Source organism: Cricetulus griseus, chromosome 2 (genome assembly GCF_003668045.3).
Source record: "Cricetulus griseus strain 17A/GY chromosome 2, alternate assembly CriGri-PICRH-1.0, whole genome shotgun sequence".
Taxonomy (NCBI): domain Eukaryota; kingdom Metazoa; phylum Chordata; class Mammalia; order Rodentia; family Cricetidae; genus Cricetulus; species Cricetulus griseus.
In genome coordinates this window covers 321981210-322053298 of record NC_048595.1, presented here as the reverse complement: position 1 = coordinate 322053298, position 72089 = coordinate 321981210, and the positions used below count along the sequence as shown (strand labels likewise).

General features: G+C 40.1%; 1 protein-coding gene and 1 pseudogene across 3 annotated transcripts; one reads left to right on the top strand and one right to left on the bottom strand.

Moving 5' to 3' along the window:
• Nucleotides 1-14294: 14294 nt before the first annotated feature.
• Nucleotides 14295-49062, top strand: Srek1 (splicing regulatory glutamic acid and lysine rich protein 1). Of its 3 annotated transcripts, none has more exons than XM_027401570.2 (12): nucleotides 14295-14582; nucleotides 22792-22925; nucleotides 28062-28186; nucleotides 29408-29572; nucleotides 30033-30211; nucleotides 31494-31624; nucleotides 32462-32576; nucleotides 37683-37802; nucleotides 38152-38472; nucleotides 42442-42537; nucleotides 45905-46043; nucleotides 46955-49062. In XM_027401570.2, exons 1-12 carry the CDS (start codon nucleotides 14422-14424, stop codon nucleotides 47102-47104), a joined length of 1836 nt encoding a protein of 611 aa, XP_027257371.1. In that variant the 5' UTR covers nucleotides 14295-14421; the 3' UTR covers nucleotides 47105-49062. The 3 variants fall into 3 exon arrangements, with proteins under 3 accessions (XP_027257371.1, XP_027257372.1, XP_027257373.1); XM_027401571.2 differs by having other exon boundaries at nucleotides 14343-14487; XM_027401572.2 differs by lacking the exons at nucleotides 14295-14582; nucleotides 22792-22925 and adding an exon at nucleotides 23721-27772.
• A 16915-nt stretch (nucleotides 49063-65977) lies between these two features.
• On the bottom strand, nucleotides 65978-66802 carry LOC100751538 (annotated as a pseudogene).
• Between the last annotated feature and the right edge of the window lie 5287 nt (nucleotides 66803-72089).

The following is a 72089-nucleotide window of genomic DNA, read 5'->3' as shown; positions in this document are numbered from 1 at the left end:
ATGCTCCTCTCCATGATGGTCATGGACTCATCCTCTGAAACTGTAAGCAATCTCAAATTACATGCATTCTTATGTAAGTTGCTTTGATCATGGTGTGTCTTCATAGCAATAGAAACATAACTAAAACATACCATGTGTCTTTCTGAAACAGAGTTTTAGGATGTAGCTTGTACTTCTTTATATTTAAATTGGCATGTGGCCAACTCAAATACTTGTCATTAAGTATATGGTGTACATGCTGATGGATTTGAGGGAGGGAGAAAATGAATTGGTCTCTCTGGCAAGCAACTTTCATTCAAGTTGTTGGAAACAGGTTACTAAAGAAGTGCAGTAGAGGGGAAGCTGTGCGTTGAGCTGATGGTCAAAAAGCAAAGATGATAAGGAGTCCCTGATGGATCTGAGGGTGTCAGGGACCATGACAAATGTAGGAACATGCACACATGCATATACGTACACACATATAAACACAAACACAGAGGAAGAGAGAGAGAGACACAGACAGACAGACAGACACACACACACACACACACACACACACACACACAAAGAGAGAGAGAGAGAGAGAGAGAGAGAGAGAGAGAGAGAGAGAGAGAGAGAGAGAGAGAATGTCATATGAAGACAGGAGATGCTGTCAGAGGTTGCCACAAGTCAAGGAACCACCAGAAGGGAGGTTTGAGACCTGAAACAGTTCCTTCTTTGGTGCCATTACAGGCAACATGGTGTGGCTGGCACTTTGCTCTCATACTCTACACCCCAGAACTGTGAGACAACAAATTTCTGTCCCTTAAACTGTGTGATTCATAACACTTCATTACAGCAACCTGATACAGCACCCCAATCCAATGGAGCAGCGCTAGGAAAGCAAGGCCAAAACACAAGGAAGGGTGTTCACTGAAGTTCCATTTTATAATTGTCTACCTCGGGAAACTAAAGAAAAAAAATGAGACAAGCTTCACCTGCGCATGAACATTTACTTTACAGATCATTTTTACCCTTGAAATCAAAAGCTGAAGCTGTATTCGTTCTACAGTCAGACTGAAGCACTTCTGTTTAAAGGTCTTCATGGGTTATTCTCTAGCATGCGGAAGCATACACAGATATAACTAATGATAAATATTTGTAAGCTGATAGATGAGATAGGGACAGGCCAATTTAAACATAGAGAAAAATATTCTGCTTTTGTTTTTTAAAAAGTTATTATAAATCAAGAATAAATGCTTCCTGGCCATCCTAAATCAATTAGATGAACATTTTTCTTTTCTAAGCTTGCCTCCCTAGAATAAAATATTTAAATCAGTAATAACATCCCCAATTCTATGCATAGTCATAGGAAAAAATATGAGAAGAGTACTGTTTCTCATGTAACAGCTTTTGGGGAGAGAATTCCTGTGCAGAAGCCAGGATGGGAGTTAGACTTGCAACAGTGTTCCTTGAGATAGGATGGCAGCCCAAGGTCCAGCGTCATCCTCCAGTTATCACTGCAATGGAAGAGATTAGTGTATAAGAAGCACCATGTCTCATGCCTGAAAGCCATGTTCTTACCAATGAAGACTCACCAGCCCCAGGTAGTCTTCTCTTCAGAAACAAGGGATGTCAGACTTTTCCTTTGTGTCCATTTAGCAGTTCCAGGTACTAATCGACACATAGGAATGAGTTAAGAACAATGAGTTTTGGGTGACCTCAGGTCTCGTACTGTGTTAGGGTTTTCTAGACTGACAGGTTGGCTTCCAGGATATTGTCTGGGTGGTCTAACAGTGACTGTCTTTACATTGAGTACCTGGTAGCTGCTCATTGCCAGGAATGCTTCAGTGGTCCCAGTCTGGCACTGAAAGCCCAGAGGATACCTGGAGAGTCATTGGTCCTCAGTGCACTTAGAAGGTGGAAAGAGCTGTCTCTGAGATCCTTAAAGGGTGATACCAGCAATGGATGTGGCAGCAGATCATGGGAGCAACAGAGTAGGTGGGCTGGACAGCAAGATGCAAAGGCAAGAAGACCAAAAACAGAAAAAGAAGGAGAAAAAAACTGTTCTGTTGATCCCCCTGCTATCTGGGCCGCCAGAATGAGCCACCCTTATTCAGGGTGAGTCTTCCTTTCAGCAAATGTAATCCAAAAATCCCTCCTACATATGCATAGAGGTTAGTTTAGTCTAGACTATCCCTCTCAGGTATGATCAAAAGCTTTTCTAATGGATCTTGTCTAATAGATCCTGTCAAGTTGACAATATTTCTCATCACACCTCTGTAGTAAAACACCACTGGACAAGAAGTATGCCATAGCATGGCATACTGGAGTAGTTAGCAGCCTGATAAGGCTGGAGAATCGTATGTTCTGCAGATGAGGTTTGAAGGATATAGATACAACCTGGGAACTGGCAAGGGCAAAGGGCAGCGGGCTTCACATGGGGAACAGGAAATAATAGTAGATCTCTTCGGGGATGTTTTATGTGTTAACAACATGGGCTATATAGAGGAGATGACTAGGGGGTGACTAAGTATTGAAATTTGGCTTGGGGTACAGGTCTGGTTGATTTGAGGTGTTGGTAGAAATGTCAAAATTAAAGACAAATAGGAGCAGGTAAAAAGGAAAATAAAATGTGGGCCAACACAAGGACAGAGATAGAAAAAAGAAAAAAGGAAAGAGAAGAGGGGAAGGGAAGGAGAAGGAGGGGAGGAAAATGCTAAGACCGTGAGAGCAGAAAACAATTACAGTTCCCAGAAAATGTCTGATGTTGTCTGAAAAGAGAGGTTAGAGTGGAGTGTGGGACATTCCTTTATTCCTTTTGTGACACAGTGGAAGTTCAAGCCCAGCATTAAAGAAGAGGGAAAACTGGGGTCCACATATTGGAAATACTGGGGACTCTGAGAAAATTGAAAACTGCCTATTACAAACACCAGGAAAGCCTATACAAAACATCAAAAATGATAAGTGCATACCTAAGATCCTCCCATCCCTCTGTTCCCTCTGTCCCTCCCATACACACACAGGAAATAACAATGAACAACTTCTAGGAATAAAACAGGAACCTGGAGCTGGAGAGGAAATTGGGATTCACACTGCATTTGACTAAGCGCTTGTTTAAGAGGCTGTGACTCCAATATCCAGATTTAGGAAATCAACAGTTTTGAGGGAGGAAATAAAATAAGAAATTCAGAGATAAGCTCATCATAGTGAAACTTCAGAAAAGCTGAAGATGAAGATAAAAATCCTAAAAATTGCTTTTTAAAAAGTTACCTTCATAGCCGAGCGGTGGTGGCACACACCTTTAATCCCAGCACTCAGGAAGAAGAGGCAGGTGGATCTCTGTGAGTTTGAGGCCAGCCTGGTCTACAGAACGAGTTCCAGGACAGCCAGAACTGCTACACAGAGAAACCCCGTCATGAAAGACAAAACAAAAGTTACCTTCAAAGGGGCCATGGTTTAATGTACAGCTGACTTTTTTTTTATTAAATCAAAACAACACCGAGTTGAGTTATGGCAAGGCTGACACAAGACAGAAGGAAGAACCCACAGAGCCACAAGAAACAAACTGTCACTATATAGAGAAGGACAGGTGAGTCTCAAATGCATTATACCAGATTGTAAGCAGTCTCAGCATGTTATGCACTACGTGGTTTCATTTCCATGACATCCTAGAGAAGATGGACCTGCAGAGATGGGAACCTGATGAGAGGAGGTCAAGGATTAGAGAGGCAAGTAGAATTTAACTACAGGTGGGTGCATGACAGAATATTCTGGGTGATGGAGATACGTTGCATACTTTTTGGAATGGTAGCTCCATCAAACTCCTCATTTGTCAAAACTTTTTGATGTCTATTCTAAAAAGACAAAGGCATTATAAGAAAACTATTGATGAGTATCATTATTGACACAGATGTGAAAAGCTCCAACAAAAATACTAGCAAGTTGAACCCAGAAGCATAATCAAAGGATAATAATCATAAACTACCCTTGTATTCCTGGAATACTATCATGCTTAATCTAGAAAAATCATTTGACAAAACCCAACATAATTTTATGGTTTCTGTGCTTCATCTTTCCATTATTATTTTATAGGTGTAAAGTCACCCACCTAGCTCTGTCTATGTAGCAAGTTCTGGCCGGCTGCTACAATCAGGTATATAGCTCCAGAAGTGAGATTCCCTTGGGATTCAATGTCCTGCTACATCTGGTCAGGGAAAAACATTTTCCTACCTGGACAGGATTCTGACTTGGAGGAACTCCTTTACAGTTTCACAGATGGCAGCTTCACTTCATTGACTCTTCACCCATGCACATATACCAAATGTTTGCACCTGCAGCACTGAGCTCGATTGTCATGGCAACAACACACTACCAGGTTACCTCATTATGATTTAAATGAACTAAGGTCTGTACATGACTAATTGATCTTACTCATCCCTATCTTGGGTCATACGTGACAGCAGCAGCCATGTATTTATTTCAGGAACAAAGAGGTTTCTCTTTCTGGCATTTAGTCTGACTGTTGGCTCACTGCCTTTTCAACATTGGTGACCTTACAGGAAGATATCTTTTGCATATGAAGAACTCTAAGTAAAGACTTTCTAGGATGGGGAGAGATCCATGGAGAAATAGGGCCATTTATACAATAGGTTAAAATCACACCCAATACCAGCCCTTCCTTAAAGTAAGTTGATGACAGGCACAAGGTATATGCCAGCATTTTTAAAGAAAAAGAGTAAAATAACCAGCAATAAGGGGAAAATGACATTTAAAAGTCTAAGTTGTATCTTCAAAGATTTTTAAAACTGGAGTGTCCATAAAGAACAGAGCAGTAGAGAATTGCTTGCTTCTTGCTCTGAATTCAGCTGGACCCATGCAAAGACCTTGGCCTTTGCTTTCTACAGTGAGCTCTTGCCTTTAGATATCTGTACCTCTATTTTGTATTCAGTATAAGTTTATCAGATATCATGACTACTTGCCGTTGTTTGGATATGGTTGAAGGGTGTCCCCCAAAAGTTAAAGTTCTTGAAGGTCCCCACTGTGGTAATATTGAGGTGGTAGAGGGTCTAATTAAGACTAATTAATTAGGTCATGGGCCTGCACTTCTCTAAAGGAACTAATGCTAGTTTTGAGAAGTGGATAAAGTCACATGAGAATGGGTGGATATAAGGTGAGTTGGCTGTCTCCATTTTCTCTCTTGATTCTGTCTTATCATTTGACACATGTTCCAGCTCTGATGCCAACAGCATGAGGCCTTCATCAGAGCTGAAACATGAGCTAGTACCATGTTCTTGATCTTCCAAAATCGTGAGCTATATAAGCCTCTTTTTTTCTATAAAGTACACTGTGTTAAGTATGTAAGTTGCAGCAGCACAAAACAGACAAAGTCATTACTGAAGCTGTTTTCAAGAGAGTTCAACATGAAGACACTGGTGCTTATGAAGTCAGTGTAAAGGGACTGGAGAGAAGCCTCAGTAGTTAAGAGCACTGGCTGCTCCTCCGGAGGGCCCAGGTTCAAGTTCCAGCACCTACATGGCAACTATCTGTAATTCCTGTCCCAGGGGATCTGACACCCTCTTCTGGCTTCTAAGGGTACCAGGCATGTATCTGATGCACAGATATACTTGCAAGCAAAACACCCCTACATGGAAAATAAAATTTAAAAAATTTAAAAAACAGTGTAAGGCCAGATGACACATCTATTGGAATGACTCTCGGAACATTATTTTTAGAAAATTAACCTACTTAAGGAAATTTATTTTCTGTCATGATTGGTAGTGAGCTATTGGATTTGGAAGTTGCTCTTGTAGGTTATGGTTCAGGAATTACATTGTCTTATCTGTGAGTCAGTATCTAAGTTGCTATGGGCACTGTTACAAACAGGTTATTTACATATGCATATGCTTCTACACACGAACAGTCGTGTGTGTGTGTGTGTGTGTGTGTGTGTGTGTGTGTGTGTGTGTGTGTGTGTGTGTGTGTACACTGTAATGATCAGGGATTGGAATCTGCTGCCAGAGCATTTGTAGAGCCGTTCGTTCTGCATCTGTTACACGTATGTTGATAACAACGAGTGCTCTGTGCCCAATTTCCTAGCAACCTGGAAACACAGCACTTGAGATGTTAATGCAGCTGCATACACAAACAGCATTGTGGTTCCACAGTTGCAATCGTGCTGTTCACAGCAGCAGTGGGAAAATACAGGCACACAGGGCATCTTCACCTCCACTTCCGCATCTGATACCGTTCCTTCTCCATGTCCTCTCCATTCTTTTCTCCCTCATCCCCCCACTATTTGGAATTGAAGCAAAGGCCTGGTGCACACTTGCTGGGTATTCCACCACTGATCTATACCCCCAGTTATAATGATTTTTCAATTAGTCATATGAATCAGGAATGCTGCTTCTAGGCACTTAGCCAAGAAAAATAAAAATATGTCCACATATGACATCTTGTCATCATTGTTCTTAAATACTGAAAGTGGATATTATACAATACGAACATAGTTTCAATTAAAAAAATACTAATTATTATGTGTGTGTGTGTGTTTGTGTGTGTGTTTGTGTGTGTGTGTGTGTGTGTGTGTGTGTGTGATGTGCAGGGGGGCGAGAGACACACACTCGTGCCACTGTGTATGTGTGGAAGTAAGAGAGCAACTTTATACACTCAGTTTCTCCTTTCACCTTTCTGTAGTTCCAGAGGCAAAACTCAAGTCATCAGGATTGAAGAGCAAGTGTTTATATACATGGAGCAGCTCCTTGTCCCTCCGTATATGTATGCTGTAAGAGTACATGAATTTACTTAATTTACATGAATTTTACATGAATACTTAAAATGGTAATCTAATAAAAGTGGTGGTCACTGGAGGCTGTAGAGATTGCTCAGTGGTTAGGAGCACTTGCTGCTCTTTCAGAGAAATGGAATTTGGTTTCTGACCTCCATGGCAGGCTGCTTACCGACTACCTGTAAATTCAGCTCTAGGGGACCCAACATCCCCTTCTGGTCTCCACATGTATCTGCATGTAAGTGCACATACGTGCATATAGACATCTACAAAACAAATTTAAAAATAAATCATTAAAAGATGAATTCTTTGAAGAGTTAATTGAATATAAGGGATATAGGGTAGTCTTGAACACTGAATGTGTTGCATATGTTTTTCTGGGAGGATGTTACAAGAAAAATAAAGGAAATCCAAGTTAGAAAAAAACACAGAGCAGAAAAAATATACATTTTGAAAAACAAATGAGATTGCTGACATTCTTTGTGAAATAGTGGAATAAAGAAAGAAGATAAAGGTTAAGAGCACTGGCTGTTCTTCCAGAGGTCTTGAGTTCAATTCCCAGTAACCACATGGTGGCTCACAGCTATCTATAATGAGATCTGGTGCCCTCTTCTGGCCTGGAGAGAGAGAGAGAGAGAGAGAGAGAGAGAGAGAGAGAGAGAGAGAGAGAGAGAGAGAGAGAGAGAGAGAGAGAGAATATGATATAAGGCTGGAGATATGGCTCAGCCATTAAAGGCTCAGCTGTTAGAGGCTAGACTCACCACCAAAAATAGAAGAAATGAAGAATGTTACACCATTATAGTTCTTTCAAAGAGAAAAATCATATAGGACTGTACTTGGTGCATGCCTGTAATCCTGGCAGTCCTGGCAACTCAGAAGATTTCAGTTTGAGGTCAGCTTGGGTTACATAGGGCGATCCTATCTAAAAAAGTAAAATGAGCCAGGCAGTGTTGGCACATGCCTTTAATCCCAGCATTCGAGAGGCAGAGGAGACTGGATCTCTGTGAGTTTGAGGCTAGCATGATCTACAGAGTGAGTTCTAGGACATCCAGGACTACACAGAGAAACCATGTCTTGAAAAAACAAAACAAACAAACAAAAAAGGGAAAATGAACAAACATAAAATGGTATTATGAAAAACTTCAGATTAGCCAGGTGGTGGTGGCACACACCTTTAGTCCCAGCACTCAGGAGGCAGAGGCAGACAAATCTCTGTGAGTTCGAGACCAGCCTGGTCTACAAGAGCGAGTGCCAGGACAGCCTCCAAAGCCACAAAGAACTCCCCCCCCAAAAAAAAAGGAAAAGAAAAGAAAAACTTTTCAAAACAAAGCTTGTTCAAATACTCATGTCTGGGTCTTCTATTTTATTTACCAGATCCTAATATCTGCTTTTATTCCAGAAAGATATTGTTTTTATTACTATAGCTCTATAGTAGATCTTGAAGCCTAGAATATTAATAATGCCAGTATTATTATTTTTGCTCAGGATTGCTTTGCCTATCTGTGCTCTTTTCTGGTTTTAGAATATTTTTCTATTTCTTTGAAGAATATTGTATGTATTTTGACTGAGGTTGCATTGAATCTGTAAATTATTTTAGGTAAAATGGTCATTTTCACCATATTAATTCTACCAATCCATGAACACAGATGTCTTTCTTTCCATTTTTAGTGTCTTTCTTGATTTCTTCAGAGATTTGAAATTTTCAGTGTCTTTCACCTCTTTGGTTAGTTCACTCAAGAAACTTTATGTCTTAGATGCTATTGTAAATGGCAGTGTGTCCATGATCTCCCTCTCAGTGTGTTTGTTGGTGGCATCAAGAAAGGCTACTGATTTTTGGAAGTTGACTTTGTACCCTGCTACTTTGCTGAAACTGATTTTTTTTGTTTTTTTTTTTTTCAAGAAGTTTTCTGGTGAACTTTTTGGGATTTTTTAAAATTTATAATAGCCTATCATCTACAAATAGGCATTGTTTGACTTATCTTCCTATTTGTACCTTTTAATTTCCTTCTCTGACTTATTGCTCCAGCTAGTGCTTCCAGCACTGTATTAAGTAGGAGTGGGGATGGTGGACAGCCCTGTTTTATTACCAATTTTAATGGGATTGCTTTGAGTTTTTTCCTCTTAGGATAATGTTGGCTATGAGTTTGTCATATATAGCCTTTATTATATCGAGGTATGTTCCCTGCAGTTCTACTCTCTTTATCTGTTATTACCTGATATTTGACAAAAGAAAAAAATATATGGGAGGAAAGACACCATCTTCCACAAATGGTACTGTGAAAACTGCATGTCCATATGCAGAAGAATTAAAACAGACCTGCGTCTGTATCACCTTGCACAAACCTTAGCACCAAGTGGATCAAAGACCTCTACTTGAAACGTAAATTGCTAAAACTGCTAGAAGAAAACAGGCAGATATAGGTGTGAGAAAGGACTTCCTGAATAGGACTCGGTTGCCCAAGAATTAAGATCAACAATTGACAAATGGGACTTTGTAAAACTAAAAGGCTTTGTACACCTAAGGAAACAAGAAAATCTAGTGGATAAGAAACCCACAGAAAAGCCGGCCTTTGGTTGCGCACACCTTTAATCCCAGCAATTCAGGCGGATCTCTGTGAGTTTGAGGCCAGCCTGGTCTACAGAGCGAGTTCCAGGACAACCTCCAAACCTCCAAAGCCACACAGAAACTCTGTCTCAAAAACCAAAAAACAAACAAGCAAACCAAAAAGAAAAGAAAAAAAAAGAAACCCACAAAAGGAGGAAAATCAACTGTACATCTGGCAGAAGATTAAGATCTAGAATCTAGGATTAAGAACAACAACAACAACAAAAAATCAAGGAAACAGAAACTTCTGCCTCCTGAGTGCTGGAATTAAAGGCATGCACCACCTCCTGGCTTCATCCAGCAGGGAGTCCTAGTATTTGAGTTCCAGCAGAGTCCCAGCATGGAGTCCCAGCATTAGCCCCAGAGTCCCTGTGCTGGAGTCCCAGTGTTAGCACTAAGTCTCAACACTGGAGTCCCAATACTGAGTAGGCTGAAGGAGAGGATCTAGAGTTGAAGACCAGTTTGTGTTATTTATCAAGATCCCAACTTCAAAAAAGGCAAAACAGGACCAGAGATGCTCGTTGGTTAAGAGCATTGGCTGCTCTTGTAGAGAAGTAGTGTTCATTTCCCAGAAACCTTATGGCAGCTCGCAAACATCCAGTTCCAAGAGATTCAATGGACCACTCTGTCCCCCTCCCCGGAGGGGGGCGGATGGGGCACACATGTAGTGCACAAACATACATGCAGGCAAGTATACATAAAATAGTAATAAAACATTCTAAAAAGCAATACAAAACAATACACACCCACAGGCAGAGAAAAGGACCTATCAAGTACGTGGAAGACCCATCTCACTTGATACAGAGATCCTTCACCAAAGCTAGCATGTGTTTTGTGTAAGTCAATACATGCATATATAGGAGGCTTTTATTTTATTTGCCTTATTAAACTTTTTTGAACACTATATTTTGATTACTTTCTATTCTCTCCCGGATCCTCCCTACTTCCCTACTCACCCAACTTCATGTTTTCCCCTCTCTCAAATAAAAAACAAAAATCAAAACGAACAATAATGCGAAAAAGCACAGACTCCTTTCTGTGTTGGCTACCTACTCCTGGCCATGGGTCCTGCCTTGGATTGTGGCTGATCTACCCAGTGTCACTCTCCTGAAGAAAACTCATTTTCCCTTTGCCAGCAGAAACAGTGAGGTTTCTAAGGAAATCACATCATATAAAGGTCCTCTTGTAAACTGAAAATCATTTTTGGGGTGCAGCTCAGTGGTAGAGTACTTGCTTAACATGAGAGAGGGCCTGAGTTCATTACCAAGCACTTGGAGAAGAGGGGTGACTTCCAGTATTCTTAATTTATATACTTACTAAATTACATTGTTTTTGTTCCTTTGCATTTTAGGTAAACACAATACACCTGAATTAAACTGAAATGTTTTAAAACTAGGCATCTTCTGTGTGATGATTAATTACAATTTAATGAGATATGGAATGACCTGGGACACAGGCCTCTTGGTATGCCTGTGGAGGATTCATGGCTAGGCTAACTCTGTGGGCAGCAGCATTCCCTGGGCTGGGATCCTAGACTGTATAAAAAGGAGGAAGTGAACTGAACAAAAGAACTCATCCCTCTCTGCTTCTGTACTGCAGGTGTAAGGAGACCTGCTGCTCACACACCTGCTGGTGTGATATCCTGACGATTGTGGACCGTAGCCTGGACTTGTGAACTGAAATACATTCTTCCTTCAAGTTTATTTGTGAAGAGTATTTTGTCACAGCAGCAGGAAAACAAAGCACTTTGTCATTGGCTTATGTTTTTATTTTGATTGTTGTCTTGGGGAGTGAATGCAACTCTGGCCTCTGGGGACATGTGGCATGTATGTGTTATAGCCATACGTGCAGGCAAATACCATATAAACCAAATCTTAAAAAGAATTACCCTTGGGACAGACTTGAAAGCTTCTTGAATTCTCAGTGTCTCATACATTCATGGGCAATGACTGAACACATGACTGCTTTGAAGTGTGTTTGCTATTCCTCAATCCATTTCTCTACTAGACTATGAAGGCAGAGGGGTAAATCCAAGAAGCAAGTTGACACATTAAAATAAGAATTTTATTTTTTAAGATTTATATTTATTATTTTTAAGTGCATGTATGTGTGTAGGTTTGTGCATGTGAGAACAAGGCCCACAAAGACCAGAGGGGTTGGACTGCCTGCAGCTGGAGTTACAGGAGATTATGAGCTGTCTGACCAGGGTGCTGGGTATTTAACTCAGGTCTTCTGAAAGAGCAGTGCACACTCTTAACTGCTAAGCCATCTCTCCAGCCTCCAAAGTAAGAATTTTAAATAACTACAGAGAGACATTAATGGTCACATGCTGGGGCTGGAGAGATGGCTCAGCGGTTAAGAGCACTGACTGCTCTTCCAGAGGTCCTGAGTTCAATTCCCAGCAACCACATGGTGGCTCACAACCACCTTGAACGAGATCTGGTGCCCTCTGCTGGCCTGCAGGCAGAATGCTGTATACATAATAAAGTCTAAAAAAAAAATGGTCACATACTGTAAAGGATACAAATTTAGTTGCTTTTCCAATTCACCCTTGATTTTCAGCACTGTGAAGATGAATGTTTGATGGCGCAATATTAAACACTGCCAACAGAGGGTGCTAGAGAATCAGTATGTCAGGAAAGGACACCACCCCCCTCCTGTCCCCCAATTCTGGTGGGCTCTTTCTTGGGCACTCCTTGTGTAATGTATGGTTTTATCAGAAACTGCAGTGTACACAGTTATACACCACCATGCTTTAACAGCATGGCCAGTGTCTTTAGTCTAGGGTCCTATAGACCTATACAGCATGCCACCCAAGGAAAGAAGTCTTGAGCAACATTATCAACCAGCTTGACCTCAGTGACAGGATGGCTAGTTTGGGTTCTCAACATGACACACTTGGGAAGAGGGAGCCTTAATTGGGAGCCTTACTTCAATCAAACTGAAACTGTGGGCATGCCTATAAGTATTTTCTTTATTGCTGATAAGGGAGGGCCCAGCCCACTGTGGGTGGTACCATCCCTGGGCCGGTGTGCTTGGGGTGTGTAAGAAGTGTAGCTGAACCATGAGCCTGTGAACAGCCAAAGTGCATGTGGTTCCTGTCTGCTCCTGCTTGAATTCCGGCTCTGACTTGCTTTGGTAATGCACTGTGACCTATAAGTTTTTAAGTCAAATAAACCCTTTCCTCCCCAAGTTACTTATGGTCATGGTGTTTGTCACAGCAATGGAAGAGCAAACTAGGATAGTGGCCTGACTCTGACTGCAGGATACACATTCTTCTCAAGTGCACAAAGAACCTTTTTCATGGTAAGATGTGTGCCAAGTCAGAAAACCCGTGTGGGTGAGTTTAAATACTGGCAAACTGCAAGTTCAAGTGGAATATACAAGTAAACCTTGTATGTCATTTGAAAACTCAAGCAATAATACAGTGAGTGGTTTGCTGGAGACAACTACTTTACCTGTGCAGAAGTTCTTGCTTTTCTTTGTTTTACATTGATAATTAAAAACAACAACAACAACAACAAAAAATCCCAAAACAACAACAATGTGGCCAGGTCCACGGCAGCATTCACCTTTAATCCCAGGGGCTTTGGAGACAGGTAGATCTCTACAAATTCGAGGTCAGTCTGGTATAAATAGTGACTTCTAGGCTAGAAAGACTACATAGTGAGACCCTGTCTCACAAAACAAAACAAACATAAAGATATATGGTGCATTTAATAAATTCAATGTTGTACTCCTTTACAAGTAACTTATTGTACATTTACAATTAGGCTAGGAGGTGGTGCTAAACGCCTTTAATCCCAGCACTCGAGAGGCAGAGGCAGGAACATCTCTGTAAGTTTGTTCGAGGCCAGCCTGGTCTACAAAGTGAATTCCAGGACAGCAAAGGCTACACAGAGAAACCCCCGTTTCAAAAAAAAAATTTTTTTTGAGTGAGTAGATAGAGGTGAAGAATTTAAAATACAGAACTCAGAGTTTAGAAACACTGCCTTGCTTCCTGATTAGGTTCAGCCCTTTAACTTACCATTATATCCATCCATCTATTGGCAGGATCTCATGTAGTTCTCCCAATCTAGCCTTAACTTGCTTTGTAGTCATGGATGACATCCTGCCTCAACCTCCCCAGTGCTGAGATTTACAGGTATATGGCAGTTTCAGGTCTATGGGCTCAACACTGGGTTTTACACACATAACTACACCCTCAGCCCTACTGTTGCTTTTAGACCATCAGTACAAATGTTAGTATGAAAAGGGCAACGATGTCTTAATAATAGTGTATGTTTTGATATTTGGGCCCACAGAAATGACTCATTAACCACGCACCTTGGATATAGCTCCTCAGGTTGAATACTATTGTGTCTTTTTAAGGTGCAAGTTCTATGTGGACAGCAGGTGCCTTTGTCTAACAGTGTAAACGTTAAGGCCTGCTAGTGAGTAAATTGTGTATTATAAGCAATGACAGCAGAGTCTTTCATTTACTCATTTACTTTAAATCCAATCAGAACCTCCATACTTGCTGTGGAAATTTCCAAGAATTCTCACAATCAGGATTCACGTCATTTTTAAAAACGGGTTAAGTGGGGCAGCAGCTTGTGTTTAATTAATAAAGTTGTAGTTGGTCAGGTATTTATTTATACCGTCCAGACAGACGTTATTGCCCTTTCCCCAAGGCAGCTCAGGCCTCTTTGATTCCTCCGCTGTTTTCCGAGCCGACCAGAAAGAGCCGGGCTTCCTAAGTGATGGAGTCTGAGGGTACAACCTCCGCCCCTCGGCCCGCAGCAAACACCTCTGAAGACACACTGAAGCGCAGCTGCTGCCACCGCTGCCCAGGCCCCAAGGTTGAGGCAGAGGGGACCCGCGGGAGCCGCCGCGTTGCCACGGCGACACTTCCGGCCGGCGCGCGCAGCCCCCAGAGCAGGAGAGTTGCGAGAAGGGCGGCTAGACGTGCCCGGCGCCGCGAATTAGCCCGCGGGAGCGCGCTCACGGCCGCGCGTCTGCGCTTCCCAGGCTCCGTCGCTGACGCGTCGTGGACGTTGGGGAGCGGGAAGGCAGCGGCAGCGGGGCCGGGATGAACAGCGGCGGCGGCTTCGGTTTGGGCTTAGGCTTCGGCCTCTTCCCCACGGCGGTGATTCAGGTGACGAACCTCTCGTCGGCAGTGACCAGCGAGCAGATGCGGACGCTCTTTTCCTTCCTAGGCGATATCGAGGAGCTGCGGCTCTACCCCCCAGAGTGAGTGCTGGAGCCCGGCGGGGGGAGGGGCGCGCCGCCATCGAGACCTCGGGCGCGGAGGCATGGGGAGCGCGGGCGTCACGTGACCGCGCGCTTACCTAGGCGGCCATGTTTGATGAGGGCACCGGGCGGGTTACCCGGCTCTCCCGGTTGCGGTTTTGTAGATTAACCTCTACGCGCGCAGTGCCTGCGAAGGACTTAGGAGTGGCTTCCCCTTTCGAGCCTCCGGGACTGTGGTTAACGTCCGGGCATCGAATTGGGTGACCCCAGCCTTTAGGTCCCCCCATCCTCCCCCCCGAACTTAAGATGGCCGCAGGTGGGCCCGCAGCAACCCTCATGGCAAATGCTCGTAACGTTTTTGCACTGGGAGAAATCGTGGAGAACGCCTGCAACGGGCGGGACCTCTAGGTTTTAGTCTCAGGGTGCTAGTTCTGCCGCGTTTATGACAGCATGGAATCTGGGCTGTTTTTGTTCCCCGGGGTGATCGTAGACATTTGCCTTTTTTTTTTGGTTTTCCTAATCGAGCACGTATCTACGATCTTAAAAGATCACGTCAATACCTCCTTTTGGCAGCAGCCTGAATTTTTCCTCCTAGAAGATCACACTGTCTCAAACCTTTCAAAAAGTATAAGTCAGTGCAGAATTATCGCTACTGCGTATATGTGTTTAAAAATCCAGCCCTCATTTTTTTTTTTTTTTTTTTTTTTTTTGGTTTTTTTTTTCGAGACAGGGTTTCTCTGTGTAACTTTGGAGCCTATCCTGGCACTCGCTCTGGAGACCAGGCTGGCCCTTGAACTCACAGAGATCCGCCTGCCTCTGCCTCCCGAGTGCTGGGATTAAAGGCGTGTGCCACCAACGCCTGGCTCTCAATTAGTATTTTTATGTGGAGATCACTTCCCAGGTAGCATACTTGAACTGGTAAATTACCTTATGCAATGTTAACTAATCAAATAATTCGTAATGGTTTTCCTGTTCCTAACATTCTCACACTTATAAACTTTAAGAAAAAATAACAGAATTTTGTTCTTTATGTTAAAATAACTTGAAGGAATAGGGAAGTTGTTACCCACGGTTTTTTAGCAAAAGAATTCGGCTTATTTCATAGTGATGCATGTAGAACATTTTTCTATCTACTATCTGGAAGTATTGGAACCACTGCACATTGATGGCTTATGCATTTGGATATTTAAAATTAACTCGTTTTTTTCTTGGAAATATTTTGTGCATCCAGAAAAGTTGAAATAATACATTGAATGCCCATCAATATTCTCTTCACTTGCATTCATTGATTTGTTGGAACAGTTAATAAAATTTCATTTGTTCTTCCTGCGCGTGGTGGCGCTGGCCTTTGCCTTTAATCCCAGCACTGGTGAGGCAGAGGCTGGCGGATCTCTGAGTTCAGGCACAGCTTAGTGTACACAGTAAGTTACAGAACAGCCAGGGAAACCCTGTCTTGAAAAAAAAAAAAAAAACAAAAGAACAAACAACCAAAAAAGAAAATTCATTTGTTCTAATTGTGGGGTGGTCCTCCCACCTTTATATAGTGTTATCTTCAGGGACCACATGATACTTAGTTATTTCCAGTCTAGACAGGCCCACTCTCACTTTAAAAAAAGTATTTCATGAAGTTGACATTTTATGAGGTAGTTTATCGTGTAGAACAACATATAGTCTGAGTGTATACATCATGCTGAGATTCAAGCAGTCTTTTTTTGTTTTGTTTTTTGAGACAGGGTTTCTCTGTGGCTTTTGAGGCTGTCCTGGAACTAGCTCTTGTAGTCCAGGCTGGTCTCGAACTCACAGAGATCCGCCTGCCTCTACCTCCCAAGTGCTGGGACTAAAGGCGTGCGCCACCACCGCCTGGCCAAGCAGTATACTTTTGACAATACTGCATAAGTGCATGCATAAGGTTTGATTTAACCATGACATTAAAATTTGTGCTATCTTTTTTTTAGCATTTGAAGGCGCTTTCAGCTGTCCTTTAAGTACTCAACTTTTAGTAGTTCAGTGTTGGGGTGGGGGGTTATATTCTGGAAGAGTTGAAAGCCAATCAGTAAAATACTCTGCCCTTGAACAATTGCAAATTAACTTTGGGACAGTAGAGTATCCGAAGAAATATATCATAGGATATTCTTCATTCCTTGTTTGTATGGTTGAAACTTGCCTGTTACTAATTGACAATTTCAAAGATGCATCTTGAAGAGTCTAGTTTCTTGTCTTTTTCAGGGCTGACCTGAATGTACCCACTTTTTTCCCTCTTGAGAAAATGTTATTTGGGATTTAAAGGTCAAAGGGAATAAAAAGCTTGGCTATTTGTGTTAAAATAGAGTCAGTATGTCACAAAGTAATTCCTTTGGCAAAGTTGTTGCCAGACAAAAACTTTTACCTAGTTTTCCTAAGTGCAGGAATGCAGCCTCATTCTGGTTTTGCAGCTGGGTCCTTCAGGATATACTTGTAGTTTGGGGCTGAAATATTTTAAATTGTAGTCAGTATGTTTGTCAAAGATAATGATAGTTGTTTTGATTGTCATATAAGCATTGTTTTGCAATTAATACTTAGTTGAGTAGTTATTTGCTTTAAAAGTGGAAAAACATTTCTTCAGTGAAATGTGAAAATATGTCTACATTGGGCATCTTCCTTTTTTTGCTCTCCACCTTATTTTTGAAAATAGTCAGTTACTGACCCTGAAGCTCTTACAGACTGGCTTAGCTGGCTCACTCTAGGGATCTGCTTGTCTCCATTCCTTGGTGCCGAAGATGCATAACTACCACACCCTGCTTTTAATGTGAGTGCCAGGATCCTACAGATCCTACTTGCTTGGGTGGCAAGTGCTTTACCCACTGAGCTGTCTCCTCAGGGGCCAGTTCATTTTAATTTTTAAACACTAAGTATTCATGTAAACATGCCAGTAACATGGCTCGGTAGGTAAAAAGGCTTGCCTCTTAAGCCTGATACCTTGAGTTTAGCCATAGAACCACTATGGAACGAGAGAGTTCAGCTCCTGAAAGTTGTCCTCTCTACAGTTCCACCCATGTGCACACACTTGCACAAATAGTACAGAAAATTAAACAAGGATTTATGGAGACATTCATGGAATATGTTAAGAATATTTGTCACTCTTTTTGTGTTGCCAGATAATTAAATATCCAGAATTACTGTACAACTTTTTGCACAATAGTTCAATTCTCATAGTCCATGAAAAACTATTTATACAAATTGCTTTTTGCAGTAAATTTTTCATTTTGATACAATATTCATACAGAAAAATGAACATCATGGTGTGCAGCTCAATGAATTTTTACAGAGTTTAAACAGCAGTGTAGCAAGCACACAGATGGGGAAGGAGCTGCACCCTAAAAGTTCCACTCTGCACTCCTTCAGTTGACTAGCCCTCTCCACCCCCCCACCCCCAGGGTAATTCTTTGATCAGGGAGATTTTCACCTGCAGTTTTTCTTGCTTGCTTTGGTTTCCTACTTCCCTGGTTTTCAAAGTTCAAAGAACCAAAGTAAAAGTCTGTAACCACTTAAAGTAACTTAGTTAATTTAAAGAAATAACATGTGCTGTGTCTGTTATTTTTGTTGTCATGGCAAAACACCTGAGGTCCTCAAGCTGGGAGTTACTTTGGCTCAGGATTTCAGAGGTTTCAGTCTGTGCTGACTGGCTCTGATGATTCAGCCTATGGCCAGGCTGAAAGCAATAGAGGCTAGACTCCAGGAAGACCAGGGACAAGATAAAAACCTTAAAGCTACAGCCTGGTGCTCTGGGCAGCCCCAGCTTCCTATAGTGCATTCACCTGTGTAACCTCAATAACACTAGCAGCCAAGGACCCAGCCTTCACATCCGGGCCCTTTTTGGGGCTACATCATAACCTAACCATAGCAACCATTTTATATAGAATGGAGAAGAAGAAATAAAGTCGGTGATCTTAACATCAACCCATCAAACTCCTTCCATTAGCATGTTTTTTCTTTTGGTTCCCTATATGTGCTTATTATAATACAGTGTAATCAAAGGATTCATACACCGTGATTATAAGCTTCTTTTACTTAATCTGTAATAAGCATTTTGCATATTGCTGTGCTTTAAAGTAACATTTAAAGATACATGCTGTGTTGGGTGTTTTTAAAATTCTGTCATATGTTGGTCTTCATTTTAATATTTAATTACAAATGAATGAGTTTAAGCTCTGCATTTGGAAGTGTTTGATTGTCAGCAGTGTTTGGTAGGTCTGTAGGCAATGTCAGAAGTTCATAAGGAAAGGCTTAGAATTGAGCCATCCAAAGTACTATTGGAGTCCTTAGATAAATGTTATGTTGGGTAATAATTTCATGCATAAAACTATTTGTCCAAGCTTTGGATTATGTGATTTTGATAGAACCTCTAAAGCAGTGGTTTTCAACCTGTGGGTTGTGACCCCTTTTGAGGATCACATGACCTTTTCACAGGGATTGCTTAAGACCATTGGAAAACATAGATATTTACATTATAATTCATAACAGTAGCAAAATTATAGCTATAAGGTAGCAACAAAAATAATTTTATGGTTGGGGTCTCAGCATCAGGAAGGGTAAGAACTATATACCTTACATGTACTACATACCTTACATGTATGTACCATGATAGTGCTTTTCAGAATAGACCACTTATAAATCAGTTCCCCGGTTTCCCATGTAGTTTCTTTATAAATTTGACTGGTTTACTATGCCCATGAATAATAAATTTAAAGTGAAGTGGATTTTAACTAGAGATAATCTAGGATGTGCTTTTCATTTTCAGTAGTGACTATCTAGGTTTGCAGTTTTTCACAAAAGGGTCTGGCAACTTAGGAAATGTAGCTCTAATGAAAGCTTATCAGACTCTTATTAGAGAGAGGGCTAAATGTATTCCTGTTGAAATTCTTAGGGCTTTAGTAGGCTTTTGACTTGCTTTAGCTGGGAAGGACAGAGTGTTACCAGTCTCACATAAGTGCTGGCATTGTCTATTTATAAAGATCTTTGCTAAATTAACAAAGTCTGTGATGACCATAGAGCAGCGAGGCCTCCTGGGTCCAGGGAATCAGAAAGTAGCAGCAATCAGAGTGACTCTGCCCTTTTCTCTCAAGAGGATGTTTGTTTTTGTGTATCTTTTTTGTTTCTTTGTGGACTTTCCAGAAAGAATCTGATTGTTTTGAGTTCATTTACTTGGTCAAGCCTGCCACCCAAATTAGGTGGTGTTGGTCTGCCAGTGAAATGAACTCTTTGTGGCAAGTAACTAATCATTTGTGGCTAGAGAAACTTAGAGGATGTGTTGGGAGGTTTGCATAAATTGTACTATTAGGGCTGGAGAGATGGCTCAGAGGTTAAGAGCACTGGCTACTCCAGAGGTCTTCGGTTCAATTCCTGGCAACTGCATGATGGCTCACAACCATCTGTAATGAGATCTGGTGCCCTCTTCTGGCCTGCAGGGATACATGCAGACAGAACACTGCATGCATAATAAATAAATAAATATTTAAAAAATTGTACTAATAATGCCTGCGCTGAAGCTGCATATGATGCTCAATGAGGGTGCTTGTGGCCTGTGGTATCTTTAGATGCTTTACAGAGGACTTGAAGAAACTTGAGTCTTGAAGGAAAATGGAGTTAGTTTAAAGGAGAGGGGGGGAGGGGAAATCTGATTTCCTAAGTGAAGCAGCATGTACAGAGCCCCTATGTTCAGAAGATGTGTTCTAGGACTCATATGTATGTGTGAAGTTTTGGAGATCACACACACACACACCACACACACACACACAATGAAGCAGTAACACAAAAGTGGATCCAAGGAATTTAATCTTAAGGGATGTGATGAAATTTAGGGTCTAAGAATCACACTGGCACTTTTGTGGAAGATGGTTAACAAGGGATTAAAGTTAGACAAAGAGTGATTGATTAGGAAACTATAGATAATCTGGGTGAGCATTGCTGAGGTCCTAACTAAGCCATCAATAGTGAGAATGAGGAAAGACTTAGTATACTGTGTATTTGGGAGATGATCTCAGGATTTATTGACGGTTTGTATGAGGAAGTTGGAAAGGTCGAGATCAGGAGTGACTCAGGATCAGCATTCCAAGTCCTAGTTGACAAGAGATCATTTCTTAACCCGTCTTGGTAGTTCTCTTTAAGACTGGCTTCACTGAGGGGCTCCGTGATGCTGGTGGCTGTGGCAGAGGAAAAGGGCTAAACCGTGGCTCTCAGGGCTTCTGCAGAATCGAGATGTTAGTTCTGTTGATATTTAATCCACCAAAGCAAATGATTTGGATGCAATTGAGTTCATGAAGCAGAAAAGTGGAATTTTACTGTGCACTTAAAAGAGCATTGGAAATTTTGGTGAATAGTATCAATTACTGCCATAGTAGTGACTGCCAGCTAGCAGACTGGAGAAATGTGACTTTTACTTTTAACTAAATAGAAAATACAGGATACAGGGTGGGGCTGGGAAGAAGGGAAGGTAGTGAATGGGTTATGAACTTACTGAGGTAAGGGTACATCAAAGTGTAGTTAATATTCAGCAGGCAGGCTCTTGGATCTGGTTGTTCCCATGATCTCAGTTGGAGATTTGGCAATATAAGGGTGGTGGCTTAAATCTGAATGGGACTATATTTATTTATGTGACACTATGTAAAAGCCTTTGGTTTAGACAATTGCTGAGGAGGGGTTTTTGGTGAGGGCTACTGTGAGTTGGTGAACTTAGGCAGGGGGTATGGTGGGGGAGTAAATTGAGTCAAATAGGAAAGAATTAGTATTTTTAAAAACTTAAGTGGCTCCAACACATATTTATAACATTGACTTATGTTCTAAACACAAATAAATTTTATTACAGTATTTGACTATGTATATAGGTCTTTTTGCCATGTCCAAGGCTGCTTAAGAAAGAAACCTGGCTTACGGTTCCAGGGATACAGTTCATCATGGAGGAAAAGCTATGACAGCAGGAGCAGGAGGCAGATAGCTGGTCACATTAAGTCCACTGTGAGGAAGCAGAGTCCTCAATACTGTGTTCACCTGGCTTTCTCCTTTTTATGTTTTATAGGACCTTAGTCCAAGGAATGTTGTCACTTCAACTCCTCTAATCTAGATAATATTGCATAGAACTGTCTCTTTCCCTTGTGGATCAAGTCAGTTTGACTATCAATGTTAACCATCACAGGTTGATAGTGTAACTCTAACCATTTAATGCTATTCTACATTGTTTTAAAGATGGATTTGTTGCTATATATGAAGGATTACAGAAAACAAATTTAGTAATAAATGATTGTCAAGGGGGCGTTGAAAGATGGCTCAGTGGTTAAACCACATACTAGTGTTAGGTTCCCAGTACCCTCTTAGGCAGCTCACTTGTGACTCCAGTTCCAGCCTTCTTCTGGACTTCACGCCCACCAGCATTCATAATGTGCACACACACACTTAAAATAAAAAAAAAAAAAACTTTTTTAAAAAGGTGACTTTGTAATTGCTAGTTAGTCAGTGTTTTAATGAGAAATAGTATAGATAACAACATAGTGTCCATGAAGGTAGTGATTTTTTTTTTTAATATAATGAGGTAAGATCATATTATAGACAGATTTTTTTCATGCTGGTTCTCTTTTACTATAGATCTGTCTAGATTGTGTTGAATCAAATGAACTAGTGTCTAATGTTTTGCAAAATAAACTATATAACATGTTTGAAAAAAACATTTTGTTTTTGTCCCCCAAAACACATTTCTCTGTAGCCTAAAGCCATCTGGTATATGCAAAAAAAAAACTCATTTAATTACATATTATTGATTGTATGATTATTATGAAGTTTTCAGTGATTTCTTTTTCATTGTTGGCAGTGAACCCAGGGCCTCCCATGGTACCACTAGCTTTGGTTTTAGCTCTGCTTTTAGTGATATAAATGATGGATAGTCAATCAGTTAGGGTAGGGAGAAGCTACAATTTGAAGTCTTGAACTGGAGCTTCTGTAAAGTAATTTTGCCTGAGAACATGGTTTCCCAATGTCACTCAAGGACTGATTAACTTTATATTTCACTCATCAGGTTTTATCAGACAAGTCAGTATTAAATGACTAAAATTTGTTGTTTTGTGTGTTAATCGTCTTTAACAGTGAAAATTACCTAAGTCTGGTATAAGAAAGAAATTTCAAATGAAAATGATAAAACCATGCAAATGTTTATTAATCCATTTGTTTTCTTTTTATCTTGCAGCAACACACCTCTTGCTTTTTCCTCCAAAGTATGTTATATTAAGTTTCGTGACCCATCAAGTGTTGGTGTGGCCCAGCATCTAACTAACACGGTTTTTATTGACAGAGCTCTGATAGTAGTTCCTTGTGCAGAAGGTTGGTATCTCATGGTTTTTCTTATTGTTTTAGTATCTGTCCTGTCTGTTTGGCTTTCCTAGAAATTGGCCAGTACTCTATGTGTGAGTCTGTTTGTGCACACTCACATTTGTGTGTGTGAAAACGAGAATGAAATTTGGAGAAGAAAAAACACCTGATAGAAAATTACACGGAAGTGGTTAGTTCATTACTTATGGATATTTGAAATTTTACAACTGAATGTTTAGGAAGTTTATCAAATATTTGCCTTTTATAGTTGGCTTTGGCTTTTCTGTAGCCAATTTGCAGATTGTAAGCTTTTTGAAGTTTAAAAACTTAAGTTGGTATGGAAAAGTATTTAAAATGCATATGTAAATATATTCATGGGACAGTTAAGAGTTTCCCAAGTAAAGCACATTCAGCCATATTGGGGTTATGATATTTTTATATTCATTTGAAATTTACTCGGTTTATTCTTTCAAATATCCTCTTAAGGTAGTTTCTCTCAATTGTTGCAAGACTATAATTTCATAGTGTAATTTTTGCTATACACCCAGAACTTTTTTTGATTGGCTTTTATTGGGGAGGGTAGCTTGAAAGCAATTGTTACAGCCTCCATCAAGGAGTGATGTCAAAGGTGGGAGCAGGGCCAAAGGCCTTCTAGATATCTGTTAAATTTTATGTCTTGAATTGCTTTAAGAGCTAATTATTATTTTTAAAAATTGTTTTTTTAGAGTCATTCATATGTAATTGGCTTCTGATTTTGACTGTTTTAATGTACAATTAACTTAGAGTACTGAAAAATATGCTGAAAACAATTCAGTGGGCTTTTTATATGTAATTTTAAAAACTTATAGTTAGTAGCTTAACATTAAAATCACTTAGTGCATCAGGAATTTGCTGCACTTTGGGAATTTTATGCTTGTTTCAAAATGCCTGTTTTGGAATGTTAAGAGCTATAAGATACAGCTCCTCCCAGACTAGTAATTTTGAAATTCCAGAACAGGAAGTTCTGGCTTCCTTTTTTCCCCCCAGATAAATTTGAAAGCATATTTCTTGTGTTTCAGGGGTTAGGAGTAGAGAGGGAAAATGGATTAAGTAACTAATTTGCCAAGTAGAGTCTTACCTGGCACTCTTAATTTAAGAGCACAGTGAGCCCCAAGTTGGGGAATAAGGTGATAGAGGAAGAGGTATTAATTCTACAAAGTTACATGCCCTGAAACTGCACAGGAAATATTCCAGTAGGTTTCTTACCTGGAAATACCAGAAGATTATAGTGTAGACTTTTATCATTTCTGATTTTGAATGGAGAGTTTTAAATCATTGTTGGAACCTTGCTGTAATTCCATACAATCAGAGATGCTCTGATTTGTAAGGAATGTTCAAGGTTATGAGCACATGGAAATCTCTTTTGTAGTTTGTTTTACTTGGTAGAAATTATAAAAACACAATCAGTTATAACTGCTTAGATATTTTTAAAGCTATCATTTTGTGAGAAAATTTTTACCATTTTTGGGCATGCAACTTTACTGCATTATTGTACTTCCACATTTATAACTAGTATCAGGAAGAAAATGATACACATTTTTTTATTAGTTTTGTCAAATACAAGTGATGAATTTCACAGCTGTTAAGCCTGACTATGCACTGCCAACAAAGAAATAATGCGTTGTTATATTAAGAAAGAGAGAAGAGTAAGAGAAGCAAATGAAGGAAGGGAAGTCTCTAGTGGAGAAGTTGGGAGAGAGGAGGTGTGCCGTGCAGTGTGTGCCCTGTGCACTTGACTCACTGTATGCCTCCACACTAGGGAAGCAGCATGTGGTGTAAATGAGAACATTTCACCAGATTTTTCAGTTTCTTTCAGTTTGCTGGGTTTTAGTTCAGACAGCAATGTGAGAAGAGGGTGCAAAAGTGGTGTTGATACCAATTGAGCATGAACTATTATTAATACAACATGCCACTTTGGATAAAAATATACTTTCCTTATGCTTGTCTAAATATGACCCCTTTTTGTTGTTGCGTGCATTTCAGATTTCTTTTTATAAATGTTAACACTTAGAAAAAATAAGATCAACATAGCAGGTGTGAACCTAATCATCAGTCATAACTTTATGTCCACATTTTCTGGTAGATGGATTTTGACTATTAATTTGGTTTTGTATGTTTTCTCTATGTGATATTTGTGCATTATTAGATGACTAGACTGGCCAAGGCAGACCTGTTACACTTGCCTGAGTCAGGCATTGTTTGCCATGCCACTAAACCTGCCGCCAAGTGAAACCTTCATTGGGGAAATGAGATCGGAGTCTGAACCGCAGAAGATGGACGCCCTGTCTCTGTTTTTATTGTTTTACTTTAATTTCATTTCTTTTTATTTTGTCCCTTTTTTTTTGTTTTGTTTTGTTTTTGTTTTGTTAAATCTCTCTCACTTTTAACTTGTGAGCTGGTTTTCCAGTTCTTTGTAAATGGTATTCCATTAAGAATTCATAACATGTTGCAAATTTATGGGGGAATGATTAACAGAGCTGAACCTTGAGATGAACTATATTGCCATGCAGTAAGTTAGAGTGCAGTGCTGGGAAGATGGTTGGTGCCTTTTAATTGGTGTTTGTGGGTTGAGGGACATTTTGATCTTCAAACATTAAGACATTTTGATCTTCAAACATTAAAACATTTACACTAGAATTGTAGGAACATTTTCTGATGGGCTCAGTGCTTATTATTTTTTCCCCAAGTCTACATCTCTCATAAAACCAACTGATGGCTTCTAATTTTTATCCTTCCCCTACAACTGTAGGCATGTAAAACCATCAAGGAAAATTAAGTACATTTCTTTTAACAATCTGAAGGTAGGGGGAGGCCTTCGTCTTTTATTAGCTTGGTCCTAAGAAGCCTTTTGTTGCCTCCATGGGGAATGGATATTGGAGAAGACTGTTGGTTATTTATTTGCATGAATGTTTTTTTTGTTTGCTTGAATTTTTTTGCTGAGAATTCTTTAGAGGCTACTAGCTTTTTAAGTGGATTTTGAAGTCAGGACTCACAGTGTGAGAGATGTTTGCCTCAGTTTCCTTTGAAGTGTAGTTTGGGGAAAATGCTAAATGCTCACGTGTTTTATACTTCTATACTCTGAGTTTTAGAGGATAAATTTTATTTTGGAAATAAAGCAATGGAAGTTTTCTTAAGGTATCTTTAATAGAATAAGACCAAAATAATACTGAGCTTATAGTTACTGATTTTTTAGTTTATTGGCATGAATGGTAGGGAGAATCTCATAGCCTGCTGGTATTTAAGGTAGAACTGAGGCTTCATAGTACTAAGTAATGAGCTTGGCTCATGTCGAATACCTTACTGTCTGTGTAACCTCTATATTGTATGGATAGCTGGGTTTGGTTATTGACAAGCAATATTAAATTTGGTACACTACTAGATTGGAACTCTTTTAGGTGCATAAATTAGAGTACTGGAAGCATAGAGTGCACACCTCAGGACTGCAGTTACTCATCAGAGGTGTTCAGGTTTTAAACCTTAAAAAATACTATATATTTCTAGTAGATAAAATGAATGTGATAATTAATATGAATAGTATAGTATATATATGGGCATATATAGATGTATAGTAATAGTGGTAACTAGTAGTTCATTGTTAGTTGATATCTTCTGTAAGGCCTACCTTGTTATCATTCTGCATGTTAAGAAATTTGTTCTCCAGATTTAAAGTAATAACTTCGTTTTTGAAATTAGTTAAATTTAGATGCTGTAAAATTAGAAAGTATACATTTGCCAAAGCCACTAAACTGTAATTCTAATTTTCTTTCTATAGATAAGCTATAACCATTATTTAAAGTTTTAAATTCCATCTTGAGTTCCATCCATGCTTAGAGGTCTTTCCAGAAGTTTAGACATTCTTTCTTACATCTGGTTGTTTTAAATAGGATTATACCACTGAAACCAGGCAGAATGCTTTTGAAAATTTTCACACATATTTCAGTTTGTGTGATTTTTTTTTAAAGTACAGTTTTAACACACTCTTAATAATAGGAATGATTATTTATATATGCAATCAAGTTTGAGAAATATACCAGTTTTTGCAAAAAGATAGGGTAAAATATGAGTTTTAGTCTGTCAACTTTTTCAATTCAGAAACTAAATATGGGAGATCATGAAGTTACAAGTAAATTTTTCATTTTTTTTTTTAAGTTGCAGGCATTTTTCTTCACTTCTAAAGTGATTTTAGTATTACTCCTGTTAGAAAATTACAGGCTTCATAAGAAAAGCATTTTTTTAAAGTTTTAGTTAACTATTATTCAGCTAAGTATACATAAATTGCATCTGAAAGTTAGTATTTTAAGTTTCCTGAGACTGGGGAAATGTTGTTCAGCCCCATGAATTTTTTGGGATTGGATTCTTTTTAGGTATTACGGATGTTGGTGAGGTGCCTTATTGATGAATGGGTATGGACTTTTTTTAATCGAAGCTGATGCATGTTCTAGTTTTCTGTTTTCTTCTGTTTATCTGCAGTTGAGTGGAGTCTTGGAGGGTTGTCAGAATTGTCTGCTCACAGTAGGTAGCTACAGTAACAGGCTAGAAGAGACACGCATTATGGAACAGATTTCAATTCGCACATATTTGTTTTTTTCTTTTTCTTTTTTCTTTTTTTTGACTAATTTGGTTATTTGCCATTTCTGGGGATTAAACTTTAAAAAATGTTCTTCTTTTCTGTATCTGATGTTCTGTGTGCTATTAGTGACGCAGCCAACACGAACGGTTGTCATGTGTAACACAACTTTCGATCACCGCGAAAACAGCGTCCTGGGAAAGCGTCCATGCTTGATATCGTTTGGTTCATGAACATTAAGTTTCCAGTACAGGTGACCCATAGCTCAAAGTGTTAAATAATTGTCTACATTATTCAGTTTTTAAAATAATGTTCCATTAATGAGATTGCTAGTCTTTGAAGTTTTGCTCACTTTTATTTTTCCTAATAGAGCAGGATAAAAGGAAAGACTACTTTTGTTCTTATTTGTTTCTTTGTATGGATCTGATAGATAGATTCATTTATTATTATTATTTTTTAAGTGCAAGGGTAATTGTAAAATCATAGTGTAAAGTTGCTGTGGTGTTTCTGCTCTCCATAATATTTGGAACTTGCCTCTGCAGGTAAAATCCCAGAGGAAGCCAAAGCCCTTTCTTTACTGGCTCCTGCTCCAACCATGACAAGCCTGGTGCCTGGTGCAGGATTGCTTCCCATTCCGACTTCCAGCCCTCTGACGGCAGTGAGTAGTGTAAGTCCTCCCAGTGGGTAAGCACTGACCTGTGCAAACTCGTGAGGAAGGAGGAAGAAGTTAATTTCACTTTGTTTTGGTGGCAACCATCCAAAGTCCATGCTTAAAAATTTATCCCACGTCATCTTACTTGAGTTTGTTTGGGGCATTACTCTGAAATAATTGGGAACTTGTTTAGATTTCAGAATTCAAATAGGATTATTTATTAGAAAAATTAGTTATGGAAACTTGGTGCTTTAGATAGCACAGACTTGGAGGTGCTAATCACTTCCCAGGTCAGGAGGACCGGAAGGACTAAATCATTAAAAAGGGAGATGAACATTAGTCATGGAAAGAAAGTGTTTCAGAGAAGTGGTTACCTGATGACTGAGAAGATGAAACAAGGTGTGACAAAAACGTGAAATTCTTTTCTCTGTAGAATTAAACGATAATTAATATCTTGTGATTTCTTAGTAAAAGAATGTTGTAACCATGATTGGGCTTTTGTTTCAGTACTTATGCTGCAAATGAATGTGATTGCAGTTTGTTTAGTGCCATATTCTTTGAAAATTTTTTTTTTTTTTAGTATGTGATTTTGCTCTTTAGTTCCCATACACAGTGTTTTTTTAAAAAGCTCAGACCTGGGCCAGGCGTGGTGACGCACGGGCAGAGGCAAGCGGATCTCTGAGTTTGAGACCAGCCTGGTCTACAAGAGCTAGTTCCAGGACAGCCTCCAAAAGCCACAGAGAAACCCTGTCTCGAAAAACCAAAAAAAAAAAAAAAAAAAAAAAAAAGCTCAGACCTTAGTGATTGAAAATGCTTCTGAGTTGTTTTGCTGACTAAGTATTCAGTATTAGCATGTGTTGACTGAGGGACCACCTGACAGAAAGGCACATAGTTCTGTGCTGAATATTTGATGGACAGAGGTATTGTTACTACAGGCTTTCAGAAACCTTTTTACTACAGTGTACAACAATACTGCTTATGGGAATCACAGAATGCAACTACCTTGAACATTGAAAGTTAGTTTTCATTTTTAGTATCAGTTTAAAGATAGTTAAAAACATTGTTGTATTAAAAACTAGTGTGATCTCAAATAATTCAGATACATGTAGCTTAAAGCAAGGAGTCCTTTTACTCTTCCCATTTATGTTGAGTTGATCTACTGGTAGCAGTATTAAAAAACAATGCTTTGGCCACTAATGAAAACTGTGCCTTATGGTTTACTTTTGTCTTTTATAGCTTGGTGTTTCACTTAGCAGTTTGGGAGCCATACCAGCAGCAGCACTAGACCCCAATATTACAACACTTGGAGAGATCCCACAGCCACCACTTATGGGAAATGTGGACCCTTCCAAAATTGATGAGATTCGGAGGACAGTCTATGTTGGAAATTTGAATTCACAGGTAACTAAGAAGAAACCGAGTGGCAGTAGTTGCTTATTCTTTCTTCTTAAAAATTCTGTTGAAGTATTATTTACTTATTTTAAAATTTATTTTTATTAGCATATTTTGTATAATGAGTTTCATTATAATGTTTTCATGCATGCATATTATTTTGATCATATTCATTTTCCCTACTACTCTCTTGTGATTCCCCCACCCCCATGAGCCTCTTCTCTCCTCCCAGCTAGTCCCCCTTCTATAGAACTCTGATGCGTTTCTTGTGACCCAGGAAGTGTAATCACGATCTTAGAGGAGCATAGGTAATGGGCTATTGACAGGAGCATGGGAACCTTGCCAGTGGCCCCATCACTAAAGAAAATGCACTCCCTTCTCCCTGCAAAAATTAACTGCTTTATTTACCTGATTTTAAAAAGAAAAAAAAAAGAATATGTTGTATTAAAGTATCAATCTGCTTCCTCAGACGACGACAGCTGATCAACTGCTTGAATTTTTTAAACAAGTTGGAGAAGTGAAGTTTGTTCGGATGGCAGGTGATGAGACTCAGCCAACTCGGTTTGCTTTTGTGGAATTTGCAGACCAAAATTCTGTACCAAGGGCCCTTGCTTTTAATGGAGTTATGTTTGGAGACAGGCCACTGAAGTAAGAAATCTTCAACAAAGAAATTTTAATGATTTTGGAAAAGTGGGTTTTTAAAAAAATAGTTACTGGCAATTTGTGGAAAGGAAGAGACTGTTAAGTATAAGTGAAATGCATGACACTGTAGCATGTTATATTTGAAGATGTTTCTTCTGTTTTTAGTATCTAGTTGGCCGTTAACTGTTTGTATAAAATACATAATTTCTTCAGGCATTTTTCTGCACAGTTCTGTAAGTCAGGTGTGTTTTGTGATAATTGAAGATTAAGGGCAACTTGTAATTGAACTATTCCTTTTTGTAATAGGAATTTTGGTAAATTCCAAATCCTATGAAGAAAGTAGTGTTAAGTATTTAGAAGTGTTTTAAATCAGACCTTGTGATGTAATCTGCTCATGTCCATTCTTTGTAAAAACTGCATATCACTTTCAGCTACTCAAGACCAGAAATTGTATTTCATGCAGATTATTTAGGCAAATGTGGGTTTGAGTTTTATGGCTGATCTCTTCATTAATAGTTTGGGTTACTCTTAAATGATGAGTCACTATTACTGGGTACTCAGTCTTCTCAGTGTGGTAAGGTAGGCACAGCAGGTGTGTCTGTATGTGTCACAGAAGCCACCTTGCCTACTAGGGGAGGTTTACCAGATGCTTTTCACATCTAAAACTATGTCTGACTCAAACATGGGACAGTGTTGAATAAAATGACCGTGTAGTTAGCTTCCCCTTCATCTTGTCTGGCTATGCAGGTTTATTAGCAGAATCTAGTTAAGAATAGAAGTGTTTCATGCCTGGTGATAGTGGCACATGCCTTTAATCATAGCACTCAGGAGGCAAAGGCAGGCAGATCTCTGTGAGATTGAGGCTAGCCTGGTCTATAGAGTGAGTTCTCAGACAGTCAGGGCTATGCAGAAAAACCAAAACCATGTCTCAAAAAATAAAATAATAATAAAAGAAGTGGTCCATTTAAACTTGGTATTAGCATTGCCATTTTTTTCTAACTTATGTGCAGAAGCATTTGTAATAGTCTATTCAATCAATTGTTAAGTAAGGTAGACTTAAGTTTTTCTTGCTTTTTCCTTTGTTTAGCAAGAAATGATGGTAGGTAGAAGTGAGAGATTAATATGGTTATGTCAGGTTGCTGTTGACTATTCTGTATTTAGCTATTTTATTTCCTTATGTGCTGCTGAGATACCCTCAGATTTATAAATATGTATATTATACTAACAATTGTTTCATGTTTTATAAACTATGGTGTGTGTATGTGATATGCTAATATTTTTAATTTAGAATAAATCACTCCAACAATGCAATAGTAAAACCTCCTGAGATGACACCTCAGGCTGCAGCTAAGGAGTTAGAAGAAGTAATGAAGCGAGTACGGGAGGCTCAGTCCTTTATCTCAGCAGCTATTGAACCAGGTAAGCCCACAGTGTTGTTATATAGTCATAGTCTAAAGACCATAGACTCTTAGAACTGGAAGGAATTTTAGTATTACACTGCTCAGTTCCTTCATTGTACAAATAAGAAGACTGAAACTCAAGAAAGAGTAAGTGGATTACTTAGAACAAGTCAGCACAAACCAACTTTTCCCTGATACCGAACTAACACACTTTAGCTTAGTGAGTTTTCTATGACAGCAAGTTGGTGTTGAGGTTGGTTTGCTTGAAGCAGAGTGTGTTATTGTAAGGCTAAGAAGGAAAGAATAAATGTGTTAAGTGCTAAAAATAGGCAACTTGACTTTCCCTGAAAGTTTTAATTTTAAGACAAGAGAAAGGGCATATGATTTAGAAAACACACTCAGTTTTGCAAGGTTAAAGGAAAACTTACTCAAATTTTTGTTTTGCTAAATACTTTAAAATCCACTCAAAATGTCTATGTGATTTATCTTTAATTAGGCTTCCTAAGTTAACACTTGGAATTTAGCTTCAATTCTAACAAAATAAATGCAGGAAGGTCTTAACCTTACTGTCGTAGGAATTGCAGACATGTTTTAATCATACGTTATGGCAGCAACAAAATACTACGAACAGCTGTTTATAATCATCTGGTTTATATGTACTGCTGCAGGGTGGCTGCACTCAACGAGTTTATGCAATGACTTTCTTGGATGTTTCTGAAGGATAATTGCACAGGAGGAGGATGTACAGAGAGTAGGCCCCTTGCACTATATGTGGTATATTCCACTTGTGCCTAATTATTAATTGGGATCTTTAATTGTTCTGAGCTTACGCTGCAAAGTGGTTTTTTCCTCCCAGAGTCTGGAAAGAGCAATGAAAGGAAAGGCGGTCGATCTCGTTCCCACACTCGCTCAAAGTCCAGGTCTAGCTCAAAATCCCATTCTAGAAGAAAGAGATCACAATCAAAGCACAGGTGAGACTCTATATTATCAATGCTTAATGATTTTTCAGTTTTGTATCTCAAATTGTTAAGATGTCAGCGTTGCTTATCTGGTAGTGTGCTTACTGTTAACTAATGCTCAACCGAAAATAGTGTAGTTATGGGCTATGCCAGTTGCTGCCCAGCCCATTTCTCCTTTGCTGTGTGCACAAAGGAAAGAAAGTTTTTCAGATTGGTTCTTGGTTGGTTGGCTTGTGGATTTTCTGGGACCGGGTTTCTCTGTGTAGCCCTGGCTGTCCTGGAACTTGCTCTGTGCACCAGGCTGGCCCTGAACTCACAGAGATCTGCCTGCTTCTGCCTCCTGAGTGCTGGGATTAAAGGCATGAGCCACTGCTGCCCAGCTCAAATTGAGTCTTCATTTTTGATATTTTAAATAATCTCTAGTTTTAGAAGTGTTTTTCCTATTTGCATATGTTTTATACTTGATTTTTTTTTTTTTTTTTTTTTTTTTTTTTTGTAAACTAGCCTTTTATACATACTCAACAGAAAGTGTTTTCATGCCGGTCATTTTTAATCCCAGCACTTGGGAGGCAGAGGCAGGGGCATCTTAGTGAGTTCAAGGCCAGCCTGGTCTACAAATCGAGTTCCAGGGCAGCCAGAACTGTTACACAGTTTTCATTTTGAGAAAAGCTAATGCTTTTGTAGCTCTTTTCTCCATCCACTCTGTGACCCAAGCACCAATGCCATCCTTTTCTTAAGTTTTTTTGTCCTGTTTTTGATCATAACTTCAGCATTTAAATTTTTCTTTTATATGTAATTGCTTTGTGTTTGGTGCAAAGGATACCTCAGAGTGCAATTTGCAGCATGTCCTGCTTTGATTGGAAGGTCCTTGAAACTTATGCCTGTCTTAACTAGGGTTTCTATTGCTGTGAAGAGACACTATGACCACAGCAATTCTTACATAGAAAACATTTAATTGGGGCTGACTTACATAGTTCAGAAGTCTAGTCCATTATCGTCAGAGTGAGAAGCATGGCCGCATACAGGCAGACATGGTGCTAGAGAGGTAGCAAAGAGTCCTACATCTGGATCCTCAGGCAACAGGAAGAGAGAATGACATTGGGCCTGGCTTAAGCTTCTGAACCCTCAAGCCCACCCTTAGTGACACACTTCCTCCATCACCTAATAGTGCCACTCTCTTATGAGACTGTGGAGGCCATTTTCATTCAGACTACCACAATGCCTGAAATGTAGTGAGTCTTCATTGCTGCTGAGTCAAAGATGAGATAGGAAATGAGAATTTTTTTGTTTGACTTTGGTAAAGTGTGCTTCTAGCTCCTTTTATGGTATGGTACATACAGAGCTTACAGAATCTCTTTTGGGGATTTTACTGTCTTCAAGCTCTTATTGAGGCAAGCTCAAAATCAAGTGCCTCATAGCTAAGCCAGTGTAGTCTACATAGTGAGTAAATACCAGATTTGCCAGACCTATGTAGCAAGACACTGTCTCAGAAACACCCAGAAAATAAGTGCAGTTAGAACCAGAGTTGAAGTGGAAAAGTAGAACAGATACAGCTGTATACAGACCAGAGTGGATGATGGATTGCCACATGTTGACAAGATAAAAATTAAGGAAGTATGAAACTGCTGAAGAGTAATGAAAGACTGGTGTCTTGGGGTTTCTGTTGCTGTGAAGAGACACCGTGTCCACAGCAATCTTATAAAGGAAACATTTAATTGGGGTGGTTCACTTTCAGTTCAGAGGTTCAGTCCGTTATTATCATGGTGAGACATGATGGCATGCAGGCAGACATGGTGCTGGAGAAGTAGCTGAGAGTCTTACGTCTTGCAGGCAACAGGAAGTGGACTGAGACATTGGGCAGTCTCCTAAGCATAAGAAATCTCAAAACCCACCCCCACAATGACATACTTTGTCCAACAAGGCCGCATCTTCTAATAGTGCTATTCCCTATGATATTATGAGGGCCAAACTACCACAACTAGTTTCCTGATTCTTGTTTTGAATAGTTATAAAGGAGAGCCAAGCTCTTAGGCTGAGAAAAACTAAAACTTGTTCATTAACATCAGTTTCTTTGATAATTTGTGAAACTTTACATGCTTTTAAAAATTAGGGCTACTTTTAAGGTCTTTGAATTTGCATACTGTTTTCTCCCTCTAGGATAGTGGTCTCAACCTGTGGATTTCGACCCCTCGGGCCACATATTACATTATGATTCATAATAGTAGCAAAATTACAGCTTTTTTGAAGTAGCAATGAAATAATTTCATGGTTGGGAGTCATTGCAACATGTGAAACTGTATTAAAGGGTCACAGTATTAGAAAAGTTGAGAACCACTGTTCTCTCTATTATGTGTAAATTGAAAGTCGTCAATTGTTCTTTATTCCTGAATGAACTTTCTGTAGATGTATCTGAGGCTAATACTAGAAATAAGTGACTCTTCACACACATGATCTACATGTTTTACACATGCATGTTGAAGTACACATAGGCTAAAGATAAAAGAGAATGAGTCTCTGAAATAGAGGCATGGAATCTTTAATCAAGGACATAAGACTTGGGGATTTTGACCTGAAAGAATCTCCCTACACTTTGCCCTGCTCCCCAGCTGACTTAGCAGGATAGTTTAGATTATAATGTTAGATGTTTATAGACCTTTGTTTCCCCAGTCAGAAAACTATTCCCATGAAAGATCTTCAAAAGTTGCTCTCCTAAAAGGAGAGTTGAGTTCTGGTCAATTCCCAGGGAGCAGAAAAAGTTGGATAATGGTTGCTAAAATACAGTTAGCAGAGTAACTTCTCACATGCTACAACACATAGCTTGATTATAGTTTGCAACAATTTATTATATATTTTAGAAATAACTGGAAGAAAAGAGTTCAAAAGCTCCTGTTAATAAAGAAATGTCACATGCTTGAGAAGGGTGCCAAGTCACTGACTTTGATCACTACACTGTATTCATGTATGCAGTTATCACATTGTACCCATAAATAGGTACAGTTATTATGTGTTAATTAAAAAAGGGGTGATGATAGTTGTGCCACCAATCTCTCTCCCTTCTTTCCAGTTTCCTCTTTTGATGGTAAGAGGGAGAAAGGCATGACCGCCCTTGGTTAGGACTTGGGGAATATATTTCTATTTTGTTCACATTTTGGTATTTGTTTTATTCACAGAGGTAGTATTAGAAAAGGAGGGCAGTTCTCCAGATACTGTATTTTAGGTTACAGAAACTTCACAGAGCAGACTAGGAACTATGTGACAAAGTATTTTAATGAGAAAAAATGATTTACAGTTGAACTTTGAAGCAGTGTGATAAGTTACTATTTGTCTTTTAATTTAAAAATAATTTTACTAATAGTAGAGAGTTTAAAAAATTAGCTGCACGTAAACAAATTTTGGCTAAGTGAAAATGTGCTTAGTAATAAATTTCATCAGCATGAAGGGCATTCTTTTGTAGGACTTATTCTAATTTGTTAAAATATCAATGGGGCTGGTGTGGTAGCTCAGTAGGTAAAGGTGATGTCCACCAAGCGTGGCAACCTTCAGTCCTTGGGAGCCAAATGATGAAAGACAAGAACCCACTGTACAAGCTGTTCTCTGATCTCCACACATTGCCATGCATTCACATATGTGTGTACATCCACACACTAAATAATGTAATTAAAACAATACCATGATCATGTAGATGAATTTTGGTTATATAAAGCACACTGGAAAGTTCACTTGTCCTTGGCTCCTTTGGACTCAAAGATGAAGTTGAAAGTTTGCTTGTTTGCTAATATAAACATTTACTCTGTGCTAGAGGCTACAAGGCATTTTGCATGCATCATCTGGTAGAGTCATCATGATAACCTTGGGCTCTGTAGATGGGATTCAGACTACAGAGAAACATGGACTTTAGTATGGAACAAGGACTTAGCCAGAGCTTACAGCCACTGTGGCATAGGTGCCTTTGGAGTCTCACTGTCAAACTCAAAGCCAGTGGGTCTCACTCATCACTTACTTACTTAAGCAGTGTCCATCTATTTTGCTACACCTTAAAGAAAATAGTCCCTTTAGTTTTGTTCTAGTGTTGACAATCAAATCCAGGACATGAGATATTCTATAAACTACTACTGAGCTACATTGGCAGCTGTATTTCGTTATATTTTAGAAAATAGTGCCTGGGATATTTTATTATGAAAAAAATAACATGGAAGCATACCCAGTTATTTTGATGGGGCCACCTCAGAATTGAAATAACAATTATTTTTCATGGAGAATAATAGAGTAATAAAGTTTTTTTTAGTAGCTGATTATAATTAGGAGTTATAATAAGATCAAGACATCACACAAACCAGACATTTGAATCTCTCTGGTTTTAACCTCTCATATTTATGTTGTTACACTTTCACTATCATCATTACTATTTTCCATGTATAGTCTGTAAGAATTGTGGGGTGGAGTTTCAAGACAGGGTTTCTCTGTGTACCTCAGGCTGTCCTGGAACTTGCTCTGTAGACCAGGCTGGTCTTGAACTCAGAGAGATCCACCTGCCTCTGCCTCTTGAGTGCTGGAATTAAAGGTGTACCACCACTGCCCAGCTGAAATATTTTTTTATTAATGTATTCTTTGACAACTTTACACATGTTTATAATGCATTCTGGTGTTCACCCTCTGCTCTCTCTTGTCTCTCATCCTTTATACATTATCCCTACCGTTTGCTGTGTCAAACAGTGCATGGCCATTTGTAGACATTGTTGAAGCATATAAATCCTTTCCCTCAGAATCTCTCATAGCTGGTTTACCAGGGAGCCAGGAATTAAAGACAGTTAGTTGATGATATGAAAATGGGTGAAGGGAACAGTCTCCAGATTTGAGGCCTATAATGTGATGAGAAGGAAAGCTACTCTTAAAAATACTTAACTCTGACATAGAAAATAACTAGTAGGTTATTTTTGTTTTGTGTTCTTTACAATATTGTAGCTGGTAAATTTTCCATAAGTAAATTTAATTTTTTTGTGTTATATAACTAAAACATTATAGAAGGCTCATTTAAAATATTGGTAAATAGAATTTCTGACTTTGTCAGTTGAATTCTAAGAATAAATTTTGATCTCCTTACAATTTGTTTTTCTTTAGGAGTAGATCTCATAACAGGTCACGGTCAAGACAGAAAGATAGACGTAGATCCAAGAGTCCACATAAAAAACGCTCTAAGTCTAGGGAGAGGCGGAAGTCAAGGAGCCGTTCACGTTCACGGTGAGTTCTGGAGATACCAGGAGAATATAGATTTTTAATCACTGTTTTCATTCACTTGAAATTGTGGTTTAGGTTTATCATGAGAGAAATAAAGCTTTCTTTTTCTTATTGCTTTAGTGTCTATGGTTAGTACTGATTGTCTTTGATGCAAATCTCATCAGTGTGAGTCAGCTCGGTCTGGTAATTGTTTGACTTAGCAGCCTCAGGTACACACCTGAGTTACACAGAAATTTCTAATGTCTGTAGTCATTGCAGATGATTTTGTACTGGTAGTTGTAGAAATACAGAGGTCTCTTTTTTTGAGATAAAATTATTTTAGCTAAGAATTTATTTCTGTTTGTTTTTCAAGGGACAAGAGAAAAGATACACGAGAAAAGGTGAAGGAAAAGGAAAGAGTGAAAGAGAGAGAGAGGGAAAAAGAAAAGGAGAGAGAAAGGGAAAAGGATCGTGAAAAAGACAAAGAACGGGGTAAAAACAAAGATAAAGATCGAGAGAAGGAAAAGGATCATGAAAAGGAGCGAGACAAAGACAAGGAAAAGGACCAAGACAAAGACAAGGAGCGGGAAAAAGACAAATCCAAAGAGGCTGATGAGAAACGGAAGAAGGATAAGAAGTCCAGAACACCACCCAGAAGTTACAATGCATCAAGAAGATCTCGTAGTACCAGCAGGTAGGGTGTGTGTGTGTGTGTGGGTGTGTGGGTGTGTGGGTGTGTGGGTGTGGGTGTAGGTGTAGGTGTAGGTGTAGGTGTGTGTAGGTGTAGGTGTGCATGCCTCTGGTGGTTTGTGTATGGAGGTCAAAGGGCAACCTTGGGTCTGGTTCATTGATCAGGATACAGTAGGCTAGGCTGGCTGGCCAGTGAGCCCCTGGGGTCTGCCTGTCTCTGCATGCTACTAAGCCATTACTGTTAATGGCATGTTGTGCTTTTCCATATGGGCTCTAGAGGTGGAATTTAGGTCCTCGTGTTTACACAACCGAGCTACCACTGCACCCTGCTTCACCTTTTTACCAAGAGGTTTGCTGGTGACCAATGAATACAGCTTTAACCGAGGTGGAAAGATTACTACTTTATGCAAGTATAATAGTAGTAGCATTTACCCTTAATTGAACAAGTAAACTTTTTTCAGCAGAGGGTCGCTATATCATTGAACAAGATGTTTGGACAGACAGCTGCCTTTCATAATGCAATACTTAAATCTGGTTAATTATTTCTTATTATTTTTCCTAGAGGATGGCATGTGATGGGAAAGATGTTTTTAAGTCTCTGTATAAAAAATTCTTTGTAATAGTTGACCTTTGAGGATTTGGTGTTTCTCTAGAATGGATGGTGAATCTTAGCATGCCTTATGATTTCTACAGTTCTAGCGTGAGTCCTTTCTGTCATCGGAGCTAACTTTTACTTTCCATTATGCTTTGTGTGTGATGTTAAGATCTGATTCTTGTTAGTTTTAAGGATTAGAGCTTTTCCTCTTAGGGCTGTTGTTTCCACTTATTAATAGATACACTGCCACCAGGTGGCAGCACGTTTCTATAGTAACAGCTGCGCAATGAGAATCTTCCTCAAGGTTGTTTAACTCTCTTATCCCTCATTTCAGCTGATTCTATGATAAATTAAGCTTAGTCTTTTAAAAATATTTAAAAATAAATGTTTGAACAAAATTTAAAGTTGGTTTTTCATTGCAAACAAGTTGATAAAGGAATATGTTTCCTTTTTTAAAAAATAGTTATTTTATAGCTTATTTTTTATGCTAGCCTATTAAAAGATAAATAAAAGCTAATTGCAGTGTTTACTGGGTGTTGGTATAACAGGCCAGATCTAGTTCTTGGCTGATTTTGGTGTCTCACCTTATTTAGTCCTTCCAGCAAGCTTGTGAGACCCACACCGTGGTAAAGACAGGCCTTTACTTGCTCCCTGCTCTGCTATCAGAAGTGTAGTACCTTGTTTCCTTCTTTTAACAAAGTGTGAAGTTGCCGGATGGTAGTGGTGCATTCACCCACAGCATAGTCAATAAAATCACTTGCAAGCAGGGTGCAATCACAAGCTAAACTGATACCCAGGGCAAAGGCTGTCTGTTTCAATGTTCCTATGTTGAGCCCGTTCTTACAGGTATAATTGCTTTCAACTTCATGGTTCTATGGCAGTTTTTCAAAAGCAGGTACAAATACTAATTATAAAACTTCACACTTTTTTTGGTTTTTCAAGACAGGGTTTCTCTGTGAACCAGTCCTGGCTGTCCTGGAACTCACTGTGTAGACCAGGCTGGCCTCAAACTCAGATCACCTGTCTCTGCCTCCCCAGTGCTGAGATTAAAAGCATGTACCACCACTTTCTGACTCCTTTGTTTTATCTTTAAGGGAGTTTAAAGATTCATATTCAGCCCTGAACATACTCTTAAACAAACCCTGTGACCTAGAGACCAAAAAACAAACATGGGTTGTGAGGAGTTGGTTAGTAGGTGGCTGTACGCAGGCACACAGGCACACCTTGCTCTAGGAGCTCTGGTGCGATAATATCTGTGTTCAATAGCAGGTGCAGTCTCTTACCCATGTTTTCTAATGTTTTGATTTGTCTATTGAGTGGAAAATATTCTAATTGCTCCAAAGTCTATAGATTTATGCTTTTATAGTCAACATTCTCTCCTAATCTGTATTTTCAAAGAAAGTATTTTTTACTTAGATAGAGGTGCACTTCTTTAATCCCAACACTCAGGAGGCATAGGCAGAAGTCTGTCTGTGATTTTGAGGCTACCCTGGTGTACAGAGTGAGTTGTAGAACAGCTGGGGCTACACAGAGAAACCCTATCTTAAAAAAAACACAACAAAACCAAATGCTTGAAAATTAATGTTAAGAGGGGAAGGATCTGGGCAGTGGTGGCGCACGCCATTAGTCCCAGGTGGATCTCTGTAGGTTCGAGACAGCCTCCAAAGCCTCAGAGAAACCCTGTTTCGAAAAAACCAAAAAAAAAAAAAAAAAAAAAGAAAGAAAGAAAGAAAGAAAGAAGGGGAAGGAAAGGCAGAAAGATTTTTCTATTATGTGTGAATAGATTTGGGTTTGATTTCCCCAATATTCTGTTCCGCTCCCCACAAAAAAAGAACATCTATCAACTACCTGCAATGTGCTAGGCTCTGTTCCTGATGTTTTACAGGTGTTATCTTCTAGCCCCAAAATATCTCTGTAAGTCTTGAGTTGTTTGTGGATTTTCTTTGTTCCAATTGAAAAAGTAGACTCAGTTTAAACAGTGTTTGTGTTGTTACGGGTCTTTGCTTTTTTTTGGCCCTTTAAAATGCCAACCACATATACAACTAATAATCTCTGTTCTTAATTTTATGAAAGAAAACTAAAAGCAATAGTAAAGGTAGCCTGAATTTCAGGAAGGTTGTTATTTTGGTTGTGTGGTCAGTGGTTCTCAGTGCTGTTGCTCCTTTGCGTTTGTAGAGTGAGTGTGCATTTATGTGTGTTTGTGTTGCCATTAGAGGACAGTGTCATGTCCCCATCACTCTCCAGCTTATTTGTTGAGACACAGTCTTACTGAACTTGAGACTCACTGACTGCCCAGGCTGGCTGGCAAGTGTCCCAGATCCTCCTGTTTCTGCCTTCTGGTGCTGGACTACAGGTATGTGCCACCCTGCCTGGCCTTTTACCTGGGTGCTTAGGCAACAAGCACTTTATCCACTGAGAAATCTTCCCCAGCCCTTATCAGAACTTCTTATATAAGGTCATGGACTAATTTAATTGATCATTCAATAAATATATCCTGATACCTCTTCCCTTGGAGATGGTGAAGTTCTTTTGTTTAATTACTCTTGTAGTTTAGAATATACATTATATGTTAATCTTAAATCTTTTTATTGACTATCACTAATCCTTTTCTTTTTGGTAATTATTTCCTTATTTAAATTTCAAGTTTTAACTACTTGTATAAATTTGTGCATTCAGTTTTCAATTACTGGCATAATAGTAATGATAGCAAGCTAGAGGGGAAAATGGCTTCTCAACAAATTTTTTAAATGCCTTTTTATTACTCTAACACATTTCAACCTTAGCAAGATAACTTGTCTTTCAGTTTTGGCAGACTTTTTTTTGTTAGGAAATCTTTGCTGTGGGGCAGAAAAGAGGAGCCAAAGGTCAATGAAGGATCTGATGGGAAGGAATCTGAACCATCTAGGGAAACCCATCAATTTGTTTACTAACTTGAAGAATTTAAAGTATGTCAAATGAAGAGGAGGTTGTTCTATATTTTCATATGAAATTTTAGGTGATGGTTTTGTCAGTGATAAGATTTATGGTTCATAATTTGATCTGCATTAAAATCAGGTAATAAAGCATGCTTTTAAAAAGAGTTTAGTGGGCTCTTTGGGGAGTGGCCCAGTGGCAAAGCACTTGTCTGTCATTGGGAGGGCCTGGATTTGATCCCCAGGATCCCTTTAACCCCTCTCCTGGTAAAAAGTAAAAATAAGCTAAGCTGGTGGTATATGCAGCTTACAATGTTAGCATTAAGAAACCTGAGGCTATTGTCAAGGTCTGAAAAACATTAAAAAGATAAACTAATCAAACTAGTCTTGGAGAGATGCTCTCACTGAGTTGAGAACTCTTTATTTCAGGTGCTAATTTTAGGAAATGACATGTTTTGTCTTTCAGGGAAAGGCGGCGGAGGAGGAGCAGGAGTTCTTCCAGATCTCCAAGAACATCAAAGACCATAAAAAGAAAGTCTTCCAGGTCTCCATCTCCCAGGGGGTAGGTGGAAGCATCTGGTGAAACATGAAGAGGGAGCAGCAAGTGGAAAAGGGTTCCTTCTTTATCTGTTTTCAGGTTTTGTTTTTTGAATGGCTAATATATTTGTATTCTTCAGAATTGATGTAAGATCTTATTGTTTAAAACTATCAGCTTCCACCCATGTGTTCATTTACTCCGTCCATATAGGAATTCCCCGCCCCCCCCTTTCCAGTTTTGTGTAGTTACAAGATGGAAATGGATAATTTTCTTCCTTAGACATAAAGGATCGTGAAATAGGTAGGAGCTGTGCTTTTCTGCCACTCTTAACTATTAGAAATGTCTCCATATGATGAGAGAGAGAGAGAAAATGAGAATGAGAATGAGAATGTCCCTTTGCTTCTGATGGTTCTGTGACAGTGCTCTGTCTTTCTTCTTCTTCCCAGTCCCTCTTTGTTTCAGCTTTTGTCTCTTTTGTAAAGCTAGGCAAATGGGTATTTTGCAACTTCTTACTTCTTCACACAAAGGATAGCATACCCTTGTATATTTGTGTTGTCAATGACTATTTCTGGGCCTCACTGGTGTTTATATGCCAGAAGGCCATAACCTTAAAACTTGTGGTGATGAATTGTTGTGTCTGTTTTTGATCTATTTTGTTTTTTAAATTTTATTATCGTGTGTGATGTGTACATGGAGGGGCATGCATGTGTCACAGCATGTGTGTGGAAGTTGAAGGACATCTTTATGAAATTAGCTCCCTCCTACTTGAATATGGGTTCCAGAAATTGGACTCATGGTTCAGGTCACAGAACACTTGCTATTACTCTGAGCTATTTCATCAACCCTCTCATGTATTTTGAGGTAATTTTTATATGTGGTTAGAGGTAGGATTTCAACTTCATTCTTTGGCATGTGAATTTCAAGCTTTCCTGGCATTGCTGAAAACATTTATTTGCCCATCTTGAAAATCATTTGATCTGGCATTCAAGAGTTTATTCCAGACTTTCCATAGACCTATATGTTTGTCCTTAGTACCATGTTTTCAGTTAATGTAGTTTTATAGTCATTTTGAAATCAGAAATTGTGAGTCACCTAACCCTGTTTTTTCTTTTGCTTTAAAAATATTTATATATTCATGTTATTTTATGTGTGTGTGTGCCTGGGTTTGAGTGTGTGTATGTTCACAACATGTGTGCAGGAACCTGTGGAGGTGGGAGATGATGTCATCTTCCCTGGAACTGAAGGTTATGAGCTGCCATGTGAGTGCTGGAAACCAAATCAGTGGCTTTTGAGAGCACCTAGCGCTCTTACAAGTGTGCATCTCTCCAGCCTCAACTTTGTTCTTATATAAAAGAACATTTTAGCTATATGGGGGGTCTTGGAGATGTCATAGGAGTTTCAGGACAGATTTTCCTGTATCTGCTGTTAATGGTTTTTGTAGGAATTGTATTCTGTGTATTGCTTTTGCTGGTGTTCTTAATAGCATTCAAATCTTGCCTTCTGTGAGTTCTTTTATTACTGTGTTATGATGGTTGTTATACTAATTGTTTTGTTTTTGTTTTCTTTAAAGAGTTAAATTGTATTTTCTTAAAAATATTTGTGTGTGTGTGTTTGTGCATGTGAGCAGTGTCTGCAGAGTTCAGAAGAGAGTTGGGGGTTACTGGCAATAGTGAGCTGCCTGACTGAGCTCCAGTCCTCTGGAAGAGCAGCACATGCTCCTAACTGTTGAGCCACATTTCTAGCCCTTGTATTGCAGTGTTCATGATGCTCCTCCGTGTTGTTCCTTTGATTTTTAAGCCATAACACATAAAAATGGGCTGAGTACTTGAGGGTTTGGATTCTTTTGTTTGTTTCTTTGTTTTACATTTTTAATTTAAATTAGAAACAGTCTTGTTTTACATGTCAATCCCAGTTCCCTCTTCCTCCCCTTCTCCCCTGCTCCCCCCCCCCCATATCCCATCCCCTTTCTGCTCCCCAGGGAGGGTGAGGCCTTCCAGGGGGGGTGGAAATCTTCAATGTCTGTCTTATCATTTGGAGCAGGGCCTACACCCCCCCCTTTTTTTTTTGCTTTGCCTTGTAAAGTTTCTTGCAAACAAATTTAGATTTACGGATTTTGTTTTGTTTTACTTATTTGGAGGTTTAGTTGTGGCTAGAATTCACCCATATTTGCTTCTGGTATGTACTCATTTAATTAAAAAATAAATTGGGTCTCTAAACCAATTTGCTTTATTTCTGTTTTGTAGAATGGCATGTGGATCCTATCTGCAAATGATTAGATAGTTGTCCCCAAAACTCTTAATGACCAGTGCCTTGAAATGTTACTTTTTTTGCAGCAGATTTACATTTGTCTTTGGATCTGCTTCGTAGTTCCCTTCATTTGTTCCATTAGTCTTGTATCTGTTTTTAAGCTACTAACAGGGAGCTGCTCATAGTTCTGTGTTAGAGCTATTCATCTCAGCCTGATCAGGAACACTCAAATGCTATGCAGAATTTTTCCTCTATAATCTTAGGGATTTGTGATTTTTTTTTTTTTTTTTATAGTAGTGTGTTCTGTGTTTTAGGTTTGCTTCTTGTTTCCAATAGATGAGGTGGGCAAGGGACATACTAGGTTATTTGAAATTCTAAATTTTGCTAATAGCTATTTTCCCACATCTGGTTCTCTGTCCTTTTTATTCTCTGTTAAATTCTTTTGTCTATTTTGTGTGAACGTGGGAGGCAGAAGGTAACTTGTGGGGAGTTGATTCTCTCCTAACACGTAAGTCCCGGGGCTCAAACTCAGGTCATTATGATTGATGTCAACTAAGCCATCTCAATGGTCCCTTTTTATTCCCTCTTGAATGTTCATATATTATGTCGAGAAGGTGCATATGAAAAATTATATAACAGTGTGTTGTATATTCAGAGAATTATGCAAAGAAAAAAGTCTATAGGGGTTACGAATTTAGTGGACGGGTTCTCATTATCAGAAAAGAAAAATGTCTGTATTTAGTTCAGATGCAACTTTTCCCTACATACTTTTGATTAGTGGTCAGGTGAATCTGTGGATAAGGAATCATTACAGTGTAGGCTGACTGTAGTTGGTTTTTATCTCATGCTTTTTCAAGTAGATACATGTATCTTGAGTATTTAAAAGTAGTAAATTGACAATACCAAGTTGTGTCTTATAGGAACACATTGGTGGCTGCTGTAGAAGTGACCTGGACACTGACTGAAGCAAAGGGTGGAATAGGTCAGGTTGTAGGTCTTGTCTTGGTTACTTTATCAATCTAGTTTACTAGTATGCTTATGTACACTGTATTGTTTTGGATGGCCTGTGTTAGATAAGGAATGTTTTCAAGAGTACAGTAGGTCTTTAAATTCTTGAAAGATAACTCCTGTATTTTCATCATAGCCGAAATAAGAAAGATAAAAAGAGAGAAAAAGAACGGGACCACATCAGTGATAGGAGAGAAAGAGAGCGTTCTACCTCCACAAAAAAGAGTTCTAATGACGGGAAGGAGAAGGTGGAGAAGACCAACACACCAGTTAAGGTGAGCTGCTCAGCCAGGCTCTGGATGCAGTGGACTGAATGTTTGGTGCCCCTTAGGGCACCAGGGCTCAGGGCACTTCTGCCATTTGCACAGATTACATTTTGAAGAAATGAGAACCAATTAAAACAGAAGCAGCTTAATTCCTTATACAATGAGAAAATTTTAGATAACTTCTGGATAACAAGTGTATTTAATATGTTTATGATACTGAGGTTTGTGTTTGATCCATTTTCCTCAGCATTCATTTGAGCAAATTTGTTAAAAATAGATTTGTTCATATGTAATAAATACATCATTAAAATCCAAAGTCCTTAACCAATCCAGAGTTGAAAACTAAAACTCCCTAATTAAGCTTTTTCTTGGAAATTGTAAGTACTTGTGAATTATGTCAGTTCTTTTTACTATCTAGTATAATTCTATTTGGAAATATAGGTTCTGGAATTTATTTTGCTACTGATGGAAGTTTATTGTCATCATCAGTGAAATTGGCCTTATTTATTAAGCATGAGTTACTTGTTAGGTATTCTTTGTCCGTGCGTAATTCTCCCTTAGACTGGGGGCAGAGTTTAGACTGCTTTTGAAGACTTTCTAAGAACAGCTACTCCCTTTTATACATGTTCACATTTATTTCTTGTGTTTTGGAAAGCTCTTTGCCTTTTTTGGGGTTTTATGAGGGTGTTTTTGAAGAGCTACAATTTTTGTTTACCTGTTCTGATTTTGTTATCATGAGTTGCCCATCTTTTGTTGGAAATAACATACAAAGGGCAAATTGATACATGTGCTTGCATGGGTTTTTAATGAAAGAAAACACTGCAGTTTTCTTCACAAAAAACTGTTATATCATTTAGCCATACATAATTACAGACAGTTATTGTGCAAGATAGTGAACATGCGCTTGATGTTTGTTGTAGAAGGAACACAGTAAAGAGGCAGATTCAAGTGTGAGCCAAGATACAGATGAGAAGGACCCACCAAGGACTGAGGAAGAAAACAAAGTACAGCAGAATGGGAATTGCCAACCAAGTGAAGAGAGCCTCTGCAGTAAAGCTGATGTGGTGTAGGACCACCTGCTGCATCTTTCCCTCCTTGGTGGGATCAAACCCAAAGCTTTCAGTTCACAACAAGATGTAAATGGGGAAGAGACTCACATATGGGAACTAACAGCTTTTCCAGCTATGAGGTGACATTGTGGACATCTTGTTACTGAGCATGGGCATCATGAAAATAATCAGATATCACCCAAATTTACCATCTTCTGAAGTCTGTGCATTTCCATGGTGGCTGGCACACTTGTCATGTGGTTCATTAGTGTTTGCCAAGAAGCATTGCAAGTAAATTGAACATCACAGATCCAGAATTGAACTATCCCTAAAGACTGGAGATGAGCATTGGAGGCTCTTAAAGAAAATGCTAGTTACTGAATTTTGTATTGTTTTACTTTTTTAAAGAAATTTTCAATATATACAGTTTGATGATGTGCTTGAATTTGTGCAAATATATATATACACTCTTGTAAAGTGCAAAGTATGTAAGAAGTTTTAACATTTACTTCACAGGACTTAACAGTGATTGTGGTAAATTCTCACTATTGTGTTTTCTTTTGCTCACTGTTTGGACATCAGTTTTTCTTTTAAAACAGTTTTACAGATTAAAATTGCTTAAATAAGTGGATTAAAAACCAACTGACAATGCATGCTACTGTTCTCTTTCAAGAGAAGAGAAACTGTGTTGAATACTAATAACAACATGTTAGTATTCAGTGTTTAGAATCATTGGGTCTGCCACAAAAATGAGCATTTCTTGAACTTTGTTGACATTTCCAAGCTCATGAATAATATTGCAGTGTGTCTTGTCAGCTGTAGGTGGCAAAGATCCCCTTATAAAAAGGAAACTGAGTTTTCAAAATGGGCCATGGGAGCACAAGCTGAAGCTTTAGTGCCTTCTACAATGTGTGGTATACTGTTTTCTAGGGTTTTATATGTGCTAGTCATTCTCAATTCATATGAATCTAGATGGCTGTATTCTGTTCACAACCATGGGGAAGTATGCTAGGGGTTTGTCAGAAGGAAGTCCTGTTTACAAGACTTGTGGAGTTTCAAACAACATTGTAGTTTTGGGACCACCAGTTTTCTACTGTGATGATTGAAAGGGAGACATACTCTTACTTCAAATCAGAGGAAACCAATTAGTTGTCTTCATTGGATGGCCTTAATATTACCTCGCAATCATTTTCTTCTAATGATACAGAAATTATACTTAAAGGAAGGACTGGGAGCATATAGAGGTGGTTTTGTGTTTAACAATATGCTTATGTGAGTTTAAGACACATGGTCATCCACCAATCTTAGGCTCAATTTTTCATAGAAGGTATGTAAGTAGTAAAATGAAAACTGTTAATGTTTTCTGCGAAACTATCAATTCTGGTTAATGCACTAGTCATTATTGTTACATTTCCAAATAAACCAAAAACACTTAATTTGCAAATCTTATTTAAAAATGAATTTTAGTTTTATTTAATACAATCAAATTACTCAGTTGCCTTACCTTATGGGAAGGGTTACTGTCACAGATTGAAGAAGTCAAGTAGCACTTTAGTTACTTGGTTCCAATTTGAGTCTTGTTTTCACATTAATACTGTTGAAACTATAATTTGAAGAGTAGAAAGGCCCTTTCTCCAAGTCATATAGCCTGGTTTGATTATGAAGCTGCTTAATCATCTTCAGATTACTGTGTGTATGTGTGTTTTCTTTTTGTCACTGTGTACATTAAACTTTGGAAGATGCTTTACTATGTAAAGTATAGATGGCCATTTAATAGTTTAGCCACATATGGTTGGCTGGTAAACAGCTTATTCTGATACAGAAATGATTGGGCACCTGTGGAAAGATTGTGAAGGAGTGTGTCTCGCTTCAACCGATGTCTTATTTATGATATGTAAGTAGAATAGAGCAAATGTTTGATCTTTGTTATTTTTTAGTACCATTTCTCTTAATAAAGTTCAGTATTTTAGAGGAAAGTCTTCAGTTTCCTCCCGCTCTTGTTTATTTGACACATGGATACTTTTGACATGGCTGATGCAGGCTTGTGCAACATCTCTAAAACAGCCCTGTAAATTAAGTTGAGGTGTTTTCCTGTCCTCTGCACTATTCAAATGTTTTCATGGGAGAAACTGACTGTTTCTCCTACCACTAACTGTTTTCCATGCATGTTATTTGCTCAAATTCATTAACGTAGAAGAAGTAGGGATATGAGATGAGAGGGAGTAAGGCAGATGCTGTGGGATTGGTGTGTGTGTGTGTGTGTGTGTGTGTGTGTGTGTGTGTGTGTGTGTGAGAGAGAGAGAGAGGGGGGGGCATGCAGGGAGGCAGGCACACATGGGCTTTGTTTTATCCATTTGATGTTTCCTATTAAGCTATTTTATTTCTTTCAAGAATGTTGTCAGCCAGGCAGTGGTGCCGCACACCTTTGATCCCAGCACTCGGGAGGCAGAGGCAGGTGGATCTCTTGAGTTTGAAGCCAGTCTGGTCTACTTGGTAAGTTCTAGGTCAGCCAGGACTACACAGAAAATCCCTGCCCTGAAAAACAAAACAAAACCAAAAATAATTTTTGTCACCCAAGAAACTATCAGGGAAACCTGAGGTAAGATGAGAGAACACTCTCCCACCGACTGAAAGTGCAGTGGTTTTTCCTCTCTCTGGACAGGATCTGATACTGCTGATAGCTTCTTGTGTACACTGAGCTGGTATAAGCACTGACCTGGTGGTTTTACAGGAAGGCTGCAACAGGTCCTTAACTTCTGTGACTATCGCTGTAGTTATTGTTTCTACCTTAATCTAGTTAATTTAGACTGAAAACACTACTCAGCCTGAAATCTCCATGTTTATTCTTTTTTGAACAGATTCAGTGTTTATCATGTATTTGTCTTTATGTTAGAGGTTTAAATTTTGGTATACTCAATTACAAATAAAAACCTTGTTTATAATCAAGATGGTTTATTTTTTTTTGGTCAAGAAAAGTGTCTTTTAAGATACTAATATTGTTCCTTTGTGTCGCTATGTTTTATTTTCAAAGTTTAAAAAGATCAAATCTTTTACTATACCTGTGTTAACCTATGAGATTATTTAATTTTAAGGATTAGGGAGCTCACTAATAGCCTTTAAAACATCTTTAATTCACAGTGCATTACAGATGGAGTATGATTTCATTTCATGGTAGTTGAGTTAGCAGCTAGCATTGGTCCTTTTGGACGGATGCATTGGATAAGGGAGCACCTGTGAGTCATTGAAAAGAGGATTTACCTGAGTGGATTATGAGTTGAGCCATCCCCACAATGGAGAAATGCAGTGACAGTTCTTTATGTATTTACATGTTTGCCCACCATAATGTTTTCTCATGTCTACTTGCTTATAGTTAAATTGTTTTCAGATACCAGATTTAAAGCTCTTCAAAGGGATTCATCCTATTTCTGGAAGCAGGAGTCTAATGTAAATGTAACAAAATAATCTTTTAAAGTGGAAAAACTTGTTTCCCACTTAATCTGTAGGTCAGCCTTTCAATTCCTTTTGTCTTTTATTGTACAATTAATGATGTTTTCACCTGAGGAGTGAGTGATACATAATTAGAAGATTAAAAACAAAAGTCATTCATGACTTCTGGTCCATAATCAGGTTAGATTTAGTAATAGATCTTTTTACAGTCTTGGTTAAGATAACTAATAGTTTCTGGAATTGATTTGTTTATAGTTAATTTTTTCCCCTTGGTGTTGGGGATTAAACCCAGGTTTCAAAGTACTCTGTCATTAAACTGCAGCCTAATGCATAACAATATTTTAAAGGTAGATTTTTAATCTGTAGCTTGATACTTAAATTTATAGGCAGCTAACATTTTAATCTGGAAAATTGCCAGTTTGGTAGATAGGACATTTAAATTCCAGGATCAAAATGGGATAGCGGTCTCTATATTCTTGATTAATATTTGCTGATGGAAACATTCCTGACTGTGTAAATGCAGATCCGTTAAACTCATGCTGAGAAACTTGTAGAATTCTACCAGTAAACAGTACAGTGGGCAACACATGACTGAGGGAGAAATCTCAGGACTGATTTCCATACAAGATTTAAAATACTGTATATTTATACTGTAACAATTTAGTAGTTAAAAATACCCTCTTGGTCTCAAGTAGTTTACTAGAATAGTGCTATAGAGCATCAAGGGAAAAGTTAATGTAAGCATAACGATACTGCCTAGGTGTGTCTGTGAGTAGAACTACTTTGACATGGTACTAGTAAAGAGCTATAAGATGCTGCTGCTATCATGTTGCTATATTTTTAATAAAATGAAAATCTTGAAATCCACTGTTGTGGTAATTTTATCTTCTATGACTGCATATTCACAGCTTGTTTTTATAACTGAAATGTGATTTGCTTTTCCAGGCTTCAGAAATGACCACCCAGGCAGGTTTTTACATAATGGGCAGTCCTGTCTTATAGGTAAATATAATTGAGGCTTTCCATATCAAACATTTGGAGTCCTTTTTTTTCATGGCATCAGCTTCCTGGGGATTTTTGTGTAGTGATAATGGCCACCATGTCTTAATAGCAAGTGAAAGGCTTTCTCTGCTTTGGGGGAAGTATAGTTATCCAGGAGGCCATTCAGTTGTGTGCTGAGGGTGGCCTTTGAATTGAGATTAACCACTTAGTCAAAGTTGCCTCCTTAAAAACAAATTAACTAGGACTGATGATGGTTCAGTAAGTAAAGGCATGTGCCCACAAGCCTAGTGACCTGAGTTCCATCACCAGGACCCATGTTGTAGAAGGAGAGAACTGATCCCCAGAAGTCATTCTCTAACCTTGTGTGCCATAGTGTGCGTGCACATCAAATGCAGTGGACTGCAGATCAGAACTTAGATTTAGTATGACCTTGTGGCTTGGCTGGTCCATCCATGATGAGTGAGTCCCTTGTCTTAGCTGCCCTCTCTGATAAAACTAGCCATTTTGGTTTTCCAAAGGGTTATTCGCATATGCAGGGGCTGGAGAGGCTTTCTAGGAAACTTCCTAGTAGCAGATGTAGACTGCAGTGTGTGGCTTTTTCATTTGACTTCATATAGGGATTCCAAGTTGGAGAAGCCAAATATAGTATTATAATGTGCTTTTTATAATACAACTTTTTCCCCCTGTTTTAACACTGGGAAAGCCAGCCTAAATGTGATCGACTAGCTAGTTCTCTTTAGAGTATGACACTGTGTTTAATAGCCACAAGGAGGTTGTAAGTGGAGTTACACAGGCGTGATCTCTCCTACTTTCCTGAACTCCAGTCTCCAAATATTTGACACAAATAAGAATGGATATTTACTAGTGTCAAACTATTCTTTCTACAAACTTTTTTATGATCCTAAGTGTGTGTCTTGGCTCTTCAATTCGCCAACACCACTGTCCTTTTTATTTCTTGTTGATGCATTGACTTCCAACCTGACACTACCCTGGTTCACCTTTGCTAAGTCTCTCAGTTCTGGTTTCCTTTGAAAGGCCCTGTTACTGTTGTTTTGAGACTGAGTCTTGTGCAACTTGGATGGACTTGAACTCAGTGCACAATCAAGTCAGGCCTGCACCGCTGCCCAATCCACCCCCTCCACCCCCATCCCCATATCTCAACAAACCCTTTATCAGGAATGATTGTAGACACATGGGGTAAATTCCTCTGGCAGAAAGGTAATTACAGTATTGAAGTTAAGTCCTTCTCATTTTAATTATTTCTGTAGAATCCTAATTGGTCTGACCCCAACTTATTACAGTGTATGTTGATTCTTAATTAACCTTTAAACTGGCCAGGTTTTCTCATTTTGGTCTAAAGGTCATGCTAATCTAATTGCATGAGTTAAAATGCTCCTTCACCTTTAATTTTTTGAGGGAATTTGTGCTACATTGTTAAGTGTAGTTCCCCAGTGAAGCCAGTTGGAGCCTGAAATATTATTTACAATTAAATTGGTGTGTGTGTGTGTGTGTGTGTGTGTGTGTGTGTGTGTGTGTGTGTGTATGTATGTATGTATGTATGTATGTATGTATGTAGGTTGGAGGACAACTTGAGGGACTCTGTTCTTCCACAACATGGGTTCTGGGAATTAAAATTAGATTCCCAGGTGCCTTTACTAGCTGAGCCCTCTCACTGACACTGGATTTTTTTTTTTAATTGCAAATTAACAAGTAGACTTAGGGTTACTTGTGGTGCTTTAAAATAAGCTGTTGTGTGATTCTTTTTAAGTTGATTAATTTATTCGTGTGAAATTGTTCATATTTCCTTTAAACATCTTTGACAGCATTTACAAAAGACAATCTTCACTCCCAAGTAGTGGACATCAGGGCTACTGGAGCAAAGCTCTGTAGAAGAGAGGATTTAAAATTATAGAAATTTCACCAACTGACAATCTAGGTAGTTGTCCTTCCCCTATAATGAGACTTATGACTCCTTTATATGCCATCCTAGAGCCCTCATCCAGTGTCTGATGGAAGCAGAGGCAGACACCCGCAGCTATACACTGAACTGAACTTTGGAATCCAGTTGCAGAGAAGGAGGAATGAAGATCAAAGGGGTCAGGACCAGGCTGGTGAAACCCACAGAAACAGCAGTCCTGAACAAGAGGGAGCACATGGAACCCAGACTGCTGTCTGGGAGGCCAGCATGGGACTGATCCAGACCCCTGGATGTGGATGTCTATGAGGAGGCCTCGGTACTCTAGGGGGCCCCTGGTACTGGATCAGTATTTTTCCCTGATATAAGAAGGGACTTTGAGAGCCAATCACATGAGAAGGGATGTTCTCCTGGCCTGGACACATAGGAGAGGGCCTAGGCCCTGCCCAGGATGGACTTTGGGGAGCCCCCATGGAGGGCCTTACCATCCCTGGGGAGTGCAGGGGAGAGGGAGTGAGGGGCTGGTAGGGAGTTGGGTGGAGGGGAGGGAGAGGGAGAAGGGATTGACATGTGAAGCAAGCTTGTTCCTAATTTGAACTAATAATAATAATAAAAAAAACCTGCACTAGAAAAAAAATTATAGAGATTTTTTCCCCCACTCCAAGTTAGGGGTCAGAGGTCAAAGTTCATCAGGGTCTTGCCCTCTCTGTAGACTTCCAATGTTTTTGGCAGTCCTGCATTTCTTGGCTCATGAGTGTAGGACTCCAGTCCCTCCCTCCAAGTGACCTTTTCCCTGTGTCTTTTCTCTTTGTATTTTATGTATCTGTGTGACATGTGCATGTGCACTGTGTGTGATATGTGCATGTGTGTGTATACTGTGTATGCAGTTGCACTGCCCTGTGAGTGTAGTGTGGAAGTCAGAGGCCAACTCTGGGTGTCTTCCTCCATGTCTCACCACCTTATTTTCTGAGACTCTGAGTGAATTTTCTGAGTCTCTCAGTGAATCTGGAGCTCACCTGTTGTCTAGATTGGCAAGTCCCTGGAGTCTTCCTGTCTCCACTTCCCCCGTGCTGGGGTTACAGGCATGATTGGGAATGTACTTCTGTGTATGTTCATCTTATTGATTGTTGAATAAAATATTGTTTGGCCAATGAGGCAGCAAGTTAGACAGGACTAGGAGTCAAGGAGGATTCTGGGAAATGTAGTAAAGAAGTGGTGATCCAGGCAGGAAGTGACATAGCAGGGAGACTCATTTAAGCAAGGACAAGCAGGAAGTGGTTCCTTTTTCCCCTTCACTCTTCCTCCTGCTCTCTGCTCGGAGCCACCATATGATCCTGGGGATGAGGACACCAACAGAAGATGTCTGATAAGATAAATCTTATAAAATATATAGATTTATGACAATTAAGACTGAGCTAGCAGATGAGAAATCCTAGTCATTGGCCAAGCAGCATTTGTACCTAATATAAGTCTCTGTATTATTTTGTTCATCCATGAGGTGGGTGGTGGGTCCATCAAGTGGGTGGCAGAAAGATTTATCGTAACATAGGCACGCGCGCACACACACACACAAACACACACACACACACACACACACACACACACACACACACACACACACTCAGCTTTTATGTGGGTGCTGGGATCTGACCACAGGTCTTCATGTTTGTTCTGAAGGCACTAAACACCCACTGTACTATCTAGCTCCATGATGATTTCACCTTAGCTGATTTCATGGGCATGTCTTCAATGACCCTGTTTCTAAAAAGCCCCCATCATTAACAGTGGTTAGGATGTAGAATTTTCAGGGACATATATCTACACATTGTAGCATGCCACCTTACTACTTCTGTACCACTCCTGGCACCCATCACCACTGTTTTCCATGGGCTTCTTTAGGAGCAGGGAATAATATGTGCCATATGCAAAATCTGTTCCTGACTTTAGCATATATTCCACTGGAAAACCAATGCTACACAAGTCAACACACAGGTTTTCATTAGAAAACATTAGCATTGCAGTATTTTTGCTTGAATTGCTATAATGAAATACCTTGGGCTGGGTTACTTATAAACAATAGAAATTTGTTGCTCCCAGTTCTAAAAGCTGGGAAGTCCAAGATTAGGGCCCCAACAGATCTCATGTGTGTTGAGAGCCCATTTTCTCATAGATGTGCCTTCTGTTAGGTATAACGTGGAAGAGACTAACAGACATCCTCAGGCCCCATTCATAATGGCACTAATCCCATTTATAAGGCTTCCACCCTTAAGACTAATCACTCCTAAGGAGTCCAGCCTTAACAACCTGGCAGGACAATGAGTGCCTTCCAAACACTTTTGAGTGCCGTACACAAAATATCTTCAGAATATTTCCTAATCCACATAAGCCAATATATTCAGTGAGTTATTGAAATGATGGTGAATTTTGGTTACCTTTGGAGGTGGCATGTCAGGATACCAAATGGCAGGATAATGTGGGAAAATGTCTCAGATCCCAGTTCGTGCTTCTGAAAAAATGGTATGAATTTAGGGTTTCCACGACCCCCTCCTCAAGTACGGATGGAGTGTCTCCAAGAACTTTCGAAAGTCCTTAACAGTTACAGGCCTAACATAAGGGATGTCACAAGAGATAGAGATGCTGCAGATGCAAGAAATACACAGGGACGCGCTCGCGCTTGCGCGCGCGGACGCGCGCGTGTGTGTGTGTGTGTGTGTGTGTGGTGTGTGTGTGTGTGTGTGTGTGTGTGTGTGTGTGTACAGATTGGAGCTTATGCGTCTTATGAATGTGCATTATCTACATGTTCCACAAACAGAAGCTCCCAGAAATCTGTCCATTTGAGTTTTTATGGTGGGCTTTTTCCATTCACTTGGCAGACTGAATGATTATTGATGATTAATGGCTTGTATAGGCACCTTTAAAATGTTGAGTATTAATGGGTTGTGTCTAGTCAGTGGCTCTGTTGAGAGTCAGGGAAGCCTTTGAGAGGTAGAAGCAAGTTAAGTCTTTGGGGATTGGGAATCCATTCCCTTCCTCTCTGTCTGTCTTTCCTGGCCCCTACAAGATGAGCAGCTTTACTGTACCATGCACTCATTGCTTTCTGTCTTGCCTTGATGCAGACCCCAAAGCATGGTCAGCTGTAGGGGAAGCTGTAGCCATGCCTACTTAGGGGCTGGCTACAGGTGTGCCTGACCACGCTTGTGAGGGCGTGGTCAGAGTGACGTAGTGTGACTGTGTTTGCACTTTCGGTTTCACTTTGCTTCTTGCTGTACAGACTGCTGCCACACTGGCTGGCTAGGTCGCTCTGTAAGTAAGGCTTTTCCCTGTTAAATACCCTTATATTTCTACCTGACTCAGTATTGGTAATTTCCCACAATAGTCAGCCACCAAAGATGGAAACTTCAGAAACTGTGAGTGAAAATAAGTCTTCCTCCTTATAAGGTTTTTGTATGAGACACGTTGTCATAGTGATAGAAAGTTGACTGATGGCAACCAACTCAACTTTTAGCCCCTCTTTTTTTTCCCTCTGAGGAGGGTAAGGGATTAGAGCTCCTACCCGTCTATCATATGGTGGGTTTCTCATACTGTTGATGAGCCCTAGCCACCAATCCTCTCTCTAAGACCCCAGAAGATACTCGGTACTTGTGAAGGCTAATTCTTGGTTGTCAACTTGACACACCTGGGAAGAGGGCGTCTCAGCTGGTGAACTATATCCTTCAGATTGGACTTCTGGTACATCTGTGAGCATCTTCTGAATTGCTAACTGATGTGGGAAGACCTAGCCCACTGTGAGTGGTACTATCCCTGGGTGGGTGGACTGAGCTGTGTAGGAAATGAAGCTGAGTGTATGGAAGCAAGCCGTTAAACCGAATTCCTCTGTGCCTTCTGCTTCAGTTACTGCCCTGACTTCTCTCAATAATGGACTGTCACTTGGAAGTTGAAATAAATTTTTCCTCCCCAAGTTGCTTTTGGTCATGTTGCTTATATAGGAAAAAAAAAAAAAAAAAAAAAAAAAAGCAAACCAGAACAGTGTTCAAAGAGAATTCAAAAGTCTTAGGAGCTTGTGCCATAAGGCTTGACAAAGACCCAGTGGATAAATTTCTTTTTTAAAAATACTTTTTAAATTTTTATTTTATGTGTGTTGATGTTTTGCCTGCATATATGTCTGTGTGAGGATGCCTGATCCACTAGAACTGGAGTTACAGACAGCTGTGAGCTGCCATGTGGGTGCTGGGAATTGAACTCAGGTCCTCTGGAAGAGCAGTCAGTGCTCTTAACCACTGAGCCATCTATCCAGCCCCCAGATACATTTCTTTTTCTTTCTTTCTTTCTTTCTTTCTTTCTTTCTTTCTTTCTTTCTTTCTTTCTTTCTTTCTTTCTTTCTTTTTCCTCCAGAGACAGGGTTTCTCTGAATTGTTTTGGAGCCTGTCCTGGTACTCGGTCTGTAGACCAGTCTGGCCTTGAACTCACAGAGATCTGCCTGCCTCTGCCTCCTGAATGCTGGGATTTTTTAAAAAGGATTTTATTTATTTATTATGTATACATCATTCTGCTTCCATGTATATCTGCACACCAGAAGAGGGCACCAGATTTCATAACGGTTGGTTGTGAGCCACCATGTGGTTGCTGGAAATTGAACTCAGGACCTTTGGAAGAGCAGTTGGTGCTCTTAACCTCTGAGCCATCTCTCCAGCCCCTGAGTTCTGGGATTAAAGGAGTGTGCCACCACCGCCTACATTTCTTTAACATTAAAAAAATTACATTTACTTATTTGTGTGGGGGAATGGTGGAGAGGTGTCATAGCACCTGTGTGGAAGTCAAGGGACAACTTACAGCAGTCAATTCTTGCCTTTTACCATACAGTTCCCAAGCGTTGAACTCAGGTCACAAGGCTTGGCAGCAAGTGCCTTTTAACCCACTGATACTTCTTGGTGTTCCACGAAAAGATACAATTCTTAATTATGAATCACATTGTCATTTACTGAGGTTGAACCCACAGATTATCATTTCCAAAATGAAACAAGCTTCCTCTGCTGCTTTCATGTTGAATAGCCATGAAACCCAGCCCACAGTTTCAAGTACACACGCAGCATGCACACCTGCATGAGTGTGTACACACACACACACACACACACACACACACACCCCATGTGCACACTGTGCTGAAAGGCTTTTCTAAGGCAAAGTGAAGTTCATGAGCCGAGACTGAACTGAGCTGTCCAAATTGGTTTCAGCTGACGGCCTTTGTTAGTGGAGACGGCGCTCCTGCTGTCTGTCTTGTTATGGTTTTCATTTTCTTTCTGAATTCATTTCTGGAGCTCTGAGCCTCAAAAATAACAAGCTTGAAAATGGCTTCGTGCGCTCTCTGTACTCACTGAGCCCAGCTTCCACCACAGTGTGTTCTAAGCAGGATTCCAAGAGAGATGGAGCCAGGGTTGTTCATGCCCTTAGCTGGTGAAGCAGCAGAGAGACCAGAGATGCTGAAAAATCCTGGCTAAGTTCCAGAATTCCCTAGTAACCTAAGACTGAACCAAAGCCAGGAATTGCCAAGCAAATGCCTTTGGTAGAGCTCTTTGCTCTGGCTCATGTTTGGCTCTGTGGTAACTGAGGTACCCTGACTCACTCTTACAAAAGTATAGCCTCAATGGGCAGTGGTGATGCACGCCCTTCATCCCAGCACTTGGGAGGCAGAGGCAGAGGCAGAGGCAGAGGCAGAGGCAGAGGCAGAGGCAGAGGCAGAGGCAGAGGCAGAGGCAGAGAGGCAGAGGCAGGTGGATCTCTGTGTTCAAGGCCAGCCTGGTCTACAGAAAGAGTTCCAGGATAGTCAAGGCTACACAGAGAAACCTGTCTCAAACAAAACAAAACAAAACAAAACACAACAACAAACCTTACATGCACAGCCTCACAAGGTGGCATTTGCTTCCTCCAATATTTGTCTGTATACCCAAAGGGGAATTGGCTGCAGTTTAGTCCTATGCAGATATGAAATACTGCATCTAGAGAGAAGATTCAAGATCTAAACATGATGTCGACAAACCTTGGTTGGGGAGGGGCTGAGGTTGGTTGGAGGATCTGGAGTTGGGGTGGGGTTTGGTGCAGAAGTAAAGATAGGTAGAAGCCCTCCTGGCATAGACACCTGGGGCAGCCACTTTGAGACATGGACACATGTCCATGTGTATATTGTATATGCCTGAGTATATACTAGGTGGCCATCCTAGTGCTCTGAGCTCAGGGCTGAGAAAGGTGCTAAGGGAGTTAGCAGCATTAAATGGGTTTATTTGGTGAGGTCAGAGAGCCTTCATGAGAGAATGGGAGGGCATGCCCTTCACCAAGAAACCAGCATGAGCTGGCAAGGAGAAGATGGACAGTTCCCAGAGGCTCAGGGTTAGCTGCAGGCTGGGATTGACATCCAAAGGGCTTCCCTAGCACCAATGAGAGTGATACAATCTCGTTCTATCACAGGTTGTAAATAGCTAGGGGCAAAATCAGCATTTTTAGTGGTAAAGAGCTATAACTTTAGGCGCCACCTTCAGAAAGCAGCACCCCACACCTCCACCTAGTGAATAGAGTTACCATCTGGCAGCAGCTCAGACCTTAAAACTGACTGGAAGCCCCACGTGTTCCTTCCTGCTCCCAGCTCCTGCTAGTGGTGAACACCTCTCACTTTTAAGACTTCTCTTCACTCCGGGCTACTGTTGTGGCCCAGGACTTTGTGGCTGTCTCTGTCCCATCTGCTGCGCTCTTATTTGCTCAGTGGCTTTTCTGAACGCAAGGCTACTCAATCTACATAAAATCTAGTGTCTTTCCTATGCTTGCCGAACAAAGTCCCCAGGAGATGGCATGCCAGGAGGCATGACTGAAGCATTCCCTGAACTTTGCTCGATGACTTATCAGGTTACTTGGAGGAATTCATCTACCAGAGAGTCTGGCTGAGGCCTGAGGCTGGTGCCTCTTGGGGAACATAGCTGAGGCCAGGGAGAAGAGAGAGCAGACAAGGAAAAGTCTATCACCTGCATGCAAAGCACGGGTGGCCTGTGGCATCCCCTGATATCAGCTGAATGCAGAATGAATTCTCCACCTTTGCTTTGACCCACCCAATTCGAATTGCATTGTGCTTATCTCTACAGATCGGCCCTGCTTCCAGCCCCGTTCCTTTTGCCTTTAATCCTGTCTCTGTACTCCAAATTCTGTCCCTCTTGTGTCCCTCACCCCCTGTTTCATCCAGAATGCCTTATAAACCCATTCCCTCCAACTTTATTTCTCCTTCACGGTCCAGCATAGCAATCTCCCCATCAAAATTTGCCTGGGATGTTGTAACCAGTTGGATAGATGTCCTGTCTTTTCCTGCATGTTGCAGGGAAGCCTAAAACATCCTGGGGTAAGAAGCACTTGGATACCAAGGAGCGCCTCCTTTCAGGAATGAATATGCTGCGCTCGGATGGGGCTGCCAACAGTGCCCTAGGACAGGACCGAAGCCACAGCATTTATCATAGAAATCGATTTCTCTCCAGCGTGTTTCGCTAAGATATATCCATCTTACTTTGATCTTGAAATGTTTTGCTGCACAAATATCACGGCAAGTATTTAGCAGCAAGGTCAGCCGAAGGCATCGATGCTTTGAAATAGAAATTGCTTCATCTTGATCTCAGAGAGAAGCAAGACTGACTTTGTAGGTGCACAAAATGCCTTTCCTTGTATGAGTTTTGGAAGCCAAGAGGTGGCTTAAGAGCCGTGGCCGGGACCTATGAATTCACCAATGTTTTATTGGCCTGTACTTCTTTCAGGTTTACCGGTTGAACTCAATTTTAAAATTATCTCAACCAGCCCGAGTCTGTCAAGGATTCTAGTACAAGTATACTGCTAAGGTCATTCCGGCTTGGATTCTTTGAACCTGAAGATGCTCTGAAATAGGTACAGCTTTGTGGAACTCAGTTAAGGCTAATTAGTGTAGTTAGAACAACTGTAGAAATCATTACAACACATTTATTCGGTTTCATCTTTTGTCAAGTGTGTGCAATATTATCTACTTCTCTGGTAAACTTTTTGTTCCCAGCTAGACGTGTGAGGAACTGTCATTTTGGTTTGTTGTTGCTGCTTGGTCTGGGGTGAGTGGATGCTTGTTTATGCCTCCCTAGGGGAAGTTCATGCAACAACTGGAATCTATGTACAGTTTGTTAGATTACTCTTCCCCCATATCATTAGAATTTCCCAAGTATTATTAAGATATAAGCAAATTATTTAAAATCTGATTTTAAAGTCTTACACATTTGTTGTTGAGATGTTGGAAAAGAGAGAAAACAATAACCAATAGAAAAAAGAGATGTATCCCCACCAGAGATAAGCATGACATTTGTGTATGTTCTCTCAGACTTCCAAATTTTATATGTGTTTTAATGACTGTGCATAATACTTGGGAATTGGTTTTTAAAAACTGACACATTGATCAGGAGAGATGGCACAGCAGTTAAGAGCACTGGCTGCTCTTGCAGAGGTCCCAGGTTAGATTTCCAGCACCCATATCATCTTTAACTCCAGTTCCAAGGGATCCAATACCCTCTTCTGGCCTCTGATGACACCAGGCACTCATGTAGTGTACAGACATGCATGAGGGCAAAACACCTATACATGTAAAATAATACAAACATTAAAAAAAGATACATGTATTTTCCATACCACTGAGTAGCACTCTATAGTTCATTCTAAAAGATTGCATTGTATCCTGTTTTTCTGTTTTGTTGGTACTGGGGGTTGAACCTGGGGACTCATCCAGTTAGAAGTTCAAGGTGACTTCATTGTATTCTATTACACATGTGCATTTCAATATACTTCAATAAGCAGAAATTACAAAATGATGTTGTTCATAATTTTTCCTTTTTACAAAGAAAAGTCAACTATCACCCCTAACCCCTTAGAGTCATAGAAGTATATTTATACCCAACTTTAGGACAAATTCTAGCATCTGATTGTGAGGACAAGGGCATTCTGAACTCATTGTCAATTTATCCTTAAGCAAGAGTATACCTCTTCCAAATGTTAAAATACCCCTGCATTTTTTTTATCAAGTTGTTTGTCATCACTTAAAACATATGTTCTAATCTGACAGACTAAAATAGGCAGTTTAAAAGTTCCATTTAAGTTACTGTCTCTTGCATAACTACTGAAAATGGTACTTGGTGATTGAGTGAAGGTATTTCCCAAAGTGGACTGAACATTCTGTTACATTCACCTCTTGTGCCCTTTCACTAATTCTGCCCTGAACATCCTCCCTGAGATGCAGCTCCGTGACTGTTTTCTCTCTAGAGTCTTCCATCCTGTGCTGCTATTTCCTTTCTATACACATGGTTAACCGCCCTTCCTGATTATTAAAACATACCCTTTTCACTATAGAACATTTATAAAATAAAGATTACTCCCTCCTCTCCCGAGGCAAAGAAGGCTTTCTTTTCACCAAAAATCTTGCTCTTTTTGTCCATAATTAGTCTGGGAACACGTTTTTCAGCCTACACCTGCATCTAGGCATGACCAAAGATGTGGGAACAGGTCACTTTCAAGCTAAGACTTTGAAGTTATAGGTGTATTTTCTTCACAGTCTTTCTCTGCTAGAAGGATACAATTGTTAATGAGGCCTTAGGGGAGAAGGCAGCTGGAGAAGGTTGGGCTCTCTCAGTCCGAGAGTTGGAGAGAGCCACCTGCTGGCCAGATTTGAGTTACCCTGCTACAGGAATATGGTAGTAAAACTCCATCTGGTTATAGAAATGCAGTGTTTCAGTCTTTAGAATTACTGTTAACACTTTGGTCCAATTTTATTTATTTTCCCTTGTATTGTTATTATTCTCCCCCCCCCCCGTGTGTGTGTGTGTGTGTGTGTGTGTGTGTGTGTGTGTGTGTGTGCGCGCCACAGTGCCAATAATTGGGAAATGAGGTTAGTAGTTAATTTATAATAATTAAACTTGTAGTCACATTATATATGTTTTCAAGGTTAGACAGGCAGGTGATTTTCAAACACTTCAAAGACCTACAGAATAAGGCATTTAAGGTTTGTCACGAAAAAGAGACACATCTGCTGGCAGCATCAATTTGCTTCATAAAAAGATGACGGGCATCAAAGAAACTCCATATGAAGTTTGCTTTTGATGTGACAAGGCTAGCCACTAGGGCAAAAAAACTACCCTTGCCTTTACTGCTGACATTATGCTGTTCAGACTGGACAATTGGGACACCAGAAAAAGACTGTTGAACTTTGCCCAGACAAGGAAGGACAGTCCTTCCAGATTCCTGCTTCACAGAAGAGTCTGCCAGACATTCTGCAGGACACAGACAAAAACAACCTATGAACTTTGCCAATACAAGGCTGGACAGTTCTTCAAATTTCCCGTTTCATTGAAAAGTCCGCCAGGTATTCTAGGCTTGTAGGTCGAAGATGGATGCCCCTACGTTGCTGAGGAATTTTGGGTGACTGTCCAGACAACCAGATGTCTCTGTTGTTAGGTAATATTACATCCTTCTGGGGTCTTTGATGGAGTTAAAGACTAAATAGTTATAGTTTTCCTTAGTTACGATATAAAGGAAGTTAGGTATAAAACTTTGGAATCACTAAGATATGATAGCTAATGGAGTATTTTCTCTGAATTTGCTAAGTAAAAATACACTGAATTTTGTAAATGTAGTTCTTGATAACTTTTTTATTGTATATAATTTACTTTGTTAAAGTTTTATTTAGACAAAAGGGGGAAATGTGGAATATTAGTTTAAGATGTGTTACATTAGTTTATGATATGGATAATTTGTTTGTATACTTTTATGTTACATTTGTTTAACTCTGTAAAGCTCTGTTACTTTGCCTGTCTAACACCTGATTGGTCTAATAAAGAGCTGAATGGCCAAAAGCTAGGCAGGAGACGGATAGGCAGGGCTCCAGAGAGGATGAATAGGAGAAATATAGGCTCAAGAGAGAAGAGCAAGGGAGGAACAAGAAAAGGAGGAGAGAAGGATGCCAGGAGCCAGACACAGAGTAAGAGGGAAAGAAAGATATATACACTAACGATAGGTAAAAAGCCCAAAATTTAATTAAAGAGAAATAGGGTAATTTAAGTTTAAAAAGATAACTAGAAACAAGCCAAGCTAAGGCTGGGCATTCATAAGTAAGAAGAAGTCTCTATATTTGGGAGCTGGGTGGTGGATCCCCAAAGAGTAAAAAAAAAAAAAAAAAACCCAACTACACACATGTACACTTGCACACACATGCCAACATGCATGACCATATGCATACATACCACATACAAATGTAAAAAAAAAATTTAAAAAGCCTTCATCTGTATCTCTCCTATAAGGACAATTGTGCTTGGATTTAGGGGTCAAGATAATCTCCCTGTGTCAAGATCCTCAATTGAATTGTGCCTCATAAGGAAATATTGCAGATTCCAGAAGCTGGGGTCTGTCAGTGTATGACTACCTCAGCGGCTCTCTTTGTGACCCCAGCCACAGCACTTGCATTCCCAGATGCAATTACCTACTTTTGTTCAGTTTTGCTTTTTGAGAAGGGTCTTGTTGTGCTGCCCATCTGGCTCCACATTTTTCCCACCCCAGCACAGTTTGCTACTCATAACCCATGTGCTGTTGGAGCTTCACAATGTGCAATGCAGACAGGGTTGGGTTCCTTAGACATTTGCCTACTGATTTTCCTCTGTTCCTTCCTTTCCCATTTTCTTTCCATGTCCAGTTCTTGCACTAAAAGAACAAAAGCTAAAACCAAAAATTTCTTTAAACAAACATGTTAAATCTAGGCTTCAAGCCAGACTATAGCCCTTACAAATATGGTCAATGGAATACAGCCCCTACAAATACAGCAGATGGAATACAGCCCCTACAAATACAGCTGATGGAATACAGCCCTTACAAATACAGACAATGGAATACAGCTCCTACAAATACAGCTGATGGAATACAACCTCTACAAATACAGCTGATGGAGTACAGCCCCTACAAATACAGCTGATGAAGTACAGCCTCTACAAATACGTTTGACAGAATGACACGTTTTCCTTCAGCTGGGATGCCCACACCAGATCCCAGGATCTTTTGAGATGAGCCTGAGTTGCTAGGTAGGCTGCAATGCTGCCAGCTCAGAATCAATGTGTTGGGAGTATGGGGGAGAGTTCTCAGGACATTGTATCAGGAGGTAGTAGGGCTGCTAAGTACTTGGGACAGTGTTCTACTTTGATCTAGGAAAAGGTATGTATACCCCTCCAACTGTTTGGGTTAGGATTTAACTGGAACCTTGGCTGGTTTACATGGTGTTGACATAATGACTCACCTAGTCTCCTCCAAGTTTACTTACCAAACAGTTTCTAATTTTGTTTACGTTGTTCCAGGACAAAGCTATATATGGTCACAAGGAGAATGGATGGTCATGGAGGTAAAGCCAATGAACACTGAACTTTTGCAATGGATTTGTGTCCCAAACACAAATTCATTAAAATTGTTTTTTTTTTTAACAGACTTAATTCACTTTATTTTTTTTTTTATAAAAACCCTTATGTGGTGGTCACAGCTGGAGCCTGGGTCCTCTGAACAGAGAGACTCTGGTGTGGGTTTTCACAAGATGGTCAGTGAATTCCTGATAAGGAGACTTGGTGGATGCAGTCTCTTTCCAGAGGTCAAGGGTCAGGTCTTAGAGATGGCATCAAAGGTGGCCTTGGCAAAGTTGCCCAGGGTGGCAGTGCATCCCCTGGCTGATGTGTAGCAGTCATCAATACTGGCCATCATCAGTAGCTTCTTGGGCACAGGAGCAGAGATGACTCCAGTGCCTCTGGGGGCAGGGAAGAGACATACCAACACAGAGCCACAGTGACCTGTCACCTTGCATGGTGTGAGGATTGCCATCTTATTCCTCCAGGAGCCTCTCCACACAGGGACAATGGAAAGCTTGGCCAAGATTGGTTCCTTGATGATAGTGGCTACCACCGTAGAGCATTTAATACCAAGACCAACATGACCATTGTAGTCCCCAATAGTGACAAAAGCCTTGAACCTGGTCCCCTGGCCAGTCCGAGTATGCTTATGCAATGGCATGATCTTTAGAAAGTCATCCTTTAGGAATGAGCCCAGGAAAAATCCCATAATCCTGGATTCCTTAATGGTCAGGGAGAACAAGTAGATCTCCAGGGACTCCATCTTCATGTCCTTGACTAGGTGGTCTAGCTTGATGATGGGGATCCACTTCTTGTCTCCAGCTTTACCTCCATGAGCCCAGCATCCTTGACCCTTGACCCAGAGACCCTTAAGACAGCTGCTGAATCCCCTGCAGAAGCCTCTGAGATCCCTGGGTCCTTAGGGCCCTCCTGCTGCACTGGCACCATCCACCATTTGGTGTTTTCCCGAAGAAGCAGCAGCTCTTTTTTATTTTTCATCTCAAACATTAGTTACCCAGGGGCTGGAGAGCTGGTACAGCAGTTAAGAGTGTGTACTGTTCTCCAGGAGGAGGGGGGCTCAGTTCCAGAATCCTGTGCTGGGAGCTTAGGACCACTCATTAACTCCAGTTTCAGGGGACTCCAACACCCTCTTTTTGCTTCTGCAGGCATCTTCACTCACATGTGTAACCCCCCCCCCACATATGTGTATTCATACACTTACTCAGGCACCCATGTACACCCCACATACACAGATACATACACACTTACTCATATACACATCCCCCACACACATACTCACATACACAGACATCCCCATACATACACAAACATAAACTCATACTCATACATACACACATGTAACCCTTTCTCTCTCTCTCTCTCTCTCTCTCTCTCTCTCTCTCTCTCTCTCTCTCTCACACACACACACACACACACACACACACACACACACACACACATATCCCCATACCCCACCACACACTTACAAATAAAATAAAGGCTAGAAAGATGGCTCAGCAAGTAAAGGTACCTGCTGCCAAACCCGATTGATTGCATGTGTTTGATCCTTGGAACCCACATGGTGGAGGAGGAGTATGGACTCCTTTAAGTTGGCCATGTTTAGACTCCCACATTGACACACATAAATAAACAAATAACTGTAAAGAAATCTCTAAAAATTGCTTCCTGATTTCCCCACATTCATTTGATTATTGTGAGCAATTTTAATAAAATCAATATGCTGTCATCCCTGATAGGGGCCAGTCACATTTGAATATTTCACTGGTTAAAATCATGTATGTCTTCACATGGCTAGGGGACAAACTGTGGCACATATTTCCAGACTCTTGGGCACAGCCTGGATGAGTGAAGAGATAAATATCCCTTGCTGGCTTGGAAATGCAGCGATTTATTTTAACCATCCTCCTGACGGCACAGCCCTCCTGAGTGACTTTGCCCTCCTTATTTATATCCTTCCTTGTGCACTGGCAGCTTGTCCCCAAATCCCATCAGGCAGCCTCAAGCCAAGGGAGCAAGGATCTCATTTCTATCAATGGGAAGACCCTGAATGTGCCGACAATGAAGGATTTGGTGCAGGAAATGAGAGGTGAGCCACTGGCCTTGCTGTTTTCAACTGGGTTCAAGCAGGTTCCTCTAAACTTACTGCTATTTCTCATGCCCTGTTTGCAAGTAGATGCCATGGTATGCGTGTGGAGGTCAGGGACAATTTTTAAATTGTAGCTGTTTGGACAGTAAGTAGACAGCTTGGCTACTTTAATTTACATTTCCATGGTGACTAATAGTATTGAGGGTTTAGTTTTGTAATCTTATTGGCAAGTGCTCTCATTTGTGCATTATCTGTCCAATATGACTTTAAAGGTTGGTTCATATCTACATACCATGATGTATAGCCATATATTAATAATATACACATATGTGAGAATATGCAAGTCTGTTTTTATATCTACATATGAAATATAGATAAACATAAGAATATTTAAAAGTCTCATTTGGATGACATGGTTAATGCTTATTGATGAAAATATGCTCATTCTCACCTTTTCCTGTAGGCATAAGCTTTGCAACATGATTTTGCAAATCTGCCTGTGCCCACCAGGGGGCAGTGTCTGCATCATTTGAATCTGCTGGCTTTTGACTGGGTTGGTTGGTTGGTTGGTGAGGTGTAGTGGAGGAAATCATGCGTCAGCTATGAGGCCCAGCCTCCCTGGGGCCTCTTGCTCTCTGCCTTGGTGCCAGTTATTGACTCTTTAGGGTTCAGCTTCCCATCTATAAATATCTATCGTCTTTGCTACCAAGTAGACCCTCAACAAATTCACATTTGTAAGTCTGCCATTGTTACTGTTCATAAATCAGCCCATAGTTCAGTTTCCTTAGTTGGATTTTCTCTTAAGGCATTTGAGTAATTGCGGTTGCTATATCATATATTATTTGCTCAAAGGCCAGTGTCAACATGGAGCTGACATTTCTTTCCAGTCACGCAGCCTCTTGCCTTCCACTGCTTGGCTGTTTCCATTTCTATGCACTCCTAGGAGCGAAGGCACTTTGAGCACTTTATCCAGGAATGACATTGGCATCCCCCCGTGGGCTGTGTCAGGCCCCAAGTCTCAAGGATTAGCATTTATACGGTGATCCTGTCTATGGAGAGGTGATGTTCCAGTAGCACATTTTAAGTCATCCTTTGGTTTAATCATAAGAACTGGTTTATTTTCCCTACTTAGAGGTACATTTACAAGCAGATTTCTTCCATTTTGGTCATCTCATGCCTTTCAAGCAGAGCTGAGCTTCCTTATGGCATTCTCTCTCTCTCTCTCTCTCTCTCTCTCTCTCTCTCTCTCTCTCTCTCTCTCTGTGTGTGTGTGTGTGTGTGTGTGTGTGTGTGGTGTGGTGTGTGGTGTATGTCCCAATGACACAAGGTAATCCATCATTGTGGCAATGAAGAATGAGTCTCATAGGCAGCAGGTCTGAGATGCAGACAGCCTCTGTGTGCTGTCATTCTGGGCTAAGCACCTGGGCCTCTACACCTGTCACAGCAGTCAGCTCTAGCACTTGGGTCATGACCCAGTGTAGTGTCTCTGCAACCGCAAACCTGAGAACTGGCCAGGCATGAGGCACACCTTAGCTTTTCCTTCAGCTGATGGGAGTAGCTGGCTCTCCATGTATAAAACAAAAAGTGAGTCCTTTGGGCTTGCCTCACCCCTCCTCAAGCACACAAACACATGGAGAAAGTTGCATCTACACAAGGGCAGTGTGATCCTTTCAGTATATCATGAGCAGTTTCTAGTTTTTGAGAAAAGAACTCACTATAGTTGAGGCTTGACCGAAGCTCACTAGGTAGCCCAGGGTGATCGCAAACTTACAGCAATCCTCCTGCTTCAGCCTTTTGAGTTCTGGGATCATAGGTCTGAGGCACCGCTTCCAGCTTTCTTCATGCGCATCTGAAGTCTGTCACTTCACTGTGTTTTCTGTTTCTTCTTTAAGGAGACGTCTCATTAGGACATAAGATTGGCAGGTGGTAGGGGCTGGTGCTAGGTCTACAAGCTCAAATCATTCCACCCAGCTGTCTACCTGTATGCTCCTGTATGAGTTAGTTAGCCCCTCTGACCCTCAGTCTTCCTATCTATAAAACAGAAAACAGTACCTATTGGTAGCTATGAAAATGTACAAGATGATCCTGTTAAATGTTTACAAATACCAGGGCCTGGGGTGTAGCTCAGTGGTAGAGTACTTGCCTAGCATGACCAAGGCTATGTTCTATCCCCACAAACAGAGACAGGGTTTTTCTGTGTAGCTTTGGAGCCTGTCCTGGAACTCACTCTGTAGACCATGCTGGCCTCAAACTCACAGAGATCTGTCTGGCTCTGTCTCCCTGGTGCTGGGGTTAAAGGCATGAGCCACCATGCCTGGCCATATACAGTTATTTTTAAAAATGCACAACAAGAACAATTTATGGAAGGATGATAACTGCTTAGTCAGTAATTACTCTTTTATTTAATTTTCTCAGTTTTTATGTTGGCTTTAAAATATTTATAATTTGTTTATATCCTTGTGAGTGTATGTATACATTTGTGTGTATACGGGCATGGGTGACATGCCCATGAATGCACAGAGGGTGAGAAGAAGTATTCGGTGTATGGCTCTATCACTTATCACTTTCCACTATTCTTTTGAGGCAGGGTCTCTCCTTGAAGTTGGGACTTGCATTTTCTTGACTAAGGCTGAAAGTCAGCAAACCCCAGCAACCATCCATCCTCCCTGTGGCATTTAAGGTGTGCGCAGGATGGTTTGTTTGTTACATGGTGCTGGGATCTGAACTATGACCTTCATGATTGCTCAGCAAGTACTCTTAAGTGCTGAGTCATTTCTCTAGCCTGTTTATGTTTGCTTTTGTCTAAGCATTCAGCAACTAACCCAATTCTGGACACAGCTTTGGAAACCAGTTAGTATTGTTGTTTCTTTGTGGGAGCATCAACTCTTTCAATGATTGTGCAGAAACACATTCTTGTTTTAGATTTAGTGAACTGACTCTTGGGCTCTTCGTAAGGACTGATCACCAGAAAGACCAAGTCCCAAGAAGAAGTTCGGATCTATCATGCTTATCCTGTGGTAAGGAGAAAAGAGGCAAAGATGGAGTTAATACATGATTATGTCTGTGTGAAGATACCTTGGTCAAAATCCCAGAAGTTTGGGGTTCAGAAATCTTCTATATAGGTGAGATGCATCCATGTGCCAGGAAGGTGGTACCCAAATCCACTGGGGTGGAAACTTTTGGGTTAGGAGGCCTCACCCTAGTGCTTTTTCTCTGCTTATCTGCATGCTGAATCACTTTATGATATCTATGATATATTATAACAAACTAGTGACCATGAGAAGGGACTCAGGGGAACCCTAAATATGTGACTAAGAAGGACCAACGCATGGCTAACTGGGAACCTAATACTTGTGATCGGTGTTTGAAGAGGGGACCTTTGTATGACCAAATCCTTAACTTGTGGTATCTGTCATTATTGCAAGTTCTAATAATATTATGATATAGTTGGTATCATAACTATATTATGGGGAATAGGCTGCTATGCATATTAGTTACTTTTCTCATTGCAATGGCAAAATATCTGAAAAAAATAGCTTAAATGAGGGGGGGGGCTTTGGTTCATAGTTGGTGGCAGGAGAACAGTCCATCATGGCAGGGGTGGTTCTGTATGTGGCAGCTGGAGCTTGTGGGACAGCTTGTTACATCTCAGTGGCAGAGGGACCTCAGCTGGGGATGGAATCAGGCTATACCTTCAAGGCCCACCCCACAGCCATCTGCTTCCTCCTGTCAGGCCCCACTTCCCAAAGGTGCACAACATCTCCAAACAATACCACCTGTTGGGGATCAAGCATTCAAGCACAGGTGCCTATGGTGTGTGTGTGTGTGTGTGTGTGTGTGTGTGTTGTATTCATATTCAAATCACAGCAGTATGGGGAATCTGGACACCCTCATTAAAAAATGAAGGATGAAAAGGACTGGAGAGATGACTTAGCAGTTAAGAGTACTGGCTACTTGATCAGAGGACCCAGGTTGGAGTCCCAGCACCCACATGGCTGCAACAAGGACTCTAACCCCCTCTTCTAGTGTCTGTAGGCAATGCATGCATGTGATACACAGGCGCACATGCAGGCAAGACATCCATACATGTAAAATAAGTGAACAAATCTTTTAAAAAATGAGGTATGA

Excerpts from the sequence above, each read along its gene's own strand:
- Srek1 (XM_027401570.2), top strand. The coding sequence starts at position 14,422 with ATGAACAGCGGCGGCGGCTTCGGTTTGGGCTTAGGCTTCGGCCTCTTC. Across the intron at positions 31,625-32,461 it reads CTCAGCAGCTATTGAACCAG|AGTCTGGAAAGAGCAATGAA; the intron begins GTAAGCCCACAG and ends TTTTCCTCCCAG. Across the intron at positions 38,473-42,441 it reads AGATCTCGTAGTACCAGCAG|GGAAAGGCGGCGGAGGAGGA; the intron begins GTAGGGTGTGTG and ends TTTGTCTTTCAG.